Source organism: Rhinoderma darwinii, chromosome 1 (genome assembly GCF_050947455.1).
Source record: "Rhinoderma darwinii isolate aRhiDar2 chromosome 1, aRhiDar2.hap1, whole genome shotgun sequence".
Classification (NCBI taxonomy): Eukaryota; Metazoa; Chordata; class Amphibia; order Anura; family Rhinodermatidae; genus Rhinoderma; species Rhinoderma darwinii.
Window position 1 is genome coordinate 629,912,089 of NC_134687.1, and position 72,089 is coordinate 629,984,177.

Sequence of the window (72,089 nt, forward strand, 5' to 3'; positions counted from 1 at the left end):
AGCAGTTACCTATCTGACACTAGTTGTGATGTCACAGCAGTTACCTATCTGACACTAGTTGTGATGTCACAGCTGTTACTTGTCTGATACTAGTTGTGATGTCGCAGCAGTCACCTATCTGACACTAGTTGTGATGTCGCAGCAGTCACCTATCTGACACTAGTTGTGATGTCGCAGCAGTTACCTATCTGACACTAGTTGTGATGTCACAGCTGTTACTTGTCTGATACTAGTTGTGATGTCGCAGCAGTCACCTATCTGACACTAGTTGTGATGTTGCAGCAGTTACCTATCTGACACTAGTTGTGATGTCGCAGCAGTCACCTATCTGACACTAGTTGTGAAGTCACAGCAGTTACCTGACACTAGTTGTGATGTCGCAGCAGTTACTTGTCTGATACTAGTTGTGATGTCGCAGCAGTCACCTATCTGACACTAGTTGTGATGTCGCAGCAGTTACCTATCTGACACTAGTTGTGATGTCGCAGCAGTCACCTATCTGACACTAGTTGTGAAGTCACAGCAGTTACCTGACACTAGTTGTGATGTCGCAGCAGTTACTTGTCTGATACTAGTTGTGATGTCACAGCTGTTACTTGTATGACACTAGTTGTGATGTCACAGCAGTTACCTATCTGACACTAGTTGTGATGTCGCAGCAGTTACCTATATGACACTAGTTGTGATGTCACAGCAGTTACCTATCTGACACTAGTTGTGATGTCGCAGCAGTCACCTATCTGACACTAGTTGTGATGTCACAGCTGTTACTTGTATGACACTAGTTGTGATGTCACAGCAGTTACCTATATGACACTAGTTGTGATGTCACAGCAGTTACCTATCTGACACTAGTTGTGATGTCACAGCTGTTACTTGTCTGATAATAATTGTGATGTTGCAGCAGTTACCTATCTGACACTAGTTGTGATGTCACAGCAGTTACCTATCTGACACTAGTTGTGATGTCACAGCTGTTACTTGTCTGATAATAATTGTGATGTTGCAGCAGTTACCTATCTGACACTAGTTGTGATGTCACAGCTGTTACTTGTATGACACTAGTTGTGATGTCACAGCAGTTACCTATCTGACACTAGTTGTGATGTTGCAGCAGTTACCTATCTGACACTAGTTGTGATGTCACAGCAGTTACCTATCTGACACTAGTTGTGATGTCACAGCAGTTACCTATCTGACACTAGTTGTGATGTCACAGCAGTCACCTATCTGACTCTAGTTGTGATGTCACAGCAGTTACTTGTCTGATACTAGTTGTGATGTCGCAGCAGTTACCTATCTGACACTAGTTGTGATGTCGCAGCAGTCACCTATCTGACACTAGTTGTGATGTCACAGCTGTTACTTGTCTGATACTAGTTGTGATGTTGCAGCAGTTACCTATCTGACACTAGTTCTGATGTCGCAGCAGTTACCTATCTGACACTAGTTGTGATGTCGCAGCAGTTACCTATCTGACACTAGTTGTGATGTCGCAGCAGTTACCTATCTGACACTAGTTGTGATGTCACAGCAGTTACCTATCTGACACTAGTTGTGATGTCACAGCAGTTACCTATCTGACACTAGTTGTGATGTCACAGCTGTTACTTGTCTGATACTAGTTGTGATGTTGCAGCAGTTACCTATCTGACACTAGTTGTGATGTCACAGCTGTTACTTGTCTGATACTAGTTGTGATGTCGCAGCAGTCACCTATCTGACACTAGTTGTGATGTCGCAGCAGTCACCTATCTGACACTAGTTGTGATGTCGCAGCAGTTACCTATCTGACACTAGTTGTGATGTCACAGCTGTTACTTGTCTGATACTAGTTGTGATGTCGCAGCAGTCACCTATCTGACACTAGTTGTGATGTTGCAGCAGTTACCTATCTGACACTAGTTGTGATGTCGCAGCAGTCACCTATCTGACACTAGTTGTGATGTCACAGCTGTTACTTGTATGACACTAGTTGTGATGTCACAGCAGTTACCTATCTGACACTAGTTGTGATGTCACAGCAGTTACCTATCTGACACTAGTTGTGATGTCACAGCTGTTACTTGTCTGATAATAATTGTGATGTTGCAGCAGTTACCTATCTGACACTAGTTGTGATGTCACAGCAGTTACCTATATGACACTAGTTGTGATGTCACAGCAGTTACTTGTCTGACACTAGTTGTGATGTCGCAGCAGTTACCTATCTGACACTAGTTGTGATGTCACAGCAGTTACCTATATGACACTAGTTGTGATGTCACAGCAGTTACTTGTCTGATACTAGTTGTGATGTCGCAGCAGTTACCTATCTGACACTAGTTGTGATGTCGCAGCAGTCACCTATCTGACACTAGTTGTGATGTCACAGCTGTTACTTGTCTGATACTAGTTGTGATGTTGCAGCAGTTACCTATCTGACACTAGTTCTGATGTCGCAGCAGTTACCTATCTGACACTAGTTGTGATGTCGCAGCAGTTACCTATCTGACACTAGTTGTGATGTCGCAGCAGTTACCTATCTGACACTAGTTGTGATGTCACAGCAGTTACCTATCTGACACTAGTTGTGATGTCACAGCAGTTACCTATCTGACACTAGTTGTGATGTCACAGCTGTTACTTGTCTGATACTAGTTGTGATGTTGCAGCAGTTACCTATCTGACACTAGTTGTGATGTCACAGCTGTTACTTGTCTGATACTAGTTGTGATGTCGCAGCAGTCACCTATCTGACACTAGTTGTGATGTCGCAGCAGTCACCTATCTGACACTAGTTGTGATGTCGCAGCAGTTACCTATCTGACACTAGTTGTGATGTCACAGCTGTTACTTGTCTGATACTAGTTGTGATGTCGCAGCAGTCACCTATCTGACACTAGTTGTGATGTTGCAGCAGTTACCTATCTGACACTAGTTGTGATGTCGCAGCAGTCACCTATCTGACACTAGTTGTGAAGTCACAGCAGTTACCTGACACTAGTTGTGATGTCGCAGCAGTTACTTGTCTGATACTAGTTGTGATGTCACAGCTGTTACTTGTATGACACTAGTTGTGATGTCACAGCAGTTACCTATCTGACACTAGTTGTGATGTCGCAGCAGTTACCTATATGACACTAGTTGTGATGTCACAGCAGTTACCTATCTGACACTAGTTGTGATGTCGCAGCAGTCACCTATCTGACACTAGTTGTGATGTCACAGCTGTTACTTGTATGACACTAGTTGTGATGTCACAGCAGTTACCTATCTGACACTAGTTGTGATGTCGCAGCTGTTACTTGTCTGATAATAATTGTGATGTTGCAGCAGTTACCTATCTGACACTAGTTGTGATGTCACAGCAGTTACCTATCTGACACTAGTTGTGATGTCACAGCTGTTACTTGTCTGATAATAATTGTGATGTTGCAGCAGTTACCTATCTGACACTAGTTGTGATGTCACAGCTGTTACTTGTATGACACTAGTTGTGATGTCACAGCAGTTACCTATCTGACACTAGTTGTGATGTCGCAGCAGTTACCTATCTGACACTAGTTGTGATGTTGCAGCAGTTACCTATCTGACACTAGTTGTGATGTCGCAGCAGTCACCTATCTGACACTAGTTGTGATGTCGCAGCAGTTACCTATCTGACACTAGTTGTGATGTCACAGCTGTTACTTGTCTGATACTAGTTGTGATGTCGCAGCAGTTACCTATCTGACACTAGTTGTGATGTCACAGCTGTTACTTGTCTGATACTAGTTGTGATGTCGCAGCAGTCACCTATCTGACACTAGTTGTGAAGTCACAGCAGTTACCTGACACTAGTTGTGATGTCGCAGCAGTTACTTGTCTGATACTAGTTGTGATGTCACAGCTGTTACTTGTATGACACTAGTTGTGATGTCACAGCAGTTACCTATCTGACACTATTTGTGATGTCGCAGCAGTTACCTATATGACACTAGTTGTGATGTCACAGCAGTTACCTATCTGACACTAGTTGTGATGTCGCAGCAGTCACCTATCTGACACTAGTTGTGATGTCACAGCTGTTACTTGTATGACACTAGTTGTGATGTCACAGCAGTTACCTATCTGACACTAGTTGTGATGTCACAGCAGTCACCTATCTGACTCTAGTTGTGATGTCACAGCAGTTACCTATCTGACACTAGTTGTGATGTCACAGCAGTTACCTATCTGACACTAGTTGTGATGTCACAGCTGTTACTTGTCTGATAATAATTGTGATGTTGCAGCAGTTACCTATCTGACACTAGTTGTGATGTCACAGCTGTTACTTGTATGACACTAGTTGTGATGTCACAGCAGTTACCTATCTGACACTAGTTGTGATGTCGCAGCAGTTACCTTTCTGACACTAGTTGTGATGTCGCAGCAGTTACCTATCTGACACTAGTTGTGATGTCGCAGCAGTTACCTATCTGACACTAGTTGTGATGTCGCAGCAGTTACCTATCTGACACTAGTTGTGATGTCGCAGCAGTTACCTATCTGACACTAGTTGTGATGTCGCAGCAGTCACCTATCTGACACTAGTTGTGATGTCACAGCTGTTACTTGTCTGATACTAGTTGTGATGTTGCAGCAGTTACCTATCTGACACTAGTTCTGATGTCGCAGCAGTTACCTATCTGACACTAGTTGTGATGTCGCAGCAGTTACCTATCTGACACTAGTTGTGATGTCGCAGCAGTTACCTATCTGACACTAGTTGTGATGTCACAGCAGTTACCTATCTGACACTAGTTGTGATGTCACAGCTGTTACTTGTCTGATACTAGTTGTGATGTTGCAGCAGTTACCTATCTGACACTAGTTGTGATGTCACAGCTGTTACTTGTCTGATACTAGTTGTGATGTCGCAGCAGTCACCTATCTGACACTAGTTGTGATGTTGCAGCAGTTACCTATCTGACACTAGTTGTGATGTCGCAGCAGTTACCTATCTGACACTAGTTGTGAAGTCACAGCAGTTACCTGACACTAGTTGTGATGTCGCAGCAGTTACTTGTCTGATACTAGTTGTGATGTCACAGCAGTTACTTGTATGACACTAGTTGTGATGTCGCAGCAGTTACCTATCTGACACTAGTTGTGATGTCGCAGCAGTTACTTGTCTGACACTAGTTGTGATGTCACAGCAGTTACCTATCTGACACTAGTTGTGATGTCGCAGCAGTTACCTATATGACACTAGTTGTGATGTCGCAGCAGTTACCTATCTGACACTAGTTGTGATGTCGCAGCAGTCACCTATCTGACACTAGTTGTGATGTCACAGCAGTTACCTATCTGACACTAGTTGTGATGTCGCAGCAGTCACCTATCTGACACTAGTTGTGATGTCACAGCTGTTACTTGTATCACATTAGTTGTGATGTCACAGCAGTTACCTATCTGACACTAGTTGTGATGTCGCAGCAGTTACCTATCTGACACTAGTTGTGATGTCGCAGCAGTTACTTGTCTGATAATAATTGTGATGTTGCAGCAGTTACCTATCTGACACTAGTTGTGATGTCGCAGCAGTTACTTGTATGACACTAGTTGTGATGTCGCAGCAGTTACATATCTGACACTAGTTGTGATGTCGCAGCAGTTACTTGTCTGACACTAGTTGTGATGTCACAGCTGTTACTTGTCTGATACTAGTTGTGATGTCGCAGCAGTTACCTATCTGACACTAGTTGTGATGTCACAGCAGTTACCTATATGACACTAGTTGTGATGTCACAGCAGTTACCTATCTGACACTAGTTGTGATGTCACATCAGTTACTTGTCTGACACTAGTTGTGATGTCGCAGCAGTTACCTATCTGACACTAGTTGTGATGTCACAGCAGTTACCTATCTGACACTAGTTGTGATGTCGCAGCTGTTACCTATCTGACACTAGTTGTGATGTCACAGCTGTTACTTGTCTGATACTAGTTGTGATGTCACAGCAGTTACCTATCTGACACTAGTTGTGATGTCACAGCAGTTACCTATCTGACACTAGTTGTGATGTCGCAGCAGTTACCTATCTGACACTAGTTGTGATGTCGCAGCAGTTACCTATCTGACACTAGTTGTGATGTCGCAGCAGTTACCTATCTGACACTAGTTGTGATGTCGCAGCAGTTACCTATCTGACACTAGTTGTGATGTCGCAGCAGTTACCTATCTGACACTAGTTGTGATGTTGCAGCAGTTACCTATATGACGCTAGTTGTGATGTCGCAGCAGTCACCTATCTGACACTAGTTGTGATGTCACAGCTGTTACTTGTCTGACACTAGTTGTGATGTCACAGCTGTTACTTGTCTGACACTAGTTGTGATGTCACAGCTGTTACTTGTCTGATACTAGTTGTGATGTTGCAGCAGTTACCTATCTGACACTAGTTGTGATGTCACAGCAGTTACCTATCTGACACTAGTTGTGATGTCACAGCTGTTACTTGTCTGACACTAGTTGTGATGTCGCAGCAGTTACCTATCTGACACTAGTTGTGATGTCACAGCTGTTACTTGTCTGATACTAGTTGTGATGTCGGCAGCAGTTACCTATCTGGGAGGTATAAGAGAGAACTACAACTCCCAGCATGTCAAGGCTGTTATTATGAGATACCAGAGGAGATTACAGGGAGGAGGTATAAGTGGAGAGAACTACAACTCCCAACATGTCCAGGCTGTTATGGGATATCTGAGGACATTACAGGGAGGAGGTATAAGAGGAGAGGACTACAACTCCCAGCATGTCCAGTCTGTTATTATGGGATATCAGAGGAGATTACAGAAAGGAGGTATAAGAGGAGAGGACTACAACTCCCAACATGTCCAGGCTGTTATGGGATATCTGAGGACATTACAGGGAGGAGGTATAAGAGGAGAGGACTACAACTCCCAGCATGTCCAGTCTGTTATTATGGGATATCAGAGGAGATTACAGAAAGGAGGTATAAGAGGAGAGAACTACAACTCCCAGCATGTCCAGACTGTTATTATGGGATATCAGAGGACATTATAGGGAGGAGGTATAAGAGGAGAGAACTACAACTCCCAGCATGTCCAGGCTGTTATTACGGGATATGAGAGGACATTACAGGGAGGCTGTATAAGATAAGAGGAATACGACTCCCAGCATGTCCAGGCTGTTATTACGGGATATGAGAGGACATTACAGGGAGGCTGTATAAGATAAGAGGAATACGACTCCCAGCATGTCCAGGCTGTTATTACGGGATATGAGAGGACATTACAGGGAGGCTGTATAAGATAAGAGGAATACGACTCCCAGCATTCCCCTGGCTCCTTCTCTCACAGTTGTTGACAATAGAAGAAAGCATTAAAGAGGCTCTGTCACCAGATTCTCAAATCCCTATCTCCTATTGCATGGGATCGGCGCTGCAATGTAGATTACAGTAACGTTTTTTTGTTTTTTAAAAACGTTCATTTTTGGCCAAGTTATGAGCTATTTTATATTTATGCAAATGAGGTTTGAAATGGACAACTGGGCGTGTTTACGTGTATGACGCTGACCAATCAGTGACCAGTCAGCATCATACACTCCTCTCCATTCATTTACACAGCAGCGATGTGCAGCCACATAAACAGAGATTAACGTTAATCAAGTTTACCTCCGTAATCTCGCCAGATTACGCGTGGCTTGCCGGAGTCTCACAGAAAAGATTCAGAAGTGTCAGGATTCTGAATACACGACGTTCAGGCTGGATTTCATGTGTATTCATTATCAGGACACTGTAGTAACGATAATCTCTGTTTATGTGGCTGCACATCGCTGCTGTGTAAATGAATGTAGAGGAGTGTATGACGCTGACTGGTCACTGATTGGTCAGCGTCATACACGTAAACACGCCCAGTTAAAAACACAATACACGCCCAGTTGGACATAACGAAAAAAAAAAACGCCCAGTTGTCCATTTCAAAGCTCATTTGCATATATATAAAATAGCTCATAACTTGGCCAAAAATGAACGTTTTAAAAAACAAAACAAAAACGTTACTGTTATCTACATTGCAGCGCCGATCACATGCAATAGGAGATAGGGATTTGAGAATCTGGTGACAGCCTCTTTAAATCCATCAATTCTCCACACAGCACAGGAGTCACGCCCACTCTTGTCACGTGATCATCAATTCACGCAGCACAGGAGCCCCGCCCTTTATGTTACGTGATCATCATAACTTTTCTACACAGTACCAGAGCCCCGCCCCTCACTTGACCATCGTCACAGGGCCTTCATCCACCACTTATACGCTGCACTGCTAAGCCCCACCCCCCTTTAAATGCCGGTCACGTGCACGTGACATCATCACAGGTCCTTCAGCTATTGTGCAGTAACAGGTAGAGCGGCCTCCACCGCTTCTCAGCTTCCTCCCGGCTCCTAGACCGGCCGCAGTTCTCGGCTCCCTGCAGAGAGCGCCAGGTGGGTAGCGCCGCCGCCATCGGAATAAGTAAAGTGAATGTTACGCGGTGATCACACGCGGCTGTCCAGCGAGGAGCTCGTCTCCTGTGTTACTGGCAGCTGTACACACCAGCTGACAGGAAATCAAGAGCTCTAACTATATACAGGGGGTACATGCCAGTCACAGTGCCCCCTATCAGTGCTATCCACGTGCCCCTTCTCAGTGCCAGCACCAGTGTCCCCACATTAGTGCAAGGCACATGCCCCTTGTCAGTTCTCCCTATCAGTGCTATCCACGTGCCCCTTCTCAGTGCCAGCCACAGTGTCCCCGCATCAGTGCCAGTCACATGCCCCTTAGCAAGGAATGGCTGGCACACCTGGGGTTAAAAACAGTATTGTCGGCAGGAATAGTGGTAGTAACAGGACGGGATTATTACCGGGGGCAGGATGGAGAAAAAGCAGGAGGGCAAGTGTACGACATCAGAGCATACCTGACCTGTCATTGAATTTAATTGTAATAATATCCGCTCCCGGTATGGCGGTCTCGTCCGGTCATGGTATGGCGGTCTTATTCAGCTATTTACTAAAGGGGGCACAGTGTGGGCATAGTTTACAAAGGGGGCACAGTGAGGGCATAATTCACTACTTATCAGGAAAAGGGGGATGTTTACAGGTAAATGGGCTGTGCAGACTCCTTGTCCAGTCGTGTTTGATAACAGGGATAGAACATGAGATCTGCAGTGAATTGGTGTCACACCACAGGGAGACTCACACAACACAATACAACAGACTAAGAAGGAAATGGCAGTACATGGTATTTCGGTCCTAGACAAATGGCAGTATACGAAGGGTTACAGATGTCAGGCAGACGTAGGACATGGCGGTATACGAAGGGTTACAGATGTCAGGCGGACGTAGGACATACCGGATGGCGGTATACGAGGGGTTACAGATGGCAGGCAGACGTAGGACATACCGGATGGCGGTATACGAGGGGTTACAGATGTCAGGCAGACGTAGGACATACCGGATGGCGGTATACGAGGGGTTACAGATGGCAGGCAGACGTAGGACATACCGGATGGCGGTATACGAGGGGTTACAGATGTCAGGCAGACGTAGGACATACCGGATGGCGGTATACGAGGGGTTACAGATGTCAGGCAGACGTAGGACATACCAGATGGCGGTATACGAGGCGTTACAGATGTCAGGCGGACGTAGGACATACCGGATGGCGGTATACGAGGGGTTACAGATGTCAGGCGGACGTAGGACATGGCGGTATACGAGGGGTTACAGATGTCAGGCAGACGTAGGACATACCGGATGGCGGTATACGAGGGGTTACAGATGGCAGGCAGACGTAGGACATACCGGATGGCGGTATACGAGGGGTTACAGATGGCAGGCAGACGTAGGACATACCGGATGGCGGTATACGAGGAGTTACAGATGGCAGGCAGACGTAGGACATACCGGATGGCGGTATACGAGGGGTTACAGATGGCAGGCAGACGTAGGACATACCGGATGGCGGTATACGAGGAGTTACAGATGGCAGGCAGACGTAGGACATGGCGGTATACGAGGGGTTACAGATGGCAGGCAGACGTAGGACATGGCGGTATACGAGGGGTTACAGATGTCAGGCAGACGTAGGACATCCCGGATGGCGGTATACGAGGGGTTACAGATGTCAGGCAGACGTAGGACATGGCGGTATACGAGGGGTTACAGATGTCTGGCAGACGTAGGACATACCGGGTATTAATCTTTAGGGGTTGCGGAGCTCGAGGAGTGTAAATATCTGTAACGCTGACCATACACAATATTACAGCCCAATCCCGAGCGTGTCCACTGTCAAAATATTCCAAAGTGCCCGCTCCTCCCTGTTCTTATAGGGATTCTGACCACCGGTAATTCAAGGGTTATTCCCATCTTATGTAGTAAAGTCATATCTCTAGGATCAGACCTCTGGGACCCCCACGATCCCAAATATAAAGGATATAGCGCTGTGTCCCCTCACAGTGGCGCTTCCAACCACCCGCTGCGGTCCATCCCATTTACCTGAATGGGGTCGTGCTGCCGTTCCCTGCGCAGTAAGTTTATGGGACGCTCCGCCGATGTGCAGTAAATGGTAAAGGGGCTGCAAAGGCCAAGTCTTCATACAACTCGATGGAAAGTAAAAACAGTATGGCTCTTGAAATGTGAAGAACTTCATCATAGAAATAAGGAGACTGAGGTCTAGAAGTGTTGTCCCGGAGGGCCCCACGTTAGTTGGGGCCCCAACATAAATTATCTCCATCATCCAGCCCTGGTGAACCTATTCTTATATAACCAGTGACTGATCTGCGCTGCTCTTATAATCTCTATAACACGAGGAGTGTAAAGTTCTACCATGTGGGGGCAGCGGACATGACAATCGTGTGGAAAGATGTTCTGCAGGTTCCGTGTGAGATCTAATACTGGAGTCTTTTCTTCTGCACATGGAGAAGACGTTCTGCTAGTAGACCCTCAAACATTTCTGCACTTCTAAGTGGAAGGAAAAATAACCACTGTTCATATATCCTATAAGTTTTATATTGATGGCAAACAGGGGGTCCCCATCACGGTACCCCAAGCTTGTAGTCCGAGCAGAGGTTCGCTTTACCCCCACAATGAAATTCGAAAGATTGTACTTAAAATGTCACTTTTTATTGTAGAGATTTAATTTACGTCTGAAATAAATAAAGTTGGCGTATCATTTGTGTCCCTTTTTAACCGCTTATTAACCCTTTAATGATGTCGCTGATTTCGACCTTACAATTCCGTTTGTCCCCGGTATCCGTTTGGACATACATTTATCGTAGCCGTGTGAGATCTTCTTTTCTGCAGGATGAGCTGTAGATTTTCCCAATTATTTTCAAGGGAAATATATGGAACGTTTTTTTTTCTATGAGAAAAATGCATAAAAATCGCAAAAAAACAAAAACACCAGTGTTATTTCTTTTCTGCCACCAACTGATATCAATGTTTTTTTCGGGGGGGGGGGGGGGGGGCGATATTTTGGATTTGGGGATATTAGGAGATATGGAAGATCTCCGTTATGAAGAAAGGTCATCAAAACGAAATGTATTTCCCCGAGAGAAGAGAAGACTGGGGGGAAGGGAATTTCTTTATATAAATATGGAAATGTCCCTATAAAACAATGTAGTCCTTTTTCTTTTCCCGCAGGCCCAGCAGAGAACACGGGGTCACTGCTTACCATTCGAGGAAGTTCAATTTCATCACAAAGTCCTAAAGCCGCACGTCACTGTCCGAACTGTAAAGTTATGGAACCTTCACCCACCGGATCAGGTAATGGTATAAGTAGTGAGAGATTTAAAGAGCGGCTTCTATTGTATTATATTGTTGGCATTCATGTGATTGGGAGTTGTGTATTTATTACATACATATTATATATGCGGCCGCCTGAAGTGTTGTCTGGCATTATAAGCTGATCGTCGGAGCTTTCACCAGCTCCCGCTTTGAGATCATTTGTCCAGTTAGAACAATCCATTTAGTGTGGATCTTTCGGGCTTCTTATGTTACTCTATCGCGGAGTAGACGCGGAGATCTGGTACATAAGGTTTTTTTTTTACGTCATTGCTTTAAATGGGGAGACCACCCCCCCCCCCAACTAACTCTGTTCCTGTTTTCTATTCTATGGACCCAGGGAAATACTTGACCTGTCGATTGCAACATTCTAGACTTCAGGACCTCTGAACCCAGTAACTAATCCAAGGATCTTTGGAGGTTTTTCTGAGGGCGCAAGATCTCACTAGGAGCCACCGTGTAATATGGGCCTTTATCCCTTCCTTATTACCTGATGGGCATTTCTTTCTTTCCATGCTGAGCGGGCATCACCTGTAATGCGGCTGGCATGCTGGGAGCTTTTAGCCATGCAGTGGATTCTAGGTCCTGCCGTTATTCTACCCCTTGGTGCCCCATTGCTATCTTACCACCTTCTAGTGTCCTGACGGACGGTCTGACGTTGCACGGTTAAATCCCGATGACCTCAGCGAGGTGAGAGGGTGGATTGGAAGCTAGGTGGCATTGGCACTTGTTACGGAAGTGGGGCAGGGCTCAGGTCGTTTCACAGTCTGAACCTGAAGTGGGTCAAGGCGAGCTTGCCCTGTGTTCCAATCACGTGAGGCAGTAGGAGGATACCCAAATAGGGGAGGTAATTATAACAACCAGCGTGCTTGGAGAAAGGGGATTTTGGACGGTCTTACGACTCAGGACACTCATGACCTGCCTGGGGTTAAGAAGCCATAGTGCGCTAACCATCCAGGAGTCAGACATGATGAATTCGCTTTAATATCCGGAAAGTGGTAAGGGGTGAATACCTGGTTTGGGTATATTCTTCTATCCCTTCTGATGCATTCTGTTTTCGGTGATATCGAAGAAGCCCTACACAAAAAAAAAAAGCTAACTACAAGCAGAAAACTAGGGAGTGACCCATCTGTAAAAAGAAACTGCTCTCATCCAATGTTAAGCCCTTATATCAGCAATGTGTAGACAAAATATTAAGGACATTGTAAAATGGGAGCACAGAAACTCAATGAAAGCCTTCAACAGTATTCCTCCTAGTACATCTAAAGGGATGGGTATGGTGTTCACCTCTTCTAGTGATATTGCATTTTATGATGAGGTTGAGGAAGGTGAAGGGTCGGTACATTCTGACAGATTCTAAGAAGAGGAACTGCCGCAGAAACCTCCCTTACCCCGGAGGACACAGATCTCTTATAAAGGGCTATTTGATCCACTGTTAACTTGGATGAAGTTAAAGAGTCTCTGTCACCACATTATAAGTGGCCTATCTTGTACATGATGTGATCGGCGCTGTAATGTAGATTACAGCAGTGTTTTTTATTTAGAAAAACGATCATTTTTGACGGAGTTATGACCTATTTTAGCTTTATGTTAATGAGTTTCTTAACCCGTTAGTGACCGGCCCATAGTCTTTTTACGTCGGTCACTAACGGGCCTTATTCCGATGCCATAGACTTTTTACGTCGCGGCATCGGAATAAGTAAACAGAGCAGGGAGCTGTCAAATCTCCCTGCTCTCAGCTGCCAGAGGCAGCTGAGGGCTGGGGGCGTCCCTGCTCTGCCGGGTGAGATCGATATAAGTATCGATCTAACCTATTTAACCCTTCAGATGCGGTGCTCAATAGCGAGCACCGCATCTGAGTGGTTTTGGAGAGAGGGAGGAAGCTCCCTCTCATCCCACTGACATCTGGCGATAAGATCACCAAGTGTCTGTGTCTCCAATGGCAGCCGGGGGGCCTAATAAAGGCCCCCAGGTCTGCCTCTAATGAATGCCTGCTAGATCATGCCTCTGGCATGACCTAGCAGATGCCTGTCCGTTTTAAACGGACAGGCAGTAATACACTGCAATACAAAAGTATTGCAGTGTATTAGAATAGCGATCGGAGGATCGCATAGTGAAGTCCCCTAGTGGGACTAGTAAAAAAGTAAAAAAAAAAGTTTAATAAAGTTAATTAAAAAAAAATGAAAAACCCACTTTTTCCCTTTACAAACTGCTTTACTAGTAAAAAAAACGAAATAAAGTTAAAAAGTTACACATATTTGGTATCGCCGCGTCCGTAACGACCCCGACTATAAATCTATTACATTATTTAACCCGCACGGTGAACGCCGTAAAAAATTAAATAAAAAACGACGGAAAAATTGCTGTTTTCTGTGAATACTGACTTTAAAAAAATGTGATTAAAAAGTGATCAAAAAGTCGCATCTACTCCAAAATGGTACCAATAAACACTACAAGTCGTCCCGCAAAAAAAAGCCCTCACACAACTGCATCGGTTAAAAAATAAAAACGTTACGGCTCTTCAAATATGGAGACACAAAAACAAATAATTTTGAAAAAAAAGCATTTTTACTGTGTAAAAGTAGTAAAACATACAAAAACGATACAAATTTGGTATCGTTGCAATCATAACAACCCGCTGAATAAAGTTATTGTGTTATTTATACCACACGGTAAACGGTGTAGATTTAGGACGCAAAAAAGAGTGGCGAAATGTCAGATTTTTTTCTATCCCCCCCCAAAAAAAAGTTCATAAAAGTAATCAATAAATAATATGTACCTAAAAATGGTGCTATTAAAAAATACAACTTGTCCCGCAAGACCTTCTACAGCTATGTCGACGCAAAAATAAAAAAAGTTATAGCTCTTGGAATGCGACGATGGAAAAACTTAAAAAATAGCCTGGTCATTAAGGTCTAAAATAGGCTGGTCATTAAGGGGTTAATGGACAACTGGGCGTGTTTTACTTTTTGACCAAGTGGGTGTTGTGGAGAGAGGTGGATGACGCTGACCAATCAGTGACCAATCAGCGTCATACACTTCTCCCCATTCATTAGAACAGCACATAGCTATATAGCTATATCACTATGTGCAGCCACATACACACACTATAACATTACTGCAGTGTCCTGACAGTGAATATACATTACCTCCAGCCTGGACGTGACGTGTATTCAGAATCCTGACACTTCTGTAGCGTCTCTGTGATATTTACAGCAAGGCAAGAGTAATCTCGTTTTAAATGACAGGTTACATCATAATCTCGCGAGATTACGCTTGGCTTGCTGTAAATATCACACAGACGCTACAGAAGGGTCAGGATTCTGAATAGACATCACGTCCTGGCTGGAGGTAATGTATATTCACTGTCAGGACACTGCAGTAACGTTATAGTGTTTTTATGTGGCTGCACATAGCGATATAGCTATATCACTATCTGCAGTGTAAATGAATGTAGAGAAGTGTATGACGCTGATTGGTCACTGATTGGTCAGCGTCATACACTTCTCTCCACAACCGACACTTGGTCAAAAAGTAAAACACGCCCAGTTGTCCATTAAGAAACTCATTAGCATAAAGCTAAACTAGGTCATAACTCCGTCAAAAATGATTGTTTTTTCTAAATAAAAACCACTGCTGTAATCTACATTACAGCGCCAATCACATCATGTACAAGATAGGGCACTTATAATGTGGTGACAGAGACTCTTTAAAGAACAAAAATCCATTCAGGATCAGTTGTTGGTGTATCTAAAGTTTTTCCCGTTCATAAGAACATCAAAGCTTTGATGGAAAAAGCCTGACAGAAAATTCTGCATTGGTAGATCAGTCAAGCGAAATTACTCCTTTTGATCGAGAAGTAATAATACCCTGCTGAGGATATGGGGGTCTGTAAAATACCCTATGGACAAGAAGGGTGGAAATTTATTTGAAAAAGGGACTACTTGTACTTTATGAAGGTGCCATTTTTTGGTACATATACATTACCATTTATATTAATGTTTATTTGGGCAAAAATGCTGTTCCGCTGCAGTTTTTATGTTATTTTTTTAACTTAATACACCGATCATCAATCATGATGCTATACATTCATTGTACAGGGTGCTAGTCATGACAATACCAAATATGTGTGTATTATTTTGTTTTGGGACTTCTATTTAATAAATAGCACTGATAGTACACGGTCAGTTATTAAATCATGCCAAAATATATGCTAACAGGAAATATGGTGAAACAGGCTTGGGGTCCTTTAAAGGACCCTGGGCTCTCTGCCCATACACGGTATGTCCCTCAATCGAAGGGCAGTCCCCTATTTACTCTTTCCCTTTGAATACTGCGAACAGCTTTGATCGTGGCATTCAAGGAATTAATGCGGAGATCTGAGGTTCCTCTGATGTCTGCCATTAGAGTGTGGCTGCTGTTGTGCATTACAGCTGTTACCACACTCCTGATCGCACGGGCACACCTGCTGTGCCCATACGATCAGCATGACCAGTATGTTTGTCCTGCATCCTGCCGCTCATGCCGTGCATGGCAGGTGTAAGATTATCTTTCCAGCACATCCCACCGATTCTCGATCTGATTGAGGTCTGGCCAATTTGGAGGCCAAGTCAATACCTTGAACTGTCATGTTCCTCAAACCATTTCTGAACCATTTTTGCAGTGTCGCAGGACGCGTTATCCTGCTAAAATGGGGCCACTACCCTTGTGGAATATCGCTCCCATGAAGGGTTAGACTTGGTCTGCAGCAATGTTTAGGCAGCTGGTAAGAGTCATAGTAACAGCCACATAAATCCAGTACCCAAGGATTTCCAGCAGAACATTGCCCAAAGCACCACACTGCCTCCACCGGCTTTCCTTCTTCCCACAATGCATCCTGGTGCCATCTCTACCCCAGGTAAGTGACGCACACACTCACCTGGCTGTCCACATGATGTAAAAGAAAACATGTTTCATCGGACCAGACGCTACTTTCTTCCATAGTCCAGTTCTGGTACCCTCATGCCGATTGTAGGCGCTTGCTCCGGTGGACAGTGGTCAGCATGGGCACTCTAACTGGTCTGTGGCTACAGAGCTCCATACGCAGTTTGCTGCTATGCTTTGTGGTCTGACAAATTCTTGATCTGAGCCAGCAGTAACTTTTCTAGTCATTTGTGCTACGGTAGTTCTTCTGTAGGATCTGACCAGACTAGCTAGCTTTTACTGACCATGCGCATCAATGAGCCTTGGTTGCCCATGACCCTGTCGCCAGTTCACTTGTTGCTCTTCCTTGGATAATTTTTGGTAGGTACCAAAGACTGCATACCGGGAACACCCCACAAGACCTGGAGATCTTCCGACCCAGTCATCTAGCCATCACAATTTTGCCCATGTCAAAATCGCTCACATCCATACTCTTGCCCATTTTTTTTCTATTTACAACGTATCTACTTCAAGAACTGACCACTTGTTGTCTAAAATATCCCCCCCTCCCGCTTCGTCAGGCGATATTGTCACAAGTTCATCAATGTTATTCACTTCACCTGTCAGCGGTTATAATGTTATGGCTGATGTATATATTGAGGACGACGGTTTGGGTCCTCTCCATTCTAACCTCTTCAGGATTTGACTTTTTTGAGCCCTCAGGACCAGACACGGTTGAGCTATTTTTAGTGTGTGTTAATTAAACGGCAATGTCCTTTATTTGTTCAGCTAGCTGCGTGATTTTTGCGACGGTTTCTTCATGAAGAATACTGGTTTCTATTTTCCTTTAATTTTTTATTTTTTTTATTTTTAGGCTTATAGTTTTTTACTTACTAGCTTCTTTTTTCTGGTAATATAGTCTTACCCTAAAATAGATTTTTTTAAATTTGTCATAGTCATTGTCTACTGTAAATTTATAACCTATTACTTGTTTATTTTAGGGTAATTGGGTCAGGGCTAGCGTTACGACAATAATTGGAGGGAATGGGTTGTTTGTTGGGGGGGGGGTTATTTTTATCTGCATATTTAATTTTTGCTTTTTTTAATTGTCTGTACTTCAGCAAAAAAACCTTTGGGGGACTTTATTTAATTTTCTTCTTTTTTTTTTTTACATTGTAACTGGGGCGCACAGCAGGGAAAATCAGCTCTGTTAACATCTGCATTGAAGGCTCCATTAGAGCCTCCGTTGCAGATCCAGCCTAGATTACTGAAGACATTAGCGCAGCGTGCTGCGCTATTGTCTCCGGTAAAACCCATGGATACCCCAACAGAAAGCCGACGTAACCCATTAAAGTCAATGGGTTCTGCCAGTGGTATCTGTCGTGCAACGGACCTCTGACGGAACAAAACAACGGATTGACACAACGCAGGTGTGAACATAGACTTACAGTGACTATTGTCCCTGTTAGGGCTGTGCTAAGTCTAGTTCGACCCAGCAGCAGTCTCCCACTAATGGCATCCAGATCACTGGGACCAATAGAGGTGCAGCCCCTGACTCCATTCTATACACAAAGCTCATTGAGCGCTGTTTATGTGAGAACAGAGAAGACAGAACCAATGAAAATAGTAATTTCTCCAGTCTCTCCGACATTCAGCTGTCTTCATGCTCTAGCAGCCAGGTAAAGCCTGCACCATAGATTTACTCAAGGGCCTGGCTGTTTATATACTACAGACGGTCGTAAACCAGTTAAAAATAAATTGGCATAGCTGTCCTTCTAATAGGCCCATGAATCTTACTACAGATGAGGATGGGGGGTGTTCCCGCTCTGAGATTCCAGTTTCCTGTTAAGGAGGGACGCCGTCTCCCTCATGGTGCTTTTATGGGCTCACCGAAAACCAATTTACCAGTAAATGTAATTTCCTTATATTCTCCCCAACCACCATTCACATTATAAGGCACAGGAAACGTGGAGGAAATAAACGTAGAGCTTTCCTCAACACCTCAATGGTTTCTCATCCGATGTAGAGAGGAATTTTGGAGTAGTTGTTTTCCTTACTACAGGTACTGTGTCTGAATGATAAGAGATGAGGGTCTTCACTGTGGGTTCCCGCTCTAGAAATAATAGAATTCCCTAATAAGGGTGTCATTGTGCCAGCTCGACGCCCTGACACTTACTTTTTTTTTGTTTTCATGGCGCAGCAGGGTGCTCTTAAAAGAGGTGCCCTACAACTTTCAACTGCTTCCTCAGGACGCAAATATAATTGAATACTATGGCAGAGCAGGTAGCTGTTGGCTCCCTGCCCTGCCAGTCTCTTTGGTAGGTCACTTCAGGTCTGCGGTTTACAAAGTGCTGAGACCTCTGCACAGGTGATGAGGAGCACAACATTGTCATTTAGACTGATAAATAAACATAAAATTGCAGGTGTAGAGAGATATCTGCTATATAGACAGACATACAGTAGTCATGTATTCAGTCACTATGTGTTTCCTACAGATGGATCCAGTAGAAGAAACACACCAGAGAGATGTCCCAGTCCTCTGTATTCCCAGGACTGTCCAGAGGAAAATCGCAATGTCCCAGAGAATCATCAGGTAGATGGCGCTAAAGTCTCACCCAAAAAATGGCCATAAAGTAATTAACCCGAAGTTCATTTTAATTTTTTTTTCTTGTCTATTTAGGCTGAAAATCCGATTGATATTAAGGTTGAGGTTAAAGATGAAGCAGAAGAAGAGGAGACGGATTTAATGGCTGATCAGCACTGTAAGGAGGGGGAGACTTTCATTAGTTGTAAATAAAAACCTGTTTTGAGGGTCATCTAGATACTACTCCCATCATCTCATCTTCACTTGTAAACAATTTATTCCTACAGACGGATCCAGTAGTAGAAATCCACCAGAGAGATGTCCCTGTCCTTTGTATTCCCAGGACTGTCCAGAGGAAAATCACAATGTCCCTGAGAATCATCAGGTAGATGGCGCTAAAGTCTCATGAAAATGTAACTACCGTATTTTTCGGACTAGAAGACGCACCTGACCATAAGACACACCCAGGTTTTAGACAACAGAAAATAGGAAAAAAATTATTTGTTAAAAATAATTTATTCTGTTTCACCCCATTCTGAGAGGCAACATTTTTTTATATATTTTTTTCATCGATTCAGCGGTGTGAGGGCTTATTTTTTGCGTGACGAGCTGTAGTTTTATTTGCACCATTTTTTGGTACATACGATTTTTTTGATCACTTTTTTCTTCATTTCATATTTTAAGCACTAAGGTGACCAAAAAACTATTTTGATGGTTTAAATTTTTAAACTCACCCTGCGAGTTAAATAATGGTATATTCTAATAGAGTGGATTTTTACGGACACAGCAATACCAAATTATTTTATTTTTTGCATTGTGCTTGGGGAAAAATGGGAAAAGGTTTTGTTTTTTTTTAACTTTTAATTTTGAAATTTTTTTTACGCTCCTGAAAATGTATCTAACATTTTATTTTATTTTTTACACATTTTATTAGTTCCCCTAGGAGACTTGAACCAGCGGCTACTTGGTTACATGTGGAGTCACTGAAACAGCGTAACTACGCTGTTTCTCTGACTCCCATAGTAGTGAATGGCAGTTACGGAAACAGCGTAGCTCAGCGAGTTATGCTGTTTCAGTAACTCCACATGTAATCGAGTGGCCGGGAGAGCACTGAAAGCTAGAACGGGGTTTAGGGGGCCCCGTTCTAGAGATAGATGCGTGTCCTGCATCTATCTGACATTTATGACATATCCTGTAGAGATGTCATAAATGTCCTTCATAGAAAAACCCCTATAAATGCTGTGGTCGCTATTGACCACGGCATTTAAATAGTTTAAGGGGTTTGCCATAAAACACATCCCCTATCCACAGGATAAGGGGCTACATGTGAAATCCCGGGGGGTCCGACCGCTGGGACCCCCAGCAATAAGGAGAACAGGGGAGCGAAAGCCACCCAGATCGCTACTTGAGAAGCCTGGACTTCCGGGTTCTGTGTCCGGCTTCTCTGTTCCGCAGCTCCATAGAGATCAATGGGGAGCCGCTCGCGCATGCGCAGAAGAATCCCATTGATATCTATGAAGCTGCCGGACACAGAACAATGAAATTGCTGTTCCTGGCCGTTATAGCAGCGTGTCAGAAGCTGACCCCTGCAGTGTATGGCGCGGGCTCAGCGCGTGAGCCCGCTCCATACATCACCCCCATCCAGCTCCATGATGTGCCGGAACGTCATGGGTTGGGAAGGGGTAAAGTAATGAAGCGGTCATGGTGCCCGGCGATGAGACGCAGGGACTTTTTAGCAAGATTTATTCTTGATAAAAACTGCGTCTTATAGTCTGAAAAATACGGTATAAAGTAATTGAACCCAAGTTAATTTTACATATTTTATTTTTGTCTATTTAGGGTGAAAACCTGATTGATATTAAGGTTGAGGTTAAAGATGAAGCAAAACAGGAGACGGATTTAATGACCAGTCCTTTGTATTCCCATCAGTGTCCAGAAGAAAATCACAATGTCTCGGAGAATCATCAGGTAGATGAAGCTGAGCCCTATACCAGATCTATATAGGGGGGTGTGGAGCTTTTTGGTCCTGCGGTCATAGATTTTGGTGGTTTCTTATGTTGATCTGTTAGATTCTTCGCGCTCTCTCTTGTATTGTACTGAATTGTTACATATGTGAAATCAGGGGGAAGATCAGAGTAACATTAAAGCAGAGGATGAAGCAGAAAAAGATCAGATGAGGGGCGATCAACCATGTAAGAGTGAAGTGGAGAAGGAAATTCCAGGAGGTGTTACCACAGGTAAGTAATGATGAATTTAGAAAGTGATTTGGGAGGTTTCTTAAGGTGGGGTTCCTCCTTAGTTCTACATTACAGTAACACGTCAGACAGTGTGTTATACATCGTGCAGGACCTGAGGAGCTGTGACTGCACATAGAAGTTCTCTACAAGGTAATTACTAAAAAACAGAAGATGTGCACAGCCATGCCATGAAAAGGTATAAGTTTATTCACACGAATAGTACATGTAAGAAATAACGCATGAATAACGCCCATTGAATCAATTTTAGAAAACTGACATACAACACAAAAACATCAGAGGGATGAGGTTTCCTTTGGTTAGATTATGTGATGAGTAAATTGTATGGGGATTGCACAGTGGTGCTATATCTATCCTCTTCAGCAATACTCAATTAGCCCTGTATGTGGTAATACGGCCGGGCACCCGTTCTAAAAAGAACGACCCTATTACCACCGGAACCTGTCCCTATCTTCTCGTTCTATTTTTTCCCTAATGCTGTAATTCCTGCTCCTACACGTTTTACCCATCTATGTAGGCTCGCCAGGGAGATCTACTGAGTTGCAGTACATCAATTTTCTGCGTTTGGCAGTGGCAGCTAGCACAGCGATCTCGCTTGTTTTGTATGCCTCTAAAGCCCGCCCATTCCAGGGGGTCGGCTATCAGGCTGCCAATCAGCGGAGAGGCATTTTGAGTCATCCTCCCTCCGTGATCTGCGGGCCTTCATTGGGCGGAGTCTTTTATCGTTGTTATGGGGAATTTATATGCACATCCCCCATTGGCTCAGTCCTCTGAAACAAACAAACAATGGCTACTTTGGTGCACCGTAATTGACTAACATTTCATCCTTTAAGGGGTTATTGCTTAATATATGTAGTTCTAACATATTCATTCAACCTTTGTATATCACTGGCAGGCACTGCATATATCATGCCACATACCCTACAAACCACTATGTATAAAGCAAAACAAATGGGTATGTATAAGGCAAAGGGTATAACTATCAAGGAATAGCCATATGAGTATACAAAATAACCGTTTATTGAATACAAAAACACTACATGGAAGTTAAAAACATTTAAAATAGCATAAGAAATGCCATGTACAGATCACTGAAGGGGGAATACCACCATGATAAGTGGCTAGCAAATAGCTACCTCCTTACACTCACCTAAACCCCCAGAGCAGGCATGCAATGCATTAATCTTGAAAAGAGTGTGTAAAAATGTTGCATCAGTTAGGCATCAGATCAGCATGTCCTGTATCTCAGGCTATATGGGGGAAAAAAGGGGAAAGAAAGCCCCACGCGTATCGCCACAAAGTGGCTTCCTCAGGGGTAAGTTTGCATGTAGACATGCAGTGTCTTTATGTAGAACAGCAAATGAAAAAATAATCAGAAGTGCAATGGCCTGCACCTGTGGACACACCTACCCCAACCTCCACGAGTGAGCTGGTGAGACGGTTATTTTGTATACTCATATGGCTATTCCTTGACAGTTATACCCTTTGCCTTATACATACCCATTTGTTTTGCTATATTCATTCAACCTTTGGCGTTATCCGATAGAACTCTCAAACTACTACTAGAATTGTCTCGCTATTATTCATAGTAAGCAGCAGATGATGGGACATTATATTAACTGGTTCCGACCGCTGGCTGTGTTTTTACGGCCAGCGGTCAGGGTCCTTAAAACCCGAGCCATAGACTTTTTACGGCGCAGGTTTTAACTTGCTGCCCGCGCGATCGGGCAGCTGAATGTCGGGTCTCCGGCTGTCAGTGACTGCCGGGGACCCTGAGGAGAGGATAGAAGCAGCTTTCGCTGCTTCTGTCTTCTCCGATGTCTTTTACACAGCGCTCAATGCGCGCTGTGTACAGGAATAGAGATAGCAGCATCGGCGCTGCCTCTATTCCTCCCGGTGATCATGTGACTGGTCACATGATCGCCGGGTGCCGTTAGTGGCAGACTGCTGCTGGGTCTTACTAAACCCAGCACAGCCCTATTAGTGACAATCGTCACTATGAGAGGGCTGATTTCCCCTGTAACTGGGGCTGCTGTGCAACTCCAGTTACAGGGGAAAAGATGGTGTAAAAGAAATAAAAAAATATATATAAAGTTCCCCAAAGGTCTTTTTTGACCTTTGAGGGACAGACCATAGTATTAAAAAAATAATAAAGTAAAGTGCAATTTTTTTTTATAATAAATACACATAAAATACCCACCCCCAAAAAAACGTTCCCCCCCGCCAATCATTGTTGTAACGCTAGCGCTGACCCAATTACCCTAATATAGACATGTAATATATTAAAATTTACGGTAGACAATGACGATCACAAATAAAAGGTCTATTTTAGGGTAAAACTATGTTATTACCAAAAAAAATTGCTGAAACGTAAAAAAGCTTATTTTTTTACTATTATTTTCAAACTTTATGAATAAAAATTCTAAAATAGCAAAAAAGGTGAGTATAAAAACGATAAAAAAAGAAACCTGCATTGTCTACGGAAAAAATTTCGCAAAAATCACGTCGTTAGCCCAACAAATAAAAAAGTTATAGCCATTTAACTAACACGTGCTAAAAAGGGCTAAACGGTGTCTGGTCCTGAAGTCTCAAAATAGCCCGGTCCTGAACTGGTTAATGATCTTAGTCTTATTTTGTTCTTTTGTATTCCATATTTTATGTATTAGCATCTTCTATTGGCCTGATATATAGTAGTAGGATCTAAAAGTGGTCTGACGTGTATATATATATGTATATTATATGTTGTCTTTGGTTCTAATTCTTCCACTGGATCACCTAAACATACTTGAATTCTATACCATAAGTATACATTAGGCTTCATCACACACTTGTTAATACTATAACAATCCTGTTTTCTTCAGACTAATGATCACTGTAACACGCAGTAAGTCTCTTAAGGATAAATTGATTCAGTGCCATTTTAAAGTAGAACCCCCCGAGAAGTGTTGGCTCAATTGGAGACCTATGGTGTCTTTTAGATGTGACAGGTGCCTGGCATGCGAAGCGATACAGTTCTCTAAAACATTTACTAGCACAACGAAAGGTGCAAGCTACACAAATCAACCGTTTATCAATTGTAAGTCCAGGGGGGTTATCTATCTAGCCACATGTACGTGCCCTAAAGATTATGTAGGGAAAACGAAGAGAGAATTCAGAAGAATGCTAAGAGACCATCAAAACGACATTTTAAAGTGTAGCTAAACGTTTGACAAACTTCTGACATGTCATAGTGACATGTCAGAAGTTTGGATTGGTGGGGGTCCGAGCACTGAGACCCCACCAATCGCTAGAACGAAGCAGCTGAAGCGCTCGTGTGAGCGCTTAGCCGCTTTGTGTCTGTTCAGCTATTTCTGGAAATAAATGTATCTGTGTACGGACTCAATAGAAAGTCTATGAGCCCGTACACAGATACATCGGCTTTCCGGAAAAAGCCGGACAGACACGAAGCAGCTGAGTGCTCACACTTCTACAATAGCGAGACATGTATGACTGGCACATGTGGGAAACCCCAAAGCTATTCAATTCCAAGGGATGCAGCAGACAGATCCAAATCCAAGAGGGGAAAATTGGGACAAACAATTTTTACAAATAGAATATAGATGGATATATAGAACGCGATCAGTAGCCCCAGAAGGCCTTAATGGAAACCTCAACTATGCATGTTTACTCAGGGGGAGTTAAAAATTATCTAGAGGAAGAAGCGTAGATTTACAATTAATAATTAATCCAGAAAATCTTCCAAAATCCTCTATTGCATGTATAGTCTTAGGTACAGTCTTTTCTGAGTTATTAATATAATGTCATCGGCATAAAGTAAGACTTTATCCCCCCGTCCTCCGCTGCCAAAGCCCACTATATCCTCCTTACTTCTAAACCACACTGCTAGGGGCTCTATAAAAACCGCAGCGGAGAGAGGGGGCATCCCTGTCGAGTACCACGAGTCAGGCAGAAAGATGCTGTAAGTCCACCATTAAGCCTCACTCCTGCACTCGGTCTAACAGAATTTTGTTTTAACAACTCTCCGTCACTTTCCATAGGTATGACCACTCCACCCTGTCAAATGCCTTAGTGGCGTCCAGTGACCGGATTGAGCGGGCCCCACCTTCCCCCAACTGCATATTTCCGTACAACCTACTAAGATTATCATTGGAATTTCTTCCTGGGATAAACCCACTTTGGTCAGGATGTATGATTGATGAAATTACTTTTGCCAACCTCCTTGCCAAAGTTTAGGCATGTATTTTTACATCCGTGTTGAGGAATGAAATTGGTCTATATGAATCAATTTCTGTGGGATCTTTACCTTTTTTTAGTATGACAGTGATAATCGCCTCAAACATTGACAAGGAAAGGCCCTCATCCCTATCCGACTCCTTAACGGTTTCCAGTAATAACGGGAGTAACTCCTTTTCGTACCTTCTGTATATCTCCAACGGGAGTCCATCAGACCCTGGAGATGTATTCCCAGAGAAGGATTTAACTGCCTCCCGAAGATCTTCAACTGTTATGGGAGCTCCCAAAAATTTCTTCTGTTCGAGTAGGAAGTTTTATCCCATCCAGAAAATGACTTCATTCAGAATCGCTATCTCCCAGTTCTCCTCTATATAGATCTGACTATAACTCGAAAAATAATCTACCAGGTTTCCCAGTTTCAAAGAAGTAATTCTGACCAGAGAAAAATGGGAAATTGCCTTAATTAATTCTGTTGCGTCAAAAAGTAATTCTTTATTGCTTGTGTTACTACCAGCGGTGAGGTCCCTCTCGACACATATTATCTTTCTTCTAAGTTCACTAGTCCATTCTCGCTTTGTCCTTAAAAAAATTCTGGATTCGACAAAGCCATAACAATACAGACATCAACTTATATGTTGTGCTACGACACGAGAAAGCCTTTCTGGGACTATACTTGTTTCTCCATATGTCAACAAATCCAGTTTCCCTACAGAACCTAGCAAGAGGAGATGCTCTAACCGGAGATGGGTGATTGCCTTCTGTTCCCCTAATCCTTTCCAGTTGTTCCTCCATTATGGTGTTAAAGTCCCCAATAATCAATACTGATCCTTTATCAATTGTATTCAAAAACAATAGTACTTGATGTAAAACATCAGATTTATAGGGGGTTGGGATATATAGAAATACCAATGTACGTTTAGTGCCTTCTAGTATACCATGAAATATAATGAACCTTCCCTCTTTATTAATTTGTTATGCTATAATTTCAAATTGAATATGTTTGTATACACTAACTCCCCTAGAGTATGTTGTGTAAACCACATGGTACTCTTGTCCTGCCCATTTTCTCCTAAGCCGATTTATGTTTTCCAATATTAAATTGGTTTCAATGAAACAAATTATTGCTGGGAGATGGCGGTTGATTGTATCAAATACTGAACATCTCTTTATTCCATCCCCCATTCCCCTAACATTCCAAGCTATTATTTTAACCATATCTTTGTTAAAGGAAGTTAACTTTTCTATATTATTATTATTATTACTATTATTATGCCAGACACTTCGGAGTGAAGTAGGATCCTGGGACCGATCAAAAGAGGTGGAGAAAAACCCCAAAAACCCTAACCCCAGGAACCACCCAACTCCTTTCTCCCCCCTTCCCCTCCCCCTTCATGATCTGCTTTCTTCCTCATGCAGATCTCCATCCTAAGGACCGCCCCTCCCCACCACACCCCTATCCTCCAATACCCCCCACCATATCAGAAATGAAGAATAGCAATCAATTAATTGAATAAACAAGGCAAACATAATGTATAATCTTTGCTAAGACCACAAAAGTCCCGCACCATCCAGCCAATCCACGGAATAAAGCCATCACAATGTGGATTATGCGTTTTGAGATCTATGCTAAGGAGATCAGAGACCTACACTATCTAGCCAGTCTATGGCTTCCCGAGGGGAAAGCAAGAACATGGTACTGTCATTATATATCAATCAAAGTTTTGCCGGAAATCTCAAAGAAAATGTAATTTGAGCTTGATGAAGTCGCATCTTCACATCCCTGAAGCCACGTCTTTTCAACTGGGTTGTCCTAGAGAATTTTTCTGATTTCCGTTATATTCACATGTTTTAATTTCTCTGCTTTTCCGGAGGATAATATCTCGATCTTTACAGTTCAACATCTTGAGTAATATAGGGCGAGTGGACTCACCTGGTGTAGGTTTTTTTCCCTGGAACCCGATGAGCTCTTTCAACTCCAAATAAGGAGGATAACGACTCTTTTCCTGTCAGATCAATTAGCCAAGACTGACAGAAAGAAATACAATCTTTCCCTTCAAGGCCTTCCTAGGAAATCAATTATGCACAGATGATTCCTCCTTGCTCTATCTTCAAGTTCAAGTACTTTGCTTTTTAAGGCCCAGTTTAGAGTTTTTTGACACGTTTTATGATGCGGAAAACGTGCCAAAAAACTGCCGAAAATGTCTCCCATTGCTCTCAATGGGAGGCGTTTTTTTTCTTCCTGCGAGCGAAAAAAACGCTCGCGGGAAGAAGTGACATGGCCTATCTTGAGGCGGTTTCCGCCTCCAAAAACCCATTGGAGTCAATGGGAGACGTAAAAACAGCGTCTCGAGCTGGCAAGGTGTTATTTGACGCGTAATTTGGTCAAATAACGCACAGGGTAATTCCGCCTGCAAAAGACAGCTAAGCCCAGCCCAAAAAAAGGGGCTGGCATTTCTGCTACTTAGCTGGAGGCAGCCATTATTTTCCTTGAAAGAAACGAGGAAGAACTCCCCTGAGGAAAAGAGAAATCATCTGCAGACCTCCATCCAAATTTTTAAAAAGTAAGTACATTACTGCTCACCTCTGCCATACATGCAGGTAGATGTGCTAATGTATTTATTTATTTTTTTTCGCTGCAGTTCATTTGACTAATTTATTTTTTTTAATTTTACATTTCAGGAATCTCAGAAATCTCAGAGGTGTACCATCGCATGGACATTAATGTTGGAAAACTGATTTATGAAGTGAGTATACAATGGTTTTTTCATCTAGGGGCCTGTTCACATCAGCGTTGTGTTTCCGTTGAGGGGTTCCGTCAGTGCTTTCGGTTGGTGTGACCCCTCAATGGAAAGGCAAACATAAACTATAGATTACATTTGCATCACCGTTGATTTCAATGATGATCGATCCGTTGATAATGGTTTCCGTTTGTCTCTGTCGTGCAAGGGTTCTGTCGTTTTGATGGATGTAAGGGCCGGTTCACATCAGCGTTGGCTTTCCGTTCAGGGGTTCCGTCTGAGATTTCCGTCGTGGAACCCCGCAACGGAAAGTAAAACGGAAACCACAGCTTCCGTTTGCATAACCATTGATATCAATGATGAGGGAAACATTGCTAATGGTTTCCGTTTGTCACCTTTCCGGCAGGTTTCTGTTTTTTCGACTGAATCAATAGCGCAGTTGACTTTCCGTTGCAGGGTTCCACGACGTAAACCAGTGACGGAATCCCTGAACAGAAAGCGAATGCTGATGTGAACCGGTCCTAATATCGTAGTCAACGGAACCCCTGCACAACGTAGACCAACGTAAACCATTTGCACCCGATCCGTCAACTTTGAAACCAATGGTGATGCAAACACAAACCTCTAGCTTACGTTTGTTTCAGTTTGGACTCCGTTCATGGGTGCTCCATTCATGAATGGAGCCCAGAGTGAGATGTGAACGAAGCCTAATGTATGCTTTTTTGTAAGGACTGCGTTTACATTTTTTTGTGAATTTGTTTAGTCCATGTTCACGCTGGGCGGATACGCCTAGTATAATGTACACAGCATATCTGCCTTGGCAGCCCCAGGGAATGCCAGCAGAAATGTCATTCTTCGAAATTAGGGCCTGTTCACATCAGCGTTGACTTTCCGTTGATAGGTTCCGGCTGAGGTTTCTGCCGGAACGGTGACAATCGTAATCCATTAGCAATGTTTCCGTCACCATTGATATCAATGGTGATGCAAACAGAAGCTAAGGTTTCCGGTCATTTTCCGTTGAGGGGTTCACCTGACAGAAACCTCCGACACTGTGTTCACACTAGCGTTGCCCTTCCGTTGAGGGGTCCCAACGGAGGTTTCCGTATCCCCTCAACGGAAAGGCAAACTGAAACCTACGCTGCAGCTTTCCTCACCATTTAACTCCATGGTTTCGGAAACCTAGCTGTATGGTTTCTGTTTGTCGTCATTGTGACTTTTTCACGGAATCACTAGCCCATTTTGAACTAGGTTTCCGTCACCTAATCTGGGTCTTATCGGCAGCATTTGCGTCCTGTGTGAACATACGGTTTTAGTGGATTTTATGCAGCGAGTGGATGAGATTTTAAATCACATCCAGTCTGCTTCTACTGTACGCTGCAGATTTTCCACTATGAAATACCTTTCATCTGAACATACCCTGTGGCGGATCATAAATTGTGTGTGCAGGACTATGTTAGTTGAGTTAATAAACTGACCTTTCAAATGTATTTTTATTACAGGTCCAGTCACATCCCTGCCTATAAGGCAAAGGCGTGGCCGGGTACAGTGACCGTAATCTGCGTGAAGATGCATGGCTTGATATATGTAAGGCACTGTACCCGGCCTGGACTAGCCTCTCACCAGCTGAAAAAAGGCGTAACGGTGAGTATGTCTTTGTTTTTTTAAATTGAACTTTTTTCCACAGGTTTTTTTATTTCTTTTTTAAAGTATTTTAAAAACTAACTTAAATTTTCTTTGCAGAGGAAGATGTGAAAAAAAGGTGGAAGAGCGTGCGGGACCGCTTTATGAAGGAGGTGCGGAAGGCCTAGAGGAGTGGGGGATCTCCATCTAAAAGACCATAGGTCCCTCACCATGATAAGCTGCTGTTCATCTTGCCTAGCAAGGGACAACGGCGGTAAGTATTGATGCCTATGTTTGAATTTTCCTATGTATTTAATGTTTATTATTATTTTTTCACAGAACTGAAGGCAATTTCCAAGAGCCAGAGGCACCTGCCACCCAAGATGAACAGCAGCAGATGGAGAGGGGAACCCACTCCTTAAACATCCACCCATCATGAAGCGGAGTGGGAAGATCAACTGGCGGGATGCTTGGTGGCCACTGACATGCCACTGGGGGTGGAGACACCTGTCTCCTCACCCTTGTCGGCCTCACATCCTGATGCCCCCCCCCCCCTGTGGCCACCCAGGTCCGTGATCCCGCCCCCCCACCTGCACCTCTTCCATGCGGGGTGCGTAGATGGACCCCCCGGCTAATGGTGAGGCAATTGGATGTGGAGAGTGAGGCCATGTCCCTTATCCGGAGGGTGCACGGCGATGACAAATTTGATTTCTTTGGGTACGCGTTGGCATCTTCCTGCACCAGATGCCAACGGAAAGGCAAGACAACTTTAGATCATACTGTCACGCTGTGGCGGCAGACGTCTCGAAAGGCCCCGCCCTGCCGGAACTGGGTGGACCTATCACTCAGTTCCGGCAGGCTTTAGGGCTCTCAGGCCCAACTTTCTGGCGCGATCTCCACCGCCACCCAGAGCCAACCACTTCCCGCTCCTGCCTCTTACCCCGCTCCTCCCGTGCCCACTGCTGGTGCCCAATTTTTCAGTTATTTTTCCCATACCACCCTACCAGCAGTGGGCCACAGCCTACTTGCTCAAACCCCCCCTCCCACTGACCCTCGTTACTACAATCTTTCGTTTAGCTCTGGGTGGAGGTGGACATGTTTTTGTTTCGCAGACATCACTAAAATAGGGGTAAATTAAGGTGGGTGGGTAATAAGGGATCTGTTTATTGTTGATTTTCTTTTGTTTCGTAATAAATTATTTTGTGTGTGTATTTTTTTTTTTCGTTAATTTTCTTAGCGTTTTCCCACGTGAGACATTTATGACACATCCACAGGATATGTCATAAATGTGAGGTGGGGGTCCCAGAGCTGGGATCCGCATCTATCTGACTCCAGAACGGGACCCCCTTCATTTTCGTCCATGAAAAAGGTTATATGGTCGTGAGTTACGTAAGCAACTTAACTCCCTGAGCTACGCTGTTTACATAAGTCTAATAGAAGTTAATGGTAGTTACGGAAACAGCGTAATTCACATGCTACGCTGCTTCTGTAACTGCCATTCACTACTATTGGAGTTACGGAAACTGCGTAGCTCAGCGAGTTACGCTGTTTATGTAACGCACGGCCATAAAACCTTTTTCATGGTTGGAAAACACCTCATTCAGCGGCTGAACAGGGTTTAAGGGCCCCGTTCTTGAGATAGGTGGGGGTCCCAGAGGTGAGGCCCGCATCTATCTGACATTTATGACATATCTAGTCGATATTTGATAAACGTTCCTCATGGGAAAACCCCTTCAAGGGATACATATCCCATTAGCGTAAATCCATTCTATTTAGGCTTTGTTCACATCTGCGTTGAGGTCCCGTTCTGACGTTCCATCGGAGGTTTCCGTCAGAAGGGGACCCTGAGGAGACACAAACTGACACCGAATTTGAGCGTTTTTTAGCAGCGGAAAGTCTGCTACAATTGCTGAACAAATTCTGTTACGTGTGGACAAGCCCTTCATTCAAACTTATAGGAAAACACAACACATATATATTGCAACAGATATAAAATTTTATTTAAGTATACTAGGTCTTTAAATTAAAGCCAAAATAACAATGTACATAACACAAAGCCAGCAAGGGAAAGTTGATAGCAGGCTGGTTGATGAAAGAGTTTGGATGGACAGGCTGCTCTCCACTGAGATATGCAAATTGCCACGGCACCTTCGGGACTCATAAAGTAGTCCGCAAAGGCATCTCTCACTTGTACAGCACGGTTGGATGGACGGCCAAAAAAACAATTGCCAGTTAGGTCACTAAAAGCTGCCTGTTGCTCCACGCCCATGTCCAAACTGTCAAAGTCCCGAGCATAGATGTGGAGCACACAGGCAGCTTTAATGACCATGTCAATTGTGCCTGGATCCAACTGCATTGCGCAGGTGAAGACCCTCCACTTACTACTCGTGATCCCAAAGGTGCACTCCATGAAGCGTCGTGCCCGGCTCAGCCTCATGTTGAAGACTCTCTTCCGATTTGACAGAGGTCTTCCAGGCATTGGAATACTGCCACAGCAGACCAGAGGGACTTCCACCACCATGGCCATCCCAGCAGAGTCAATACATGCATCCCAGCCTGTTCCGGCAACCTGGCCATTGTTCTACGCAGTACTCCGGCTACAGGCCCACACGAAATGGACAGGGTTTGAAACGTGTTGATGGCTGTTTATATTTTGACAAACAACGTGTTAACATGGAGGTGGCAGGTGGTGCTCCGCTGCAATATGCCACCTCCATTTTAACACGTTAACTGTCTGTCATATAATTTGTGTTATTTATTATATTATATTTTGATTTACCATTGTTATTTTGACTTATAAAAACTTTTCACCAGTTTAATTTTTCTCTTTGGTTTTTACATGTTGTTGGTGGGTGTGTTGAGTGTATGTGTTGTATGTGTGATGCTAGTGTACAAGTGCAGCAATTCATCCTTTTTAACAATTTTTTTTACATTTTCTTTTTTTTCATATTTTGTTTCACTTTATTTTTCTTTTCCATAATGTTTTTGTTTTATTTTCACAAGTTTTATTTTTCATTTAAAAAGAAAAAGAAAAGCAATAGAAAAACACCTTGAAAAATCAAAAATGTTTAAAATAAATACAAAAAAATGTAAACGTAAGTGAAAAAAAAGGTATTTTTGCAGAAATACTTTAAACTCGCAACCCGCGTTAAGGGTACTCATTCTCTTGTGAGTCTCTACACTACACTACACTAAACTAACGTAAACAAAACATACTAAACTAAACTGGAAAGGCAACAGTCCAGGACTAAAGTATCTACTGGATAGCATCCATCTGCCATGAATCTTCTCCCAGAGGTGAAGGGAAGTAGTCAGCATAGAGTTCCCAGATAGCCAGTCCTGACAATCCAGGTCTTCCATGCTGATTCTGTTCCAGGAAGATGGTGGATGTTGGCATGTAGTGCTCCAGCTCACCGTCCAATGTAGCGTTGTTGGTAGAAACGCAATACCTCCTCCTATTCAATACTTCCAGCATTGGTGCTTGCTGTACGAATTGCAGAGAGGACCCAATCCAGGAGAACATCATCCACAGTATCGTAGGACATCTAGCTAGATCAGCAGAGGAATCGGACATAGCTCTCAACAAAGCAAAAAATGCCAGATAAAATGGCTCCTGAGCGATCATGTGACCTACTCGGGTTTGGGACAGATTGGTAACATAAATTCCAGCCTTCCACATTATTTGCTAATCTGTGAATACTGGTGACACACAAATGCACTACAGAAGTTTTTTTTCTGACAAATAGTCCGCAAATACAGACAACGGATCCATGGTTTTGCGGACAACAAAACCACTTCTGTCGCGTGCATTAGGCCTTAGAAAATACAAGGTCCCCTTGACAACTTTGCACACAAGTCACAAGGGGACATGTTGTCTCAGGGTATTTCCGGAGTACAACGGAATATCCGCTGCAATATCACGGAATCAGATCTCCACTATAATCTGCTGTACACTTAATAGCTCTTTTGAAACATGTCTTCTGGTCGGTCTACCAGTTTTTGTTTAGTCCTACTAGGGGATTTGAAAATGCAATCGCTTGAATAATAGAGTACTTCTGTATTGCAGTGTATTGTCATTCTTAACATTATCTTATTAGGAGTATTAGGTCTTCCACTGCCATGACAACCCATTGGCACCCCGTTATTGTGGTGGGAGGGCGATGGGATTATAGACAGGTCCCTCCTGTCTAACTGCTTAGGTGCTGCGGATGCTATTGACTGTGGCATCTTAGTGGTTAAATGGCCTGGATCAGATTTTTTTACCATTCACCCACGACTGCAGCAGAGAAGATTCACCCCCAGGGACAGGAAACCTACAGAATAAAAAGATTGAGCCTCTCAGTTCAGTGGATTCCAGTCCCTGGAGAGGAAACCTATAGTCACTGGTTTACCTTTTATTAGAGCGGTGGGAGAGTTGGAGGAGTCCAGTCTTCAGAGTCTTCCTGGCTAGCCATCCTTCTCCGTCAAGAAGTGCTGGCCTGAAATCAACTGCAGGAGAAGATATTGAAGTCTAACGTTTGGCGTCCTAGCGCTATATAAATTGAAACCCCTGAGCCTAGCATCGCATTTGGGTTTTCTTGCTGGTAGTCTGAGATGGAGGAGCAACTACAGCCGGTCAGAGGTGGCAAGAACCAGGAAGGAGGGCTGTTGGGTAGTGTGGCAAGACGGAAGCCTTTTCTAACAAATAAAAACATCCAATCCCGGCTATGTTGTGCAAAGACCTAAATCAAGTCCGTCAAAAGTACGTGGGAAAATGTGTTCTTTTCTGATGACACCAAGATTTAAATTTTTGCCATAATTCCATAAGGTATGTTTGGCGCAAAGCAAACACTGCACATCACCAAAAGAACACCATCCCCACAGTAAAGCATGGTGGAGGCAGCATTATGCTTTGGGGCTGTTTTTCTGCAGCAGGAACTGGGGATTTAGTCAAGGTGGAGGGAATTATGAACAGTTCCAAATATCAGTCAATATTGGCACAAAACCTGCAGCCTCTGCTAAGAAGATGAAAAGGAATTTCACCTTTCAGCACGACAACGACCCAAAGCATACCTCCATATCAACAAAAGAATGGCATTACCAGAAGAAGATCAGAGTTTTGGAATGGCCCAGCCAGAGCCCAGACCTGAATCCCATCGAAAATCTGTGGGGTGACCTAAAGAGGGCTGTACACAGAAATCTGACCGGTTTGGAGTGCTTTTGCAAGGAATAGTGGGCAACAATTGCCAAGTCAAGATATGCCATGCTGATAGACTTCTACCCAAAAAGACGGAATGCTGTCATAAAGTAAAAGGGTGATTCAACAAAGTATTCGTTTAAGGGTGTGCAGATTTATGCAATCACATTATTTTTGTTCTTTATTTTTATTATTCCACCCTAAAAGATTTCAGTGTGTTTGTGTATATAAATATACATACATACATACATACATATATATACATACATACAGTGTATGTGTGTATGTATGTATGTATGTATGTATATACACTACCGTTCAAAAGTTTAGGATCACTTAGAAATTTCCTTATTTTTGAAAGAAAAGCACAGTTTTTTTCAATGAAGATAACATTAAATTAATCAGAAATACACTCTACATTGTTAAAGTGCTAAATGACTATTCTAGCTGCAAACGTCTGGTTTTTAAATGCAATATCTACATAGGTGTATAGAGGCCCATTTCCAGCAACCATCACTCCAGTGTTCTAATGGTACATTGCGTTTGCTAACTGTGTTAGAAGGCTAATGGATGATTAGAAAACACTTGAAAACCCTTGTGCAATTATGGTAGCACCGCTGTAAACAGTTTTTCTGTTTAGAGGAGCTATAAAACTGACCTTCCTTTGAGCTAGTTGAGAATCTGGAGCATTACATTTGTGGGTTCGATTAAACTCTCAAAATGGCTAGAAAAAGAGAGCTGTCATGTGAAACTCGACAGTCTATTCTTGTTCTTAGAAATGAAGGCTATTCCATGTGAGAAATTGCCAAGAAACTGAAGATTTCCTACATCGGTGTGTACTACTCCCTTCAGAGGACAGCACACACAGGCTCTAACCAGAGTAGAAAGAGAAGTGGGAGGCCCCGATGCACAACTGAGCAACAAGACAAGTACATTAGAGTCTCTAGTTTGAGAAATAGACGCCTCACATGTCCTCAACTGGCAGCTTCATTAAATAGTACACGCAAAACGCCAGTGTCAACGTCTACAGTGAAGAGGCGACTCCGGGATGCTGGCCTTCAGGGCAGAGTGGCAAAGAAAAAGCCATATCTGAGACTGGCTAATAAAAGGAAAAGATTAATATTGGCAAAAGCACACAGACATTGGACAGAGGAAGATTGGAAAAAAGTGTTAATGGACAGACGAATCGAAGTTTGAGGTGTTTGGATCACACAGAAGAACATTTGTGAGACGCAGAACAACTGAAAAGATGCTGGAAGAGTGCCTGACGCCATCTGTCAAGCATGGTGGACGTAATGTGATGGTTGCTTTGGTGCTGGTAAAGTGGGAGATTTGTACAAGGTAAAAGGGATTTTGAATAAGGAAGGCTATCACTCCATTTTGCAATGCCATACCCTGTGGACAGCGCTTGATTGGAGCCAATTTCATCCTACAACAGGACAATGACCCAAAGCACACGTCCAAATTATGCAAGAACTATTTAGGGAAGAAGCAGGCAGCTGGTATTCTATCTGTAATGGAGTGGCCAGCGCAGTCACCAGATCTCAACCCCATAGAGCTGTTGTGGGAGAAGCTTGACCGTATGGTACGCAAGAAGTGCCCATCAAGCCAATCCAACTTGTGGGAGGGGCTTCTGGAAGCATGGGGTGAAATTTCTCCCAATTACCTTAGCAAATTAACAGCTAGAATGCCAAAGGTCTGCAATGCTGTAATTGCTGCAAATGGAGCATTCTTTGACGAAAGCAAAGTTTGAAGGAGAAAATTATTATTTCAAATAAAAATCATTATTTCTAACCTTGTCAATGTCTTGACTATATTTTCTAGTCATTTTGCAACTCATTTGATATATATAAGTGTGAGATTTTCATGGAAAACACAAAATTGTCTGGGTGACCCCAAATATTTGAACGGTAGTGTATATATATATATATATGTATTTAAACTTGAGGGCGTGGTCTGGTGACGGTTCCTATGATTTGATTTTGAACTTAATAACTGTTTAAACAGAGTTCATCTCTTCTACTATGAGACACACTGAGTTGGGAGGAGAGTCTCCACCTTTTTATTCTGTAGGTTTCCTGTCCTTGGGGTGGATCCTCTCACTGGTGCGGTCATGGGTTCTGAAAAATCAAATTACTGTTAAGTAATTATCATTATCTCAGAGTCCGGGCATTATAGCAGGGTGTCAGCTGTAATATACAGCTGACACCCACTGCATATGGAGAGGGCTTATCTCTTGAACCGGCTTCATACCTTCCTTTTCAACTTCCGCCGTATATATACGACGGATGTCAAAAAGGGGTCGAGAATTTTTTATTTGTGTTTTAAATTATTATTTTTTTCTTTAAACTTTCAGGGTATCTCAAATCTACCAGATACATTAATATTAGGGGGCACCTAGTTCACATTTTATTATTGTACATACAAAGACATTTCAGCGATGATCACCTGTACTCCGAGGCCACTTCATTAGGGCCACCTTTTTCGTACTTGATAGGACCCTCTTTCTCCTTAGAACAGACTATCATAGTGGAATGATATAACAATATACTGGAAACCTTCATCACAGATTCTGATTGATATCCTCTCTCTGTCTATTCCACTACATCCTAAAAATGTTCTATAAAATTGCGATTTGGTGACTGTTCAGTCATAAGGACTCATTCAGACCAGCGTTTTTCACGTCCATGTGCTGTTCGTTGAAATAACTGACAGTACATGGACCCATGCAAATCAATAGGGCTATTCACACATGCGTGATTTTTCATGCAGCGTGTGTCTGTTGCGTAAAGCTCACTGCATGTCCATTATTGGTCCGTGTTTGTGCGTCAGATTCGCCCATTGAACTCAATGGTTGCGTGAAAATAACAGACGGCACATGGGCAACATCCGTGTACTGTGCGTTGTTAACGCACTGTTGCTAAGGAAATTGGATATAAAAAAAACACTAAGTACTTGCAGATCAGCATGGACAAACTAGTGGAGGAGTTGGAGGCAGATTGTTCCATCCTGTTGAATAAAAGTCATGACAAGGTCCATAGATGTGGAAAACTCATAACCTTGGTGCAGGAGAGGCCAGAGTTATGGGACACCGGGGCGTATGTGTACCATGACTGCATCAAGAAAGAAAGATGCAGCATGGAAGGCCATTGCAAAAAGCGTGGTCCAGTGCAAGGCCTGCTGAGAAATCTTGGTAATTGCAATCACAGTGGAGCCTCTAGCTTTAAATATTGCATATAGATTCCCCCTTCATAAATTTGTGTCCCTGTTATGCAAATTTTAGCGTAAATACACTACCATACAAAAGTTTGGGGCCACCCAGACAATTTTGTGTTTTCCATGAAAACTCACACTTATATTTATCAAATGAGTTGCAAAATGACTAGAGAATATAGTCTAGACATTGACAAGGTTAGAAATAATGATTTTTATTTGAAATAATAATTTTCTCCTTCAAACTTTGCTTTCGTCAAAGAATGCTCCATTTGCAGCAATTACAGCATTGCAGACCTTTGGCATTCTAGCTGTTAATTTGCTGAGGTAATCGGGAGAAATTTCACCCCATGCTTCCAGAAGCCCCTCCCACAAGTTGGATTGGCTTGATGGGCACTTCCTGCGTACCATGCGGTCAAGCTGCTCCCACAACAGCTCTATGGGGTTTAGATCTGGTGACTGCGCTGGTCACTCCATTGCAGATAGAATACCACCTGCCTGCTTCTTCCCTAAATAGTTCTTGCATAATTTGGACGTGTGCTTTGGGTCATTGTCCTGTTGTAGGATGAAATTGGCTCCAATCAAGCGCTGTCCACAGGGTATGGAATGGCGTTGCAAAATGAAGTGATAGCCTTCCTTATTCAAAATCCCTTTTACCTTGTACAAATCTCACACTTTACCAGCACCAAAGCAACCCCAGACCATCACATTACCTCCACCATGCTCGCCAGATGGCGTCAGGCACTCTTCCAGCATCTTTTCAGTTGTTCTGCGTCTCACAAATGTTCTTCTGTGTGATCCAAACACCTCAAACTTCGATTCGTCTGTCCATAACACTTTTTTCCAATCTTCCTCTGTCCAATGTCTGTGTGCTTTTGCCTATATTAATCTTTTCCTTTTATTAGCCAGTCTCAGATATGGCTTTTTCTTTGCCACTCTGCACTGAAGGCCAGCATCCCGGAGTCGCCTCTTCACTCTAGACATTGACACTGGCGTTTTGCGGGTACTATTTAATGAAGCTGCCAGTTGAGGACCTGTGAGGCATCTATTTCTCAAACTACAGACTCTAATGTACTTGCCTTGTTGCTCAGCTGTGCAGCGGGGCCTCCCACTTCTCTTTCTACTCTGGTTAGAGCCTGTTTGTGCTGTCCTCTGAAGGGAGTAGTACACACCGTTGTAGGAAATCCTCAGTTTCTTGGCAATTTCTCGCATGGAATAGCCTTCATTTCTAAGAACAAGAATAGACTGTCGAGTTTCACATGAAAGCTCTCTTTTTCTAGCCATTTGGAGAGTTTAATCGAACCCACAAATGTAATGCAACAGATTCTCAACTAGCTCAAAGGAAGGTCAGTTTTATAGCTCCTCTAAACAGCAAAACTGTTTACAGCGGTGCTACCATAATTGCACAAGGGTTTTCAAGTGTTTTCTAATCATCCATTAGCCTTCTAACACAGTTAGCAAACACAATGTACCATTAGAACACTGGAGTGATGGTTGCTGGAAATGGGCCTCTATACACCTATGTAGATATTGCATTAAAAACCAGACGTTTGCAGCTAGAATAGTCATTTAGCACATTAACAATGTATAGAGTGTATTTCTGATTAATTTAATGTTATCTTCATTGAAAAAAACTGCTTTTCTTTCAAAAATAAGGACATTTCTAAGTGACCCTAAACTTTTCAACGGTAGTGTATATATTTCAGTCCTTTACGTCATGTGCCCGATAGAGCTAATGTGACCGTAAAAATGAAACACAAATGACATGTTGGCCTTGTAGAACATGTTTAAAGGTTTAATTGCTCCTTGGATTAATATATATATATATATATATATATATATATATATTTATTTTTTTAACAGTGGATGACGTCAAAGTCCGCTGGCAAAGCACTAGGGACTAATATAGATGTGAGATGACACACAAAGGGAGAAGTGGTTCTGCTCTTTCCAAAAAACGATCGTACCTGTTCACTCAGCAGCTTGCATTTTAGGCACCCGGTTTTTGAAATTCGATCATAAATATCCTAAAAAATTTAAAAAGTCACATTGGTTATTAATACATGTAGTTTAGTGTAACTTATATATATATATATATATATATATATATATATATATATATATATATATATCCTAAACTTAGCTCAGAGGACAACCTAGAGGAGAATAAAAAGGAGAAGAGAGAGGTGGAGGAGAGCACACTAACTTCCCCGGCCCAGGAATACCCGGGTCCCGATGATCCAGCCAATCCAGGGACTTTGTTCGTGTGAATGGAGCCTTAGTCTATATAGACCTCGTTGTCATGTCTGTGAATACAGCCTGAGATGTGTGCTTTATCTCATGACACATTATCTTGTTGGACAAGATTAGAGTGTCAATAACAATTCTATGTTGTTGTATTAAAGTGATGCCCAATTGGTCATATTTTAAAGTGTTATATAAAACTATATACGACTGGAATCACACGTGCTGTTTTTGTGGCAGATCTTGTACAGTTTGTTTTAGGAAAAGCCAGGGATGGATTCAGTAGGAGTGGTTTATACTTCTCCTTCCTGTTTGATCCACTTATGGCTTTGGCTCAAATAGCTGCACCAAAAACTGCATGTGTGTTTACAGGCTGATCGAATTGTCATCATTTGTCTGCTTTGTGGTTTGGGAAAAAAAAATTTAATACATTTTTATTCCTAACAGAAACACCCAGGAAGAACACTGAGGAAAACTTCATGTTGTTGCTGAATTATAAAGTAGAAGATGAAGATATCATGCAGCACTGTTCAGGAAAAAAACTCACCCTCAATGTACATCCAGGACTTCACAGTAGAGATCTATTATATAATTCCCCTAATCACGAGGCACCTTCTCCTGACCAATCACAGATTGTTACCACAAATACAGTTCAGAAAGAGGTTCAAAGGTTTCAATGTGGTAAACAGTTTTCAAGGAGCTCAGGTCGTTTTATGCACCAACTAACTCACAGAGGGGACAAGCCATACTCCTGTACACTCTGTGGAAAGTGTTTCAAAAGGACATCAGATCTTGTTAAACATGAGAGAATTCACACAGGAGAGAAACCATATTCATGTTCAGATTGTGGGAAATGTTTTACACAAAAAAGAAGTCATTTTATTCATCAGAGGATTCACACAGGAGAGAATCCATTTTCATGTTCAGAATGTGGCAAATGTTTTAAATATAAATCAAGTGTTGTTAAACATGAGAGAATTCACACAGGAGAGAAGCCATACTCCTGTTCAGAATGTGGGAAATATTTTAAAGATAAATCAAGTCTTGGTAGACATGAGAGAAGTCACACAGGAGAAAAGCCGTATTCATGTTCAGAATGTGGGAAATATTTTAAAGATAAATCGGGTCTTGTTATACATGATAGAAGTCACACTGGGGAAAAGCCATATTCATGTTCAGAATGTGGTAAAAGTTTTAAAGATAAATCAAGTCTTGTTAGGCATGAGAGAAGTCACACAGTAGGGAAGCCGTATTCATGTTCTGAATGTGGGAAATGTTTTAAAGACAAATCAGGTCTCGTTAAGCATCAGTACATTCACACAGGAATGAATCCATTTTCATGTTCAGAATGTGAGAAATGTTTTAAAGATAATTCAAGCCTGGTTATACATGAGAGAAGTCACACAGGGGAGAAACCATATTCATGTTCACTATGTGGGAAATGTTTTACAAATAAATCAATTCTTCTTAGACATGAGAGAAGTCACACAGCGGAGAAGCCATATTCTTGTAAGGAGTGTGGGAAATGTTTTAAAGATAAATCAATTCGTATTAGACATGAGAGAAGTCACACAGGGGAGAAGCCATATTCATGTTCAGAATGTGGGAAATGTTTTAAAGACAAATCAACTCTTGTTAGACATGAGAGAATTCACACAGTAGATAAGTCGTATTCATGTTCAGAATGTGGAAAATATTTGAAAGATAAATCAGGTCTTATTAAACATCAGAAAATTCATACTGGAGAGAGTTCACTTACATGTTCAGAATGTGGAAAATATTTTACAAATAAATCAATTCTTGTTATACATGAGAGAAGTCACACAGGGGAGAAGCCATATTCATGTTCAGAATGTGGGAAACGGTTTACACAAAAAACAAGTCTTGTTATACACCAGATGATTCACACAGGAGAGAAGCCATACTCATGTTCAGAATGTGGAAAATGTTTTAATCAAAAATCAAGTCTTGTTAAACATCAGAGGATTCACACAGGAGAGAAGCCATATTCATGTTCAGATTGTGGGAAATGTTTTACAGATTCATCATATCTTGGTAAGCATGAAAGAATTCACACAGGAGAGAAGCCATATTCATGTTCAGAATGTGGGAAATGTTTTGCACAAAAATCAAATCTTGTTAAACATGAGAGAAGTCACACAGGAGAAAAGCCATTTTAATGTTCAGAATGTGACAAATTGAAATCATCTCCCAGTCCCCAAGAAGCAACAATTCTCTTCTCTCCCACACTTCCTCTTGTTCACTTTCAGCATTTCACCCAATGACAGATGAAGTTTTGGCTCCTCTCTTCTCGCACTACTACCTTCATTAGCAGTCGTATTCTCTTGCACCTCGTCCAGTCTATCTCCCCAGCTGTCACTACTCACCTACCTAAAATATTTAGCCACTGTCTTCTGGGATATCTCCCTCCTATTTTAACCCCTTATAGAGGATCTGCCACCAGATTTCACTATAGAAACTGCATACACTATTAAATAAATCCCTTAGACCTGATGAAGCTGTTGGGCTTACCTTAAAAATCCATGCCAGAATGGCTGTATATTCCTTTGTCAAAGTTTTCCTGTCTGATATTAAAATTAGTATTTTACGAGACAAAGTGTTCTGTGGGTCAATGCGATTACGGCGATACCAAATTCATATAGTTCTGTTTTATAACTTCTACAAAATAAAATTTTTATTAAGCGTTCAAAGTGTGTAACAAATTACGTTATATATTGATAGTTCAGGCTTTTCCGGACATGGCGATGGAACTTAAAGGAAACCTGTCACCAGCATTTCACCTATTGAACTTTACTTATCCCTCACTGGCAGCTGCTATCAAAAGTTCATTGCCATTATCCCCTCTCCTAAACTCCTCCGACTGTAAATAACGGTCTGCAAACATTTTGCGCCTTTTATTGTAATAATTCGGTGTCCCGTCGTATGCACACACCAGAAGAGGACATCAATGCACAAGCGCTGTATTTTGTGTGCTGGAAGAAGGCGTAGAGCTGTCAATCAAAAGCAAGGAGGCGGAGTAAGACTTGAGGAATGAAGATATGACTCTTTTCAAATGAAGAATTGACTCTTTTCAAACAAAGATGTGACTCTTTTATGCTCATTAGCATACAGTGCAGGAACACTAAAAAACTTCATACTAAAGCTACAGAGCCGACTAAGAAGACAATTATAGGTTATATAGAAATTATTTTTCACCCACTACCACCAGGTATTGCTGGTTTAATAGGTGAAATTCTGGTGAAAGGTTCCTTTTAATGCTTATATATTTTACATTGTTTTCATAAAAAATGTGAATAGGTTTTTTTTGTTAACTTCAAACACTTTTTTGTATTACGTAAAAACGTGTTAATTTATATATTTACATGTTTTTATTTTTAAACCCCCCCCCCCCCCCAGAGTGGACTTGACCGTGTGACTGCTGGTACCGCACACTGCAATACTTCTGTCTTGCAGTGGATGGTACTTTTTTAATAGGAGAAACACGGCAAACGTGGGGGCCTTATTAGACCCAAAGGCTCCCATGACAATCATTGGGATCCCGCGATCACATCGTGGGGGGGCAGATGGTATGGCATTCTAACAACTTAGATGCAGTGTTTGTGTAAAGGATCTGCCAGACACAGCTTCTGTGTCGACGCCCCTGGTTAGTCAGTCTGCACCTGCTCCTAAGTCTGATAGAGTGACGCCTTCGTCCACCACTCAGGCTGGGAGGCTGAGGAGTGGGAGATCCTATCACAGCCTGGCCAGACGGAGCTAGCTCCCGCCCTCTGTATTTATACCTTCATTTCCTGCTTCTCCTTTGCCTGTGATTCTGCTTGTTTCCTTGCTCTGCTTCTACTGCTTGTACTATTTGTCCTCTGCTTCATATTGACCCTGGCTTTACTGACTACTCTCTTGCTCTGCGTTTGGTACCTCGTACACTCCTGGTTCACTACTCTTGTTGCTCACGGTGTTGCCGTGGGCATCTGCCCCTTTTCCCTTAGCTTCTTTGTACCCTTGTCTGTCTGTCGTGCACATAGTGAGAGTAGGGACCGTCGCCCAGTTGTACGCCGTCGCCTAGGACGGGCCGTTGCAAGTAGGCAAGGACTGAGTGGCGGGTAGATTAGGGCTCACCTGTCTGTCTCCCTACCCCGTCATTACATAATCACAGGCCCATATACCTTTTCTACCCTGGTCCCTGACACATCTATGGACCCCCTTGAGACCCTGGCTCAGCAAATGCAGGGCCTCTCCCTACAGGTCCAAGCCCTGACTCAGGGGCAACCTGCATGATGCTACCCTGGTAGTGCCCCCCACCTCACCTCTTGAACCCCACCTCAAGTTGCCTGACCGGTTCTCAGGGGACCGGAAGACTTTTTTCTCCTTTCGGGAGAGTTGTAGGCTCTATTTCCGTCTAAAGCCCCACTCAGGTTCTGAGAGCCAGCGAGTGGGTATAATTATGTCCCGGCTCCAGGACGGGCCCCAAGAATGGGCCTTCTCCTTGGCTCCCGACGCCCCTGAGCTTTCCTCTGTTGACCTTTTTTTTTTTCTGCTCTCGGGCTCATATATGACGAGACTGACAAGACTGCCTTTGCCGAGAGTCAGCTGGTGACCTTACGTCACGGTAAGAGACCCGTTGAGGAGTACTGTTCGGACTTTAGGAAGTGGTGTGTAGCTTCTCGGTGGAATGACCCTGCCTTGAGGTGCCAGTTTAGATTGGGTCTGTCGAACACCCTGAAGGACCTGTTAGCTATCCCTCTTCTGACTCTAGATCAGGTAATGGCTTTAGCGGTACGTCTTGACCGACGTCTCAGGGAACGATGACTTGAACGTTTTTGTGCCTTCTCCTCTGGCTCCCCCATGATGGCTCCCGAGGTGCCGTTGCTTCGTTCTTCCACGGAAAACTCAGATGAACCTATGCAACTCGGGGCCTCCGTGTCTCCCCAACAACGTAGAGAGTTCCGCAGGAAAAATGGTCTCTGCTTCTACTGTGGGGATGACAAGCATCAAGTGAACAACTGTCCTAGGTGTAAGAATAAGCAGCCGGAAAACTTCCGCGCCTAAGTGACCATCGGGGAGGTCGCTTGGGCGCACAGGTATTTCTCGTGAATATGAAACCTAATAAGATCTTGCTTCCCTTTCAGGTCTCTTTTGGTGGTAGGTCTGCTACCGGCAATGCCTTCGTGGATTCAGGGTCTACTGCTAATATTATGTCTGTGGAATTTGCTATGTCTCTAGCTATGCCATTGATTGAATTGCCTAAACCTGTCCCGGTAGTGGGTATCGACTCCACTCCTCTTGCTAATGGTTATTTTACGCAGCATACCCCTGTTTTTGAACTCCTTGTTGGCTCCATGCATTTGGAGCAGTGCTCTGTACTGGTGATGCAGGGATTATCGTAAGATTTGGTTTTAGGCCTACCCTGGTTGCAGATGCATAATCCCACGTTTAACTGGAATACTGGGGATCTTACCAAATGGGGTAATGAATGCATGACGTCATGTTTTTCTGTTAATTTTATTTCTCTCCCTGAGGGTGTGAACACTCTACCTGAGTTTATTCAGGACTTCGCTGATGTTTTTTCTAAAAAGGCCTCCAAAGTGTTACCTCCTAATAGAGAGTACGATTGCGCAATCGATTTTGGTACCAGGAGCTAAGCTCCCTAAGGGTAGGATATTTAATCTCTCTTGTCCCGAACGTGAAGCAATGAGAGAGTATATCCAGGAATGCCTGGCCAAGGGTTACATTCGCCCCTCTACTTCTCCGGTAGGTGCGGGCTTCTTCGTAGGGAAGAAGGATGGTGGTCTTAGGCCGTGCATCGATTACCAAAACTTGAATAAGGTCACTGTAAGGAACTAGATCCCCCCTTTTTCTGTAATTTTGGGTTTAATCCACGCTTCTCCATTTCACCTGGTGGTTCCAACAATCCCGAGGTAGATGTCGTTCATCGGGAACTGTGCATAGTCTGGGCCCAGGTTCAGAAGAACCTAGAGGTGTCCCAGAGCATACAAAAGACTCAGGCAGATAGTAGACGTTCTTCTAACCCCTTGTTTGTGGTTGGGGATCTGGTGTGGCTGTCTTCTAAAAATTTGCGCCTTAAAGTCCCGTCCAAAAAATTTGCTCCCCGGTATATAGGGCCGTACAAGGTCATTGAAGTCCTTAACCCTGTCTCCTTCCGACTGGAGTTACCCCCGTCTTTTCGAATACACGACGTGTTTCATGCCTCCCTCCTGAAACGCTGCTCCCCGTCCTTGGCTCCCTCGAGGAAACCTCCGGTCCCTGTTCTCACCCCTGAAGGGGTAGAATTCGAGGTGGCTGAGATTGTGGACAGCAGGATGGTCCAAGGCTCCCTCCAGTACCTGGTCCATTGGAGAGGATACGGGCCTGAGGAGAGGACTTGGGTACCCGCCTGGGATGTTCACGCTGGGGTATTGCTCAAGAGGTTCCATCTTCGGTTCCCCAATAAGCCAGGTCCACCTATAAAGGGTCCAGTGGCCCCTCATAAAAGGGGGGGTACTGTAAAGGATCTGCCAGACACAGCTTCTGTGTCGACACCCGTGGTTATTCAGTCTGCACCTGCTCCTAAGTCTGATAGAGTGACTCCTTCGTCCACCACTCAGGCTGGGAGGCTGAGGAGTGGGAGAGCCTATCACAGCCTGGCCAGACGGAGCTAGCTCCCGCCCTCTTTCTATTTATACCTTCATTTCCTGCTTCTCCTTTGCCTGTGATTCTGCTTGTTTCCTGGCTCTGCTGCTGCTGCTTGTTCTATTTGTCCTCTGCTTCATATTGACCCTGGCTTTACTGACTACTCTCTTGCTCTGCGTTTGGTACCTCGTACACTCCTGGTTTGACTCGGCTCGTTCACTACTCTTGTTGCTCACGGTGTTGCCTGGGGCATCTGCCCCTTTTCCCTTAGCTTCTTTGTACCCTTGTCTGTCTGTCTGTCGTGCACATAGTGAGAGTAGGGACTGTCGCCCAGTTGTACGCCGTCGCCTAGGACGGGCCGTTGCAAGTAGGCAGGGACTGAGTGGCGGGTAGATTAGGGCTCACCTGTCTGTCTCCCTACCCCATCGTTACAGTTTGCTATTGACCACAGCATCTAAGTGGTTAAATGGCTGGGATCAGAATTATCTCGGATGCTGGCCATTAGACAAGAGTGTTGGCGGTAATGAACATCTGCAGCGTATGGAGCAAACCGCCCTAACGCCGCTCTTTTAGGGTCCAACACCAGAATGGAATTTCCTGTGGCACACTGGGGCAAATTATGTTTTCAGAAGTTTCCCAAGATCTTCCGGATCAACTTCTTTCCAATCTTCTAAATAAAATGCCCCCTACCCAATTTTTTTACAATCAAGAATGTCCTCAATCTCAAACTCTGGTCCAGGATCAACAGGAGCAGGAACAGAAGAAGTTTATTAATACTTATTCAGCACCACAGGTTTTAGCTGCAACACATGGAATGAATTAGGGATTTAGGGGGAAGGAAGCGGAGAGACTTTGTAGTTCACCAAATTTATTTACTTTAAAACTAATAAAGCCCAGTTGAATTTCTAAAGTACCTCCAGGCAGATGTTTTTTGAATACCGACATACTTCTCCAGGAGCATAGTGTGGAGCAGGTCTCCTCTTCATATCTGCATACTTTTTCAGATGAGAACCAGCTTGAATGATGGCAGATTTGGTTTATTGCAAGACTTGTTAAAACTTCCCATAGGCGGAGTTGGCAGCAGGAGCTTCAGGGGAAACAGATACAGGAAGAGGTATCCGAGGATGTTGATAGTATGCAATGAAAAATGGTAGATAACCTGGGGATTCTCCGGAGGGGTTGTTAAAGGGGAATTTGGCCCAATGAAGCAGATTCACCCAGTTATCGCATTGGGCAAACACAAAAGGGTGAAAAAAATTCTCTGGGACCTGGTTGACTTTCTGCACTTGACCATTGGAGTGTGGATGGTATGCAGAACAAAAATCCCACTTGACATCCAATAGGCCACACCGAGCGCTCCAAAATCTTGAGGTGAACCGTACACCGCGGTTTGAAAAAGTATGAAGGGGAAAGCCAAGCAGACTAAATATATGCTGTGCAAAGAGGCTGGCAAGACAAGGCAGGAGAACATAGTGTGCCATTTTTAAGAAGCAATCCACCACCACTCAGATAGTATTGTAGCCAGCTTAGAACGGCAGATCCGTCACATTGTGATGTGTTGCCACAGTGAATCAGGAACTGGAAGAGGTAGAATACCAGCTGGTTTAGTTTTGGGGACTTTGTTCTGAGCACAGGTGGAACATGAGACGACATAGTCTTGAAGATCTTTGACAAGTGATGACCACCAGACCCGATGAGTAATGAGTTCCTGAGTTTTATGCACTCCGGCGTGACCAGACAATTTAGAGTCATGTCCCCAAGTAAGCACTCTCCTTCTGGCCGACGGAACAAAGGCTTTACCAGCAGGGATATTCTTCAGGATCGGTGCCACCGGGATGGTAGGAGAAGGCTCAATAATATGTTGCGAATCCTCAGACAGGAAATCTTCCCTTGTATTCTTCTTGGGCCGATGGAAGTGCAATACAAAATTAAACCTGGCCTGGCACAGATTCGGACGCTGTGTGGTCTGCTGATAGACTAAATTCTTATGATCCATCAAGATGACTTCAGGATGGATGACCTCTTCCAGCAGATGTCTCCACGCTCTAAATAATTTGGAGAAGAAGCCACAGATTACGGTCATACCGGTAGAACCTTTTTTGCCTGCACCTGCACCAACAGAAGAGGCATCTACCTATAGCGTCCGTGGACCATCGTGATTACTCACCCCCTGATGGCCGCAGCCATGGTTCTGCTGTGTCCCGTAGGGTGCCCAGTAGAGATGAGCGAACTTATGAAAAGTTCGGTTCGGCTAGTTCCCGAATTTCACGAAAAAGTTCGATTCGGACCGAACTAGTTCTGACCAAACCTGTAATTTCCGTGCGCCGAGCATGGTACTGTCCAGGGTGCTGAATGAGTTAATGGGCTGCACTAACTCTTTCAGCAACCTTGACAGTACCATGCTCGGAGCACGGAAAATACAATTTTAATGTAATAAAAAAAAATATATAATACGTTCATACTTACATTCCTCCTGTCCGGCCACCAGCGATGACGTTTCATCCATGTCGCCGCTGCAGACAATCACAGGCCGTAGTGGCGGTCACGCACGTCAGGATGACGTCAGAAGTCCGGCCTCCAGGGATGACGCTTCATCCCATGTGACCGCCTCTGCAGCCAATGACAGGCTGCAGCGGCCTCTGCAGCCAATCACAGGCTGCACCAGCCTCTGCAGCCAATCACACGCTCCTCTCCTGAAATACTCTGTGCTGCGCTGCCTTAAACTCTGTGGACAGGTCAGGATCCTGTTTCTTTTAAATGCTGCTGGCGAACCCGCTCGATCCACTATATAAGGCTGCGCTACAGTGCAGCATTTAAAAGAAACAGGATCCTGACCTGTCCACAGAGTTTAAGGCAGCACAGAGTATTTCAGGAGATGAGCGTGCAGATTCAGTGCTGCTGTCAACTCTGCTCTTACCATTACGTAGCTCTCAGTCTGTTACCTCTCCTCCACTCCTGTCCTCAATAACACCTTCACATGATTGGCAAGTCACCACGTAATGGTAAGAGCAGAGTTCACAGCAGCACAGAGTATTTCAGGAGATGAGCGTGCGGATCTTGTGCGGCGTGGTGACTTGCCAATCATGTGAAGGTGTTATTGAGGACAGGAGTGGAAGAGAGGTAACAGACTGAGATACGTAATGTTAAGAGCAGAGTTCACAGCAGCACAGAGTATTTCAGGAGAGGAGCGTGCAGATTCTGTGCTGCTATGAACTCTGCTCTTACCATTACGTAGCTCTCAGTCTGTTACCTCTCCTCCACTCCTGTCCTCAATAACACCTTCACATGATTGGCAAGTCACCACGTAATGGTAAGAGCAGAGTTCACAGCAGCACAGAGTATTTCAGGAGATGAGCGTGCGGATCTTGTGCGGGGTGGTGACTTGCCAATCATGTGAAGGTGTTATTGAGGACAGGAGTGGAGGAGAGGTAACAGACTGAGAGCTACGTAATGGTAAGAGCAGAGTTCACAGCAGCACAGAATCTGCACGCTCCTCTCCTGAAATACTCTGTGCTGCTGTGAACTCTGCTCTTAACATTACGTAGCTCAGTCTGTTACCTCTCTTCCACTCCTGTCCTCAATAACACCTTCACATGATTGGCAAGTCACCACCCCGCACAAGATCCGCACGCTCATCTCCTGAAATACTCTGTGCTGCTGTGAACTCTGCTCTTACCATTACGTGGTGACTTGCCAATCATGTGAAGGTGTTATTGAGGACAGGAGTGGAGGAGAGGTAACAGACTGAGAGCTACGTAATGGTAAGAGCAGAGTTCACAGCAGCACTGAATCTGCACGCTCATCTCCTGAAATACTCTGTGCTGCCTTAAACTCTGTGGACAGGTCAGGATCCTGTTTCTTTTAAATGCTGCACTGTAGCGCAGCCTTATATAGTGGATCGAGCGGGTTCCCCAGCAGCATTTAAAAGAAACAGGATCCTGACCTGTCCACAGAGTTTAAGGCAGCACAGAGTATTTCAGGAGATGAGCACGGCCGGCCACGGGCAGCCGGTCGTTTTTTCGAGCCGTGCTCCCATTATAAAGTATAGGAGCACGGCCCGTAAAATAAAAAAATAGAACATGTTCTATCTTTTTAACGGCACGGGCACCTTCCCGTGAGAAAATGGGAAGGTACCCGTGGCTAACAGAAGTCTATGGGCCCGCTATTTCGGGTCGTAATTACGACCCGTAATAACGGGTGTTTTTATGGTCGTGTGCATGAGGCCCCGTAATGACGGGTGACTACGTGTGTGCACCCGTCATTATGGCAGCGTTGCTAGGCGACGTCAGTAAATAGTCACTGTCCAGGGTGCTGAAAGAGTTAACTGATTGGCAGTAACTGTTTCAGCACCCTGGACAGTGAATTACGATCAGAATATAGAGTAACCTGTCAAAAAAAAAAAGACGTTCATACTTACCGAGAACTTTCTGCTTCCTCCAGTCCGGTCTCCTGGCCGTTGCCTTGGTGAAGCGTCCCTCTCGACATCCAGCCCGACATTCCTGGATGACGTTACAGCCCATGTGACCGCTGCAGCCAATCACAGGCTGCAGAGGCCTCTGCAGCCAATCACAGGCTGCAGAGGCTTCTGCAGCCAATCACGGGCTGCCACGTCAGAAAAGAAGGTCGGACTGGAGGAAGAAGAGGGACTCGTCACCAAGACAACGACCGGGTACGTATGAAATGCTTTCTATTTTATTTTTAATCAGCAGCCTCTTTTCTCTATCAGTGATTGATAGAGACAAGTGGCTGCCGATTTGTATAATATTTTTGACCGGGTTCGGTCAAAACGGGTTCGGCCGAACCCGGTGAAGTTCGGATTCGCTGCGAACCGAACTTTTCCTGATGTTCGGACCGAAACCGGGTTCGGTTGTCCCGGTTCGCTCATCTCTAGTGCCCAGCCTTAAAGGGCCAACGCGCGCACATGAAAATAATCAATTAACCCATGATCACCCTGGACTATAAAAAGGGCTCTGCCCTTTTCTCATTGTCTGAGCGTTGTTGTGTTTACACGTGTTAGGAGCTTCACACACGAGCGTGTTTGGTCCGTGATATACGGTCCGTACGTCAACCGCAATTCCCAGACCGAACACAGTGCAGGGAGCCGGGCTCCTAGCATCATAGTTATTTATGACACTAGGTGTCACTGCCTCACTGCGGGACAACTGTCCTGTACTGAGAACATGACTATAGTACGGGACAGTTGTCCCGCAGTGAGGCAGTGACACCTAGCATCATAGATAACTATGATGTTAGGAGCCCGGCTCACTGCAGTGTGTTCGGGCCGGCCGACGTACGGAGCGTATATCATGCACCAAACACGCTCGTGTGTGGGAGACGTTAGTCTTGCAAATGGTCCCTTAGTGTTATCCTGTTCCCAATGTTCCCATACCTGCTACCTGTATGCTGTGCTATCATTGTTCCAGTGCCTTAGAACGTTGGAGTCGTGTTGTGCCATCGGTCACGCCTGCTGTGTTACATAAGAAAAGGTACAATGCACACCAGAAGTCGTTATCCGAAGATAGATTTTTAATATTAGTAATTATGCCAGTATATGTGCGATGTTTCAGTCATGTCTCTGACCTTCATTAGGCACTATAATATCCTGGGTCCTGCGTAATGGCGCTTAGTGTATGGATAATGACTTCTGGTGTGCATTGTACCTTTTCTTATACTATACGGGTTGGGCCCCTACGCATGCACCCATACGAATACCTAGTGCGACCTGAATACCTTCAAAAGCCTGCTGTGTTACACCACGCCTGGTGTCTGCTGCCAAGGTCCCATCTGAGCCTAGCCGTTACTACTGTCTGAACTACTACTTGTGCTTAGACTACATAGACATTGACTTGGTACGCTGTTTGGCCAGCTGCTATCGCGCTACGATGGTACCTCCCAGTGGGTCTACATACCCACAGATCGTGACAGTACGCTCAGGCCATGGACTCCGCTGGTCAAACCAAGACCATGTGACATCACAAGTCATGCGGGCCGATATGTTAGACCTCCTGTCACGACAGGACCAACTCTAAGCGGTGAACATAACTGCAAATCGGCTGGATACGCAAGCTGCAGCCTTCACAGCACCTGCTCCTATTGCCCCTGCTGTTCCTCCTATTATACCTCCTGGCACCACCGATTCCCCGATTCTCTCAGCCACTACCTCGTCGCTACGACGGAGAAGCGAGGACCTGCAGGGGATTTCTGAACCAATGTCAGATCCACTTCAGTCTACATGCCAGAGCATTTCGTTCCGATCGCACAAGGATCGCATTCATAGTCTCTCTTCTTACTGGCAAGGCCCTGGCATGGGTGAACCCCATCTGGGAACGTCCGGGACCAGAGATCCGTGACTTACAGTGTTTTCTACAGACTTTTCGCACTGTATTTGAGGAACCTGGACGAGTCTCTTCAGCAGCTGCATCCCTGCTGACCTTTCGCCAAGGAGACACCTCTGTGGGCGAGTACGCCATTCAATTCTGTACCCTGGTGGCAGAGCTGACCTGGAACAACAAAGCCATGATGGCTACCTTCTGGCAGGGTTTATACTCCGATATCAAAGACGAGCTTGCCGCTCGAGATCTGCCTTCTACCCTAAATGACCTCATTTTTCTAGCCAACTGGATTGACATGAGGATCAAGGAACGGTCTCAAGAGGTTCGCCGGGCCAGAAGACTTCCTAGGCTGGCTCCTACATTCCAGCAACCCCTGCTGCCCTTATCAGCGCTTCCACCAGAGGAGCCCATACAAGTAGACTGTCTCAAGCTCTCTGTCCAAGAGAAACAACGCAGACCCATTTGAGGAATCTGTCTGTATTGCGGCCTCGGATGCCATTTTGTGCATCTATGTCCCCAAAAGCCAAAAAGACTCCAGCGCCTAGGATTGGTTGGAGAGACAACTCTAGGTGGAAAAGGACTAATTAATAAATTGTCCAATCCCGTGACCATAGCGTCCGGTGAAAAGACGCACCGGGTCTCTGCTTACCTGGACTCCGGGTTCGTGGCAAGCTTCATCCAACAGGACCTAGTGGATCAGCTCCAGTTGCCGACTGTTCCCTTGGAGACACCACTGGCTGTTGCCTCGGTGAATGGACTTCCTCAGCCCGACCCCATCGTGTCAGAGACCAAGCCACTGAAGCTCTTCATACCGAGCAGATTACTTTCCTCATCTTGCCCAAAGCCGTCAATCCGGTGTTGCTGGGTCTGCCTTGGCTGCGGCTTCATGCTCCGGTTCTGGACTGGAATTTCGGAGAAGTTCTCCAATGGGGCTCCAAATGTCTCCACCGCTGCCTGTCACAGATTCAGCCTGTCCTGCCTCCTATGTCTCAGTCGTTGACAGGATTACCCACACATTTTGCACAGTTTGCAGACGTCTTTTGCAATAAGGAGGCCGAGATGCTTCCCCCACACTGGGCTTACGACATCCCGATTGAACTGGTTCCTAATGCTTCACCGCCCTGTGGACGGGTATACCCCCTCTTCTTGCCAGAGACTCAGTCCATGTCGGCCTATATCAAGGAGAATCTGGAGAGGGGTTTTATACGAAAATTCTCCTCCAAGGCAGCTGACGGGTTCTTCTTTGTAAAAAAGAAAGATGGATCTCTTTGACCCTATATTGACTACCGCGGTCTCAAGCAGATCACGGTCAAAAACAAATACCCTTTGCCACTGATCTCGGAACTATTTGAACGCATACGAGGACCCAAGATCTCTACACCACAGAAAAAAGTGGGACATAGAATAAGAGTAAAAACACAAAAAAAGGCCATACTCACAAATTGGGCAGGTATAAGCCCAGCAGGACTCAAACACGTCAAAAATGCTGCTGAAGGAAAGTGCTCAGGTGTGTTAAATAATAATAGCCACTCCCACTAGCCTTGAGGGGAGTGGTGTGTGGGGCATGGAAATAAATGTGTAGTGCAGAAAATAAATACGGTGTGTAATACACAAGTGATAATAATGTATCCGGAATATAGGGGCAGTAGTGCATAGGGGTCAGAACTATGATACGTAGGGAGTGAGTGCAGTGTGTAAGACATGGAGGGATAGTGTGCGAATAGTGAGGCACAGCTTATACTGCCGAATAGCAGCCTATTAATAACGCCCATGCTATCAGAGCGGGCTGCCCTGCATGCAATGCCAAACTCCAGCACACCATGACCTCCCAGCATCACTCATAGTTCTGGCCCTTATGCACTACTGCCCTCTATATTCCGGATACATTATTATCACTTGTGTATTACACACCGTATTTATTTTCTGCACTACACATTTATATCCATGCCCTACACACCACTCCCCTCAAGGCTAGTGAGAGTGGCTATTATTATTTAACACACCTGAGCACTTTCCTTCAGCAGCATTTTTTACCTGTTTGAGTCCTGTTTGGCTTATATCTACCCAATTTGTAAGTTTGGCCTTTTTTTGTGTTTTTAATCAAGATCTTCTCTAAACTAGACTTGCGTGGGGCCTACAACTCAATCTGAATCCGTAAAGGTGATGAGTGTTAGACGGCATTTAACACCCGGGATGGGCACTACGAGTACCTGGTGATGCCATTCAGCATTTGTAACGCTCCCGCGGTCTTCCAAGAATTTGTTAATGATATCTTCCGAGATCTAATCTATGTCTGTGTTGTGGTCTATCTCGATGACATTTTGATTTTCTCCCCAGATCCGATGACACATCGGAGGCATGTCCGTCAAGTCCTGCTGTGATTAAGGAAGAATCGCCTGTATGCCAAGTTGGAGAAATGCACTTTTGAGAAGAATTCTCTGCCCTTCCTGGGCTACATCATCTCGGATCAGGGTCTCAAGATGGATCCTGAGAAAGTAAAGTCCGTCCTCAGGGCCACGTCCTCAGGGCCTGTGGTCCATACAGCGTTTTTTGGGATTCGCCAACTTCTACCGGCAGTTTATCCCAAACTTCTCATCATTGACGGCTACCATCTTTACCCTTACCAAGAAGGGTGTGAACGCCAAGGTGTGGACTCGAGAGGCAGAATCTGCATTTAATAGCCTCAAGAATGCCTTTACCTCAGCCTCAATCCTCCATCATCCTGTCATCACTCGACAGTTCTTGTTGGAGGTGGATGCTTCCTCTGTTGGTGCAGGTGCACTTCTGTTCCAGAGAGGCCTCAAAGGAAATGCAGTGATATGTGGCTATTAATCGAGACTTTTTTCCTCCACAGAGCGCAATTACTCTATTGGGGATCGGGAGTTACTGGCCATTAAATTGGCTCTGGAGGACTGGAGATATCTGCTAGAGGGAACAGCCCATCCCATCCTGATAAACACAACCACAAGAACCTTACATATCTCCAGTCGGCTCAACGGCTGAACCCCTGTCAAGCCAGGTGGTCTCTGTTCTTTGCCCGGTTCCAGTTTGTGCTCCACTACCGGCCCGTGGACAAAAATATGAGGGCTGATGCCTTGTACAGGTCTCTTGAAACAGAGGACACTGTGGAGCCTCCGCAAAGTATCATTGACCCATCCTGTATTATTTCTGCTAATCCTCTGCAAGTTAGAGACATCCCTCTGGGGAGAACTTTTGTGCGGTTTGCAAACAGGAGGAGAGGGGGCACAGCTCCAAACTGGCTGGACACGCGGGTGCTTGTAAGATCTGATTGCCCGTCATTTCTGGTAGCCCACGCTGCCCAAAGATATAGTGGACTTTGTCTCGTCAAGCACTGTGTGTGCTTCCAACAAACTTGCTCCCTCCAAGCCTGCCGGTCTGCTCCAACCGTTGCCTCTGCCCAATGCTCCCTGGAAGCATATAGCAATGGACTTTGTCACTGATCTTCCTTCCTCTGCAGGATGCACCCAGGATGCAATACGGTCTGGGTGGTGGTGGACCGGTTCTCGAAGATAGCTCATTTTATCCCACTGACCGGCCTACCTTCTGCTCCTCGGCTGGCGAATCTCTTTATCCAGCACATGGTTTGCCTCTTCATATTGTGTCTGATCGGGGGTGTGAAAGCAAAAATATTTTCCAAAGTGTTTTAGACTTACTGTATACCTTATATACTCATATCTTTATATGCTTGTACAAGTTAGTTATATTAGAAGGTAGATGCTCTAGGACTTTAAGGCAGTAGGCCGTGTGCAAAGTACTACGCAGTAATAATAAGAATTAAAATGGAGAGTCATAGGGCCGGGTGCAGAGCCTACGCAGCAATAATTGGGAAGATAAGGGAACGGCCCCCCTAAGAGCCAATTAAGTTCTGGAACTTTATCTAAACTTTCTGACTCATTTGTTGTTGAAAACTTGTTATTGTCGGAGTATAAATATACGTGCTGATAAGAATAAAGTAGAAGGATTTTCATACAGTAACGTGTCTGTGTGTTTTTACTCCTCCGAGCTGCTCGTACTCATAACATTATTTTTAAAAGCTAATTTGGAACTGGATGGAATTCAAGGCGTGTGGGCTGGTAAATTGCACCCACAGTTTTTGGCACCCGAACAGGGACTGCAGCACTAGGACCCAGAGACCACCCGAACCAGGCAGAGGAGACCGGACGGGAATGTGTAGACCAAGAGCTGCAGCATAAGGTAAGAAGATTTGATTCTTACATTTTTGCTCTGCATCTCCCCGTCTGGCCCCCCCCTATTTTCGGATGACCAAGGCTCCACCTTAGGGAGTAATGTATGAAGCTGCAGTTCCAGAACTCTGTACTCCCTTAGAAACTAAGTGCCTGACTTCCATCTCAGTTGTGTGAAAGAGGAATGGATAGCGGCATTGAGCATGCTATAGGGGGATTGCTTTGTTAGGATACCCATAGAACAATAAAACATGGAACACTTTGATTTCTGGGGTGAAAGAGACCCAGAATAGTAGTTTAGTTTGATTTCTGGGGTGAAAGAGACCCAGAATAGTAGTTTAGTTTGATTTTTTGGGGTGAAAGAGACCCAGAATAGTAGTTTAGTTTGATTTTTGGGGTGAAAGAGACCCAGAATAGTAGTTTAGTTTGATTTTTGGGGTGAAAGAGACCCAGAATAGTAGTTTAGTTTGATTTCTGGGGTGAAAGAGACCCAGAATAGTAGTTTCGTTTGATTTTTGGGGTGAAAGAGACCCAGAACACTTTGATTTTTGGGGTGAAAGAGACCCAGAATAGTAATATTAGAAGTTGTTAGATACCCAGTACAGCCTAGAGATGGGTAACCCATTTACTAGAGCAGAGAAGCCAGGAGTGCCAGCCCGAGAGATAGTGGAAAGAAGAAAGGGCAAACGTGCAGTAAAGAGATGTAAGAAATTGATGAGTGGTTTGGGACTCCCCAGGGGAGGCATGCTTGATGTGGATGAATGGGATGCCTCTATCAGTAAGAATGAAGGATGGTTGAGAGACAATAAGTTGAGAAAGGCAGCGGATGATTGGAGGGATGTGTCTGAAGAAGTGAGGAGAGGAGGATGCAAGGAAACCACTGTGGGTAGGAAGAGATATTATGAATGTTATGATGAAAGCCCAAAGACAGGAGTAGGGATGGTCACAGGACAAAAGGTGAAAGTAAGTCATGATAAGAAAGAGACAGAGGATGTTGGGGAAAAACTTACGGAGTCCCCTGGGTACACGGGACTCAACCCAGGGAAAGATCCAGGAGGCTTCTGGACCTGTCTTAATTGCGGTGTCCAGAATCCTGACTGGAGAGAGGTGTGCTCTAACTGTGGGGCTCACCGTCCCCGAGCAGACGCCCCCGCCCCTGGCTTGTATCCCGTGATTACCTATACTCGTGGCTCAGCAAATAATACCTTTTTAGGCATGTTAAAAGGGAAAGATGCTAGTGTAATGGGAGTGACGGGAGAGGAAGAATCAGAGGTTGAGGTCAATGGAATGCCCGACTTGTCGGGACACATGAATCAGGATGATTCTCTAACCACTCCCATAAAATAGCCCAAAAGGGAAAAGCTGAGGGATGAAGAAATTGCGGGGATAGTGGAAGGAATAGGAGAAAGTTTGAGGGCAATAGCTCAGAGCTCAAAAACTCAGGTAGACCAGGGAAATGTACACTTGTATAAACCTTGGAGTCCAGGGGACATAAAGAGTATAATTGAGGGAATGCCCGACCCAGAAGAGAAACCAGTTAAGTGGGCAGAACAAATAACAAAGATGCAGAGATTGTATAACGCTACGTGGAAAGATCTGGACATGGTGTGTAAAATACAATGTCCCGATATATACTCCACCATAGAGGACGATCTAAGGGTACCCCGTGACTATGTGACCGAGGAACCTAGTGACTGTACTAACTTTTCAGGAGAACAGTTTGTAGCCCAGATAAAACAGTGGGCAGTAACCCAACAAGGACAAAAGGGACAGAGTTTGACTGACACAACTCAGGATAACACTGAGAGTATTGACAAATACTATGCTAGACTGAGGTCCCAATGGAAGGATATGGGTTACAAGGAAAGACCCCTAGATACCAGGATGTTGACAGCTGCGTTTATAGAGGGGCTTAAGAAAAGCTTGCGGGAGGCAGTGCAGACCGCTAGACCTGAGTGGATAGGCATGGCGACCAGTGACCTAGTGAAGGTAGCCCAAGGGGTAGAGTTAGATCTAAAGAAAACCAGAAAGAAACCCGCTGGAGTAGCTTATATGCAACCTGGCCCCTTTAGGCAACCAGGGCCGCCGATCCAACAACAGCCCTACCAGCCACCCCCAGCACAGTATATGCAGTATCCTTGCCAAGGGGGACAAATGATCCAAACGCAGTATGTACAGACACGGGGCAGGAGGATGGTCATCTGCTATAATTGTGGCGAGCAGGGACATCTCCAAAGATACTGCAAAGCACCTAGAAATATGAACCCACAGATAGGACCAGGTGGGATCCAAGGGGGATGGGCTTCACAGCCGGACCTTCCCCAAGGAAATCAAAGGCAGCAAGGAGACACGCAGCAGCCCCAGTACCAGCCCCAGTACCAGCCCCATCAAGCATGAAGGGTCAGCAGTCCAGATATGGGCGAATCCGCCCACACCATGGCAGTAAAATTAGGCCCCGCCCCTTTAATTTCCTTGTCTGTCAATGATGGTACCCCGATCCCTTTCCTGATAGATACTGGAGCTGCCGTGACTGTTGTTAAACCTAGAGAACTGCCAGCAGATTTGTTATCAGATGACACCCAGATTTGCGTGGGAGTAGATGGGAGGTCCCACCCAAATCAAGTTACGAAACCGGTTGTTCTACGGTTTGGTCCACACCAATCTATAGTCACAAAACTTGTCACCTGTGAAACAACCCCAATAAATTTACTAGGTGCTGATGTTTTAGAAAGACTAAGAGCTAGAATTGAATATTGTGCGAATGGCACCATTATGTTGAGAGGAACCATTGATGAGGAGGACTTATGTATATTAACAGCTACAAACCTGAATCCATGGGATACTGAGTCCCCGTCCTTTGTTTTATTAGGCCAACAACAGATAGATAGCCTACTGGCACAAGTGCCAGATGGGCTATGGTCAACAGGACCCACTGATGTAGGGATCCTCAAAGTCCCCCCCGTAAGTGTAGATCTTAAACCGGGGGTGCCCCTCCCCTACAGGAAACAGTACCCCCTTACAATAGCACAATCAGATGCTATATCACAGCAGGTGAAGGCGTACCTTGCTGCGGGGGTCTTAACTCCCATAGTCTCCCCATGTAACACACCCCTTTTCCCAGTAAAGAAAAAGGCAGAGCCGGGACAACCGGCCAAGTACCGCATGGTCCATGACCTCAGAGCTGTCAATGACGCTACAGTATTCAATACACCTATTGTACCTAACCCCCATACTCTATTGGCACAGATCCCTGCTACGTCATGCTGGTTTACGGTAGTAGATCTGGCTAATGCTTTTTTCTCTGTTCCTCTTCATCCTGACTATTGGTATCTTTTCGCCTTCACGCACAATTATGCACAACTTGCTTGGAAGGTATTACCCCAGGGGGCTCACAACTCCCCCAGTATGTATACCTCTGCTATGACTCCGATTTTCAGTGACTGGGACCCCGGCCCAGGAGTAGTTCTACTACAATATGTGGATGATCTCCTCCTTTGCTGCCCCTCCAGGCAGCAATGCGAGAGCTCCAGTGTTTCTTTGCTCTGTTTCCTAACACAGTCAGGCTGCAAGGCCAGCAAAGCGAAGCTTCAACTTTGTCAGCAAACTGTTGTATTTTTAGGACACTGTATTTCTCCTGGTATTCGACACCTTACACCTGAAAGGATCCAAGCTGTTACTAGTATCCCTCTGCCAAAAACTCAGTCTGCTATGCGCACATTTTTGGGACTTATTTCTTACTGTCGCCCCTGGGTTCGCAATGCTTCTGCTCTTATGCAACCTCTTTACGATTGTCTTGCTGCAACTCCCTTTCAGGTGTCACCAGAAGCAGAGGAAAATTTTTATAGTCTTAGATTGAGTATTCAGACAGCCCCAGCACTGGGTATTCCTGATTACAACAAATGTTTCCGACTGTATACCACGGAATTAAATGGACACGCTACAGCGGTTCTCACACAGGACCATGGCCAAAAACAAAGGCCTGTTGCATATTATTCTGTACGGCTGGACCCAGTTGCTAGAGGGTCCCCATCTTGTGTTAGAGCGTTAATTGCTGCTACAGAAGTATTAGACAAAGCTCAACAGATTGTCCTTGATTTTCCTGTAACTGTTTATGCTCCTCATGATATGTCTGCTCTTTTATCTCAAGTACAGCCAAAACATCTCTCTGTTGCTCGGCATACGAAAATTCAATGTGCCTTACAGTTACCTGATAATGTCACTATTCAACGTTGTACTACTCTGAACCCAGCTACTTTACTGCCTCTGGAGCAAGGGGGAGAAGAATCAGGTATTTGGTCAGATTTTCTTCCTTCACAGGATGATCATGACTGCTTGCAGCTCATGCAACAAGAGACAATGGGGTTTGGACATATTAAGGATTCACCATTACAGAATCCAGAGTTAGTTCTCTTTGTGGATGGTTCCAGGTATGGTATAGATGGTAAATTTTATACAGGGTATGCGGTGGTCACCCCATATGAAGTATGTAAAGCAGAAGCACTCCCACCGCACATGTCAGCACAAGAAGCGGAGCTGAAAGCTTTAGCCGAAGCATGTAGACAAGCTGAGGGAAAGACAGCTAACATATACACAGATTCCAGATATGCTTTTGGCATAGCACATGACTATGGTCCTATTTGGAGAGTAAGGGCGTTCCTCACATCAGCGGGTACACCTATTAAAAATGCAGATCTAGTCAAATATTTGATGGAAAGTTTATTGTTGCCAAAAGAGGTGGCAGTGGTGAAGATCAGGGCTCACACAAGAAACAGCAGTGAAGAGGCTAAAGGAAATGACTTTGCAGACAAAACCGCTAAAGAGGTAGCAAGGACAAGGCCTATTCTGGCCAACACTTTCGTAATCACCAACCTAGAGGATATACACACTTCAGTCAGCTCGGATATTTTGCTGACACTACAGAGACAAGCCACAGATGAAGAAAAGATCAAATGGACAGGTAAAGGGGCTGAAGCAAAGACTGATGGTTTGTGGTATTTAGAGAGACGGGTATGCCTGCCCAGGACACTATACCCCATGATGGCTCAAGTAGCCCATGGGATTACCCACCAGTCAAAAACAACTATGTGCAACCTGGTTAGTCGGTACTGGTTTGCTCCAGGGTTTGGGACATTAGCAGCCCAGTATACGCAGGGGTGTATGATCTGTGCCCAGAACAATATTGGTAAGGTGGTAAAGGTCCCTATGAGACATATGCCAAGACCCTTGTATCCTTTTCAGAGACTACAGATTGACTATATCCAATTGCCAAAGGTGGGAACCTATGAGTATGTTTTGGTATGTGTTGATATGTTTTCAGGATGGCCCGAAGCGTTTCCAGTGTCAAAGGCCAATGCCACTTCCACCGCCAAGAAGTTGATGGCAGAAGTGATTTGCAGGTATGGTGTACCAGAGACTATTGAAAGTGATAGAGGTACTCACTTTACAGGAGAAATTATGCAACATATTATGTCAACTTTAGGGATAGAACAGGCATTCCACACCCCATACCATCCACAAAGTAGCGGTAAGGTTGAAAGGATGAATGGGACTCTAAAACTGAAAATACAGAAGGCTATGGTGGAAACAGGTAAACCATGGACAGAGTGTCTTCCCCTGGCTTTATTTTCAGTAAGATATATGCCCAATAAAAAGACAGGTCTGAGTCCCTATGAGATTCTATTTGGGAGAGGTCCTAGGTTAGGATTGTACTTTCCACAGGTGCTCCAGATGCAGTACGGTAGACTCACAGATTATGTATGTGCCTTGCATAAACAACTGGCTAAAGTGCATGGTCAAGTATTTTCTTCTATTCCAGACCCAAATTTTCTAGGTGGTGCACATTCCCTCGTACCAGGAGATTGGGTAGTGGTCAAGAGACACGTTCGGAAAAGTCTTGATCCCAGATTTGACGGTCCGTTTCAGGTGCTCCTGACCACAAGTACTTCAGTGAAACTTGAAGGAAAAGCCAGTTGGATCCACGCCAGCCATTGTAAGAAGGTTCTCTACACGCCAGAAGACGAAAGAGAAAGGTCATCTAAAGAATCAAGATGAAGATTTTGCTGATTTTGGGGGTGGTGGGACTTATTCTTCACAGGTCCGAATCCAGAGCTCCCGCACATGCGATAACCAGAATGCAAGGGACATTGCAGTGGGGATGGGTAATATCCAACAACATTCGGATTCAAGATGGATTTAGTTGTCCTTCTAGACAAATTTGTAGCGGATTATTTAACCTTACCAAGACCAACGAACTTGTAGACTGGTATACGGGAGGTGGATCCCAGCGGGGAGTAATATATATGAAATTCCCTGATGAGGATACTGTAACAAATGTGACTTATGAAGCCCAGGTGAAAATGTCCTGCTGCGACATGAGCAGATTAATGCGTTTGCAAGATTTGAGAGATCATAGTAATCGGTCAGGAATGCTGACTAATTGTTCATTGTCCAAAATAGATAGCCCTATACTAATGAATAGTACTGTAAAAATGGTGATTTTTGTGAACTCTACCCGAATCATCGGAAGAACCTGGTTCGTAACAATTATACAAACTCTAGTAGGAGGTAGGCGTCCGGAACATGTAAACACCTCGATAAATAGGATTCCCCAGACTTGTGTGCCTATGGCCTATAGGGAGCAAAGAAAGATAGTGCATTGGAACATCACATTTCCTAAGGATAAGGCATGTAGAGTAAAAAGGGAATGGTATGATACCCTTTTAGGAGGAGCAGGAACAGGGATGGGAATGCTAAACGGTGTACAGCTAGAAGTAATGGCCAATAAATTGGCCTCAGTCGGAAGCAACATAGAAGAAGCCATAGCTTTGGGTGCCCAGTGGTTACCCACAAGTTTTGAGACACAACAATTACAGTTAAAAGTGGAGCAAAATTTCCTTAATGAATCTGTACTCACCCAATATCGAGCTTACAAAGATATGTCTGCTTTTATAGATTGGACTATATGCACCACTAAGACTTTATGGGAAATGAGACAAAAAGATAAATTCCAACAAGATTTGATGAGTACACACCCTCATGTCTGGGGAAGGGCACAAGTACAAGCGAATTCTAATGATACATGGGGCTGGTCTGACCCAGACTCAGTAGAATGTACAGATGAATGGTGTTCAGGAAAATTGATAATATATAAGGTGACTAATATTGGGATGGTATGTAAATATGTAGTGTTACCTATTGTCATGACTGATGAATTTACTCAGAATAGCCAATACTGGTGGCCCGAATTTAGACATCCACATACCGTGTTTCCCCGAAAGTAAGACAGTGTCTTACTTTCTTTTTATCCCCAAAAGCCCCACTATGTCTTACTTTCGGGGTATGTCTTATATTGGAAAAAAATTGTCGAATTTTTTGCACTTTACTTTATTATTTATTATTTTTTTATTACTATGGTCTGTCCCTCAAAGGTCAAAAAAGACCTTTGGGGAACTTTATATATATTTTTTTCTTTCTTTTACACCATCTTTTCCCCTGTAACTGGAGCTGCACAGCAGCCCCAGTTACAGGGGAAATCAGCCCTCTCATAGTGACGATTGTCACTAATAGGGCTGTGCTGGGTCTTGTTAGACCCAGCAGCAGTCTGTCACTAACGGGACCCGGCGATCATGTGACCTGTCACATGATCACCGGGAGGAATAGAGACAGCGCCGCTGCTGCTGTCTCTATTCCTATACACAGCGTTCATTGAACGCTGTGTAAAAAGACATCGGATAAGACAGAAGCAGCTAAAGCTGCTTCTATCCTCTCCTCAGGGTCCCCGGCAGTCACTGACAGCCGGAGACCCGACATTCAGCTGCCCGATCGCGCGGGCAGCAAGTTAAAACCCGAGCCGTAAAAAGTCTATGGCTCGGGTTTTAAGGAGGAGGCGGCATTGACAAGTGCTGGGGACGGCGCGGTGACGTATGGAGAGGGGGGCGGCGCGGAAGTGGGCAGGAGGCGGCAATACCTCCGTGTTTCCCCGAAAGTAAGACATATGTCTTACTTTCGGGGTACGGCTTATATTAGCCGACCCCCCTGAAACCCCCGATACGTCTTACAATCGGGGGTGTCTTACTATCGGGGAAACACGGTATAACTGACAGAAACAAAACTATTGATATAGGTTTGTGTATTTTAACCAAAAAAGGATATGTATGTAACAAACAATCAGAGAGTTACGAACCTTGCCTGATGGAATATGAGGACAATATATGCCCTTTCTCAGTAATACCAGCAGAAAATTTTTCAATGTATATAGAGATAAAACCACAGAATGTATGTATGGTTACGGATGACCCCAAAACACTAAAACCTTTTTCACTACAGGTACCCTTTTCCGGATGTATATTTAATGTTAGCCATATAGAATGGAAAAACCAGACTATTGTATTTCTCCCGGATTTGGATGAGATTGTAAGCACAGTATGGGTACCGGACCCATTGCCAACACCTAATATTAGTCTTCCTTTAGATGAGTTGAATAAAGTACTAAGAGACGCAGAAGAGGTAAGAGAGATGGTTAGGAGACATAATGTTACACTACAAACAGTAAAAATGAATGCTGTTATAAGTGGGAAAACGCTGCGATATTTAGGATCCCAGATTAAGGATGACACGGCTCATCACTGGTATGACATATTTACAGGGTTTTCGCCGACTGCCAGTTCAGTACTAAGCTACTTATTCCAACCACTAATATGTATTATGATTGTTTTTGTTATTATGACTTGTTTTAACTGTTATGCGTTTTATAAGATACGGAGAGCTTTCACAGCGAGGCCTCTAGAAAGAAGTGACAGGTTGTTGTGAAATTAGAGGCAGGTAAAGATTACCAGACCTATAAAATCACAAAAGGTGGGAAATGTGAAAGCAAAAATATTTTCCAAAGTGTTTTACACTTACTGTATACCTTATATACTCATATCTTTATATGCTTGTACAAGTTAGTTATATTAGAAGGTAGATGCTCTAGGACTTTAAGGCAGTAGGCCGTGTGCAAAGTACTACGCAGTAATAATAAGAATTAAAATGGAGAGTCATAGGGCCGGGTGCAGAGCCTACGCAGCAATAATTGGGAAGATAAGGGAACGGCCCCCCTAAGAGCCAATTAAGTTCTGGAACTTTATCTAAACTTTCTGACTCATTTGTTGTTGAAAACTTGTTATTGTCGGAGTATAAATATACGTGCTGATAAGAATAAAGTAGAAGGATTTTCATACAGTAACGTGTCTGTGTGTTTTTAATCCTCCGAGCTGCTCGTACTCATAACATTATTTTTAAAAGCTAATTTGGAACTGGATGGAATTCAAGGCGTGTGGGCTGGTAAATTGCACCCACAGGGGGTACAGTTCACCTCGAAATTCTGGAGAGCCTTCTTTAAACTCCTAGACGTCTAGTTGGACTTTTCTTCAGCTTATCCTCCCCAGTCTAATGGCCAAGTCGAGATTATTATCTCCATGCAGCATGATGATTGGGTACAGCTTCTTTCATGGGCCGAGTTCTCATACAACAACCACACAAGTGAGTCCACCACCTCCACACCATTCTACATTGTCTACGGCCAACATCCACAAATTCCTGTACCGGCTACATCCCTGGTACCCGCAGCTGACTCTGCATTTGGAGATCTTTTATAGGTCTGGCAGCAAACCCGGTCCTCTATTCTGCAGGCAGTCGATCGCATAAAGCGAAATGCAGATGCTAAGAGAAGAGAGCCACCTCTGTGTCTCCCAGTTACCAATGTCTGGCTATCCTCAAGGAATATCCAGCTGAGGGTGCCGTCCTACCAGTTTTCTCCCAGGTTCCTCGGACCCTTTGAGATCCTACAGCAAATCAACCCTGTCTCTTACAAGCTTCGGCTGCCTCCTAGCCTCAGGATCCCCAACTCCTGTCATGTGTCCCTCCTGAAGCCTGTGGCCCTGAACCTCTACACAAAAACACCTAGCCCTGCAGTTGCTCCAAGCGGTTCTTCCGATGTATTTGGGGTTAAGGAGATCCAGGACTTCAAAAAAGTAGGAGGAAGAAAGTTTTATTCGGTGGATTGGAAGGGGTTTTGTCCAGAGGAGAAGTCCTGGGAGCCAGAAGAGAACCTTAATGCTGCTGTCCTCATTAAAAAGTTCCTGTCTCGGTCTGGTCCCAAGAAGAGGGGGCGTAAGAGGGGGGATACTGTAGCGTCCGCGGACTGTCGGCATTACTCACCTCCGACGGCCACAGCCATGGATCTGTGATTGCTGGCCCGCATCTCCTCCCCAGGAGACACCAGCGCTCACTTTCGTTCTGCCTTAAAGGGCCAGCGCACGCACATGAAAATAATCTATTAACCCATGATCACCCTGGACTATAAAAAGGGCTCTGCCCTTTTCTCATTGCCTGAGCATTGTTGTGTTTACCCGAGTTAGTCTTGCAAATGGTCCCTTAGTGTTCTCCTGTTCCCATACCTGCATCCTGTATCCCGTGCTACCATTGTTCCTGTGACTTAGAAAGTTGGAGTCGTGTTGTGCCATCGGTCGTGCCTGCTGTTTTACACCACCCCTGGTGTCTGCTGCCAAGGCCCCATCTGAGCCTAGCCATTATTACTGTCTGAACTGCTACAAGTAGCACCCTTGTGCTTTGACTATATAGACATTGACTTGGTACACTGTTTGGCCAGTAGAAGTTGACCCTGGCAAAAGATCAAAAGAACGGTCATAGGGTCAATTTGGTCAGGCATGTTCTTTGGCACAGAAGGTGCAAAAGCAGGTTTGATCTGCACAAGGCCCTTGGTACGGCAGCTTGATCCCCACTGAAGGACTTGGCCGAAGTCCCAATAAAGGACTGAGGTGTGTTGCCATAGCCAGAAAAGGCACATAAGCAAAGAATTAATGGTGACTGGCAACACATAGGAGATCTGCTCCGAGTCAGAGGCTGTGTGGCAAACAGAATGTGGTCTGGAAGGCATTGGCCATTTATGCATGCCACTGCCAAGGGTCTCTCCAGACGAACAAACGTCAGGCTAAGATGAGTCACCAGGTCCTGATGAATGCAGTTTCCTGCAGCCCCAGAAAGGCTTGGACAGCGTCAGAAGTGTTACGACAGGACAACTTTACGGGCATAGTCAACTATGGAGATAAGTTCTCTTCATCTAGGGTCATCCCTCCTACCAACCCTAGGTGCTGGAGTTTTCCGACTTCACCGGGCAGTTGCGCACAAAGTGACCTTTTTCACCACAATACCTACAGAGATTTTCTTTACGCTTTCGCTGGCAATCTTAATTCGTGATTTTGATTCTATCTACATGCATAGGTTCTCTAGAAACCTGGGGAGCAGTGGTTTCTGAAAGGATAGAGTGAGTCTGGGAACCCTTCTTTCACATACAGCTTCCTGGGAGCGCTCCTGGGTACATTCTCTGAAACGTATCAATTATTGTGGCCAGTGAGATGAGTTTATCTGGAGAGGAAGGCAATTCAAGGCCTGCCAGCTCGTCCTTTATTTGGTCAGACAACCCCTGCCAGAAGGTTGTAACCAGAGCCGAGTTATTCCAGGCCAAATCTGCCACAAGAGTCCGGAACTATACTGCGTACTGACTCACCGCAGAGCTGCCCTGGTGAATTTTCGGGATGGTAGATGATGCCGACAAGTTTTGACTAAGCTCCTCAAAGACAGTCCTGAATGCCTCAAGAAAATTTGCTAACTCAAGTCCCACATGCTTTCATATGGGATTGGCCCGACATGAGAGAGACCATGAATGCAATTTTGGTCTGGTTGGTGGGGAAATGGTGGGCATGCAGCTGGAAAAGGATCTGGCACTGGCTGATGAATCCATGGCAAGCCTAGGGGTCCCCATCTTAACGAGCTGGCAGCGGCACGTGAATCCCTGTAGGAGTAGGCAGAGGTGTTGCAGAAGCTGTAGCCTGCAGGACATAAGATGCTGTAGATTGATTGACCCTTTGCTGTGCAGCCAGTTCATAAATTGCAGCATTTGATCTTGATGATCGCTGAAGTCCTTGATGGTGTCATAGAGCGCCTGTACCGTAGGTTTTGGAGTGCCAACGGGGTCCATGGCCTGAGCAAACTGTTACATCCTGCGGATTGTGGACCCACTGGGCTGCACCATGGGTTTGGCTTGGGGCCACCTCTAAAGCGTTATCTAGGTAGCCTCCCCGATGTCTTCATCCTTTAACCCCTATACATGGATCTGGTTTTTGATGCGGGGAGGCTATCAGGTGACTACCTCTTGAGATAGTCCCGGTGGAGTAGCTGCTGGCCCAGCGGACCAGGTACAGGCAGATGGTACCTTGAAGGATGGAAGCTTAGGACTGACAGTTGGAGGCAGACTGGTAGCGGGCAGTTGGATGGAAGCTGATAATGGATTGCTGGACACAGGCTCATAGCAGATAGCTGGACACAGGCAGGTAGCAGGTAGCTGGACACAGGCAGGTAGCTGGACACAGGCAGGTAGCGGATAGCTGGACAATGGCTGATAACAGGTAGCTGGACACAGGCAGACACCGGATAACTGAATACAGGCTGATAACATATCTGGTACAGTCTGGTAGCGGATAACTGGATACAGGCTGACAACAGATAGCTGACTGGAATCTGATGCACACAGGAACATTTGCAGGACACAGCTAGATTGCTCCAATGTTGCTCAGGCACCAGGTGGATTGTGGCGGTGCCCTAAGTAGATCACGACTAACAGGGATTGGAAGAGGGCTTTTGAATTTTGCACACTGGCCCTTTAAGAGGCGGCTGAAGCGCACTCACTAGGAACATTGCTGATGCGAGCAGAGGAATACAGCAGATGCCATCGACTTAGACCGCGGAGCAGGGCCAGATCACTGGCAGGGAAGACACGAGATCCAGTGGTGGAGACCGTTGGCAGGAGCAGAACCCACCGCCGGCGTTGCAGCTCATACCTGTCTATAATCTGCCTCTTATCTCTAAACTCCTGGAATGCTTTAACTACTCTTGCCTTATCTGCTATCTCTCTCCTAACTCTCTTCTGGACTCCTTACAATCTGATTTCCGCACTCCACAGAAACTTCCTTTACTAAAGTGTCAAATTATGTCTTGATTGCTAAATCTAAAAGCAAGTACTATTGGTTCTTATAGATCTCTGCAGCATTTGACACTGTAGACCACCAACTCTTACTCAACATGCTCCACCCTTTTTTGGTTTTACACAGATTGTTTTACCACAGGCATTTATAGCCACATGAAGCATAATCGTTATCCATATATATCAATACATAGAGAGCATACCATAATGTGGTGCTAATAAGGGGACCACAGTAAATATAGTGAAATTCACAGTGGAAACACATGTTAAAGAATAATGCACTACATGGGGAATAGTATTTTATACACTACAGTAACACACTATCTGTCAATGTAATCCCACTAGGAGAAATGTATAAACACATATGTGTGTATATATATACATATACAAAGCAAGAGCAGATAAACACAGCACTCCACGAATCCAAAAAATCAGGCCATGTGCTCGTCACCAGGGGATGAATCAATTCCCCTTCTTTTTAGACAAAAACCAGCATGGAATATAGTAACGGCACCAGGACTTCAAGACGGATGAAAAACAGGGTGGATTTATTCACCTCAAACACAGCAACGTTTCGGTTCAACAGGAACCTTTCACAAGCCATGACTTATATATATATATATAAATAGAAATCTTGCAGCACTCCAAAATGTGAAAAATAAGTGGTTTATTCAGCATGCTTGATAAAGGTCCTATTGTAGGACAGAAACGTCGCTGTTTGTTGGCTGAATAAACCACTTATTTTTCGCATTTTGGAGTGCTGCAAGATTTCTATTTTTATATACTGCCTTGTCCTTGGATCTGGACGACTTGCTTGGCACCTACACATTTGTTTCTAGTGAGTGCTGCTGCTTTCTATTGCTCTATATCTATCTATCTATCTATCTATCTATCTATCTATCTATCTATCTATATATATATATATATCTATATATATATATCTATATATATATATATCTATATATATATATATATATATATATATATATATATGAGGACCCAAGTAAGAATCTAAAGCAAATACCAACCAGTGTGCTGCATGCTGTCCCCCTACACACAAAAGATCACCACACTAAGAGCCCAGACGCGCGTTTCGCCGTCAGCTTTTTCAAGG

At 44.3% G+C, this 72,089-nt stretch overlaps 1 protein-coding gene across 1 annotated transcript; it reads left to right on the plus strand.

The window, feature by feature from the left end:
• The first annotated feature begins 8,356 nt into the window (after positions 1-8,356).
• Positions 8,357-43,465, plus strand: LOC142658123 (uncharacterized). Its single transcript, XM_075833936.1, has 8 exons — positions 8,357-8,453; positions 11,649-11,771; positions 19,187-19,284; positions 19,372-19,453; positions 19,563-19,660; positions 21,115-21,243; positions 21,398-21,512; positions 41,202-43,465. Exons 2-8 carry the CDS (start codon positions 11,747-11,749, stop codon positions 42,932-42,934), a joined length of 2,280 nt encoding a protein of 759 aa, XP_075690051.1. The 5' UTR covers positions 8,357-8,453; positions 11,649-11,746; the 3' UTR covers positions 42,935-43,465.
• Positions 43,466-72,089: the final 28,624 nt, after the last annotated feature.

What these genes read in the sequence shown, in the direction of transcription:
- LOC142658123 (XM_075833936.1), top strand. Translation starts at nt 11,747, where the DNA reads ATGGAACCTTCACCCACCGGATCAG. An exon ending in ACCTTCACCCACCGGATCAG is followed by an intron (nt 11,772 to 19,186) that starts GTAATGGTATAA and finishes TGTTTCCTACAG; the next exon opens with ATGGATCCAGTAGAAGAAAC. An exon ending in TCCAGGAGGTGTTACCACAG is followed by an intron (nt 21,513 to 41,201) that starts GTAAGTAATGAT and finishes TATTCCTAACAG; the next exon opens with AAACACCCAGGAAGAACACT.